Source organism: Hakea prostrata, chromosome 1 (assembly GCF_041222555.1).
Source record: "Hakea prostrata isolate BN-2017 chromosome 1, UWA_Hpros_2, whole genome shotgun sequence".
Taxonomy (NCBI): Eukaryota; Viridiplantae; Streptophyta; class Magnoliopsida; order Proteales; family Proteaceae; genus Hakea; species Hakea prostrata.
The window spans coordinates 10389004-10445614 of record NC_142600.1 but is presented as its reverse complement, the minus strand read 5'-3'; the positions used below and the strand labels follow the sequence as shown (position 1 = coordinate 10445614).

At 36.2% G+C, this 56611-nt stretch overlaps 5 protein-coding genes, 1 non-coding gene and 1 pseudogene across 10 annotated transcripts; 3 read left to right on the top strand and 4 right to left on the bottom strand.

Annotated features, from left to right (window-relative positions):
* The first annotated feature begins 2312 nt into the window (after positions 1-2312).
* On the top strand, positions 2313-12486 carry LOC149027388 (polypyrimidine tract-binding protein homolog 3-like). 2 transcript variants are annotated; one of them, XM_089162338.1, is made up of 15 exons: positions 2313-2540; positions 3203-3271; positions 3373-3444; positions 3602-3678; positions 3856-3961; positions 7885-8017; positions 8301-8365; positions 8468-8517; positions 8603-8644; positions 8756-8807; positions 8959-9013; positions 9131-9144; positions 9590-9697; positions 9785-9928; positions 11594-12486. In XM_089162338.1, exons 2-15 carry the CDS (start codon positions 3215-3217, stop codon positions 11981-11983), a joined length of 1365 nt encoding a protein of 454 aa, XP_089018464.1. In that variant the 5' UTR covers positions 2313-2540; positions 3203-3214; the 3' UTR covers positions 11984-12486. The 2 variants fall into 2 exon arrangements, with proteins under 2 accessions (XP_089018464.1, XP_089018472.1); XM_089162346.1 differs by having other exon boundaries at positions 3856-3940; positions 11594-12482.
* Positions 12487-13211: 725 nt separating this feature from the next.
* Positions 13212-13285, bottom strand: TRNAN-GUU (transfer RNA asparagine (anticodon GUU)). The gene has a single exon. It is a non-coding gene; the product is annotated as a tRNA-Asn (tRNA).
* Positions 13286-14442: 1157 nt separating this feature from the next.
* On the bottom strand, positions 14443-16765 carry LOC149027386 (WAT1-related protein At1g09380-like). The gene is made up of 7 exons (XM_089146809.1): positions 16520-16765; positions 16061-16123; positions 15561-15677; positions 15183-15441; positions 14914-15072; positions 14666-14817; positions 14443-14564 (listed from the first exon to the last, which is right to left on the bottom strand). Exons 1-7 carry the CDS (start codon positions 16699-16701, stop codon positions 14444-14446), a joined length of 1053 nt encoding a protein of 350 aa, XP_089002935.1. The 5' UTR covers positions 16702-16765; the 3' UTR covers position 14443.
* A 682-nt stretch (positions 16766-17447) lies between these two features.
* LOC149027385 (protein LIKE COV 2-like) lies at positions 17448-24905 on the bottom strand. 2 transcript variants are annotated; one of them, XM_089162323.1, is made up of 8 exons: positions 24502-24905; positions 22163-22215; positions 21951-22060; positions 21423-21590; positions 20761-20858; positions 20301-20427; positions 18715-18836; positions 17448-18565 (listed from the first exon to the last, which is right to left on the bottom strand). In XM_089162323.1, the coding sequence occupies exons 1-7, from the start codon at positions 24604-24606 to the stop codon at positions 18736-18738; spliced, it is 762 nt and encodes a 253-aa protein (XP_089018449.1). In that variant the 5' UTR covers positions 24607-24905; the 3' UTR covers positions 17448-18565; positions 18715-18735. The 2 variants fall into 2 exon arrangements, with proteins under 2 accessions (XP_089018449.1, XP_089018453.1); XM_089162327.1 differs by lacking the exon at positions 17448-18565 and having other exon boundaries at positions 18714-18836.
* Positions 24906-26420: 1515 nt separating this feature from the next.
* Positions 26421-31840, top strand: RNR1 (ribonucleotide reductase 1). Its single transcript, XM_089162314.1, has 17 exons — positions 26421-26967; positions 27190-27251; positions 27395-27482; positions 27998-28261; positions 28347-28587; positions 28708-28784; positions 28991-29161; positions 29236-29328; positions 29409-29558; positions 29641-29727; positions 29842-30006; positions 30098-30217; positions 30622-30824; positions 30955-31104; positions 31200-31347; positions 31430-31513; positions 31622-31840. Exons 1-17 carry the CDS (start codon positions 26740-26742, stop codon positions 31715-31717), a joined length of 2427 nt encoding a protein of 808 aa, XP_089018440.1. The 5' UTR covers positions 26421-26739; the 3' UTR covers positions 31718-31840.
* Positions 31841-43795: 11955 nt separating this feature from the next.
* Positions 43796-45646, top strand: LOC149027383 (ethylene-responsive transcription factor ABR1-like). Of its 2 annotated transcripts, XM_089146808.1 has the most exons (3): positions 43796-44153; positions 44286-44423; positions 44578-45645. In XM_089146808.1, the coding sequence occupies exons 1-3, from the start codon at positions 43910-43912 to the stop codon at positions 45321-45323; spliced, it is 1128 nt and encodes a 375-aa protein (XP_089002934.1). In that variant the 5' UTR covers positions 43796-43909; the 3' UTR covers positions 45324-45645. The 2 variants fall into 2 exon arrangements, with proteins under 2 accessions (XP_089002934.1, XP_089002933.1); XM_089146807.1 differs by having other exon boundaries at positions 43796-44423; positions 44578-45646.
* Positions 45647-48199: 2553 nt separating this feature from the next.
* Positions 48200-55058, bottom strand: LOC149027382 (26S proteasome non-ATPase regulatory subunit 12 homolog A-like; annotated as a pseudogene). Its single transcript, XR_016174528.1, has 9 exons — positions 54853-55058; positions 54498-54692; positions 53244-53349; positions 53025-53129; positions 52755-52811; positions 51352-52641; positions 51096-51246; positions 50935-51012; positions 48200-48698 (listed from the first exon to the last, which is right to left on the bottom strand). The product of XR_016174528.1 is annotated as a 26S proteasome non-ATPase regulatory subunit 12 homolog A-like (transcript).
* Positions 55059-56611: the final 1553 nt, after the last annotated feature.

Genomic DNA, 56611 nt, shown 5'->3' with positions numbered 1-56611 from the left:
ACCTCATGTCTCAGGTCTGAATCTCCTCTGCTATTTTATTTTTTGCATTGGACAGTTGTGTGCTCTTTGGCCTGAGCATGAATCATACCGGCTTTTGTGGACTATACTAGGCCTCACCGTCATGCATGAACAGGCTCCGTAAAATCCAGTGTAGTGTCGGTAGAAGTAGAATAAGTGATGTGGCATAATCTAGATATCTTCTATACTATTCTACTTACTTAATCTATTCTACTTACTTAATAGTACAGAAATGCGCTCATTTCCTCTGCATCTACCCCGATCTATGATACTATCGGAGTGAAACAAGGGATCTAAAGAATAAGAGAGGCTAGACTCTATTAGTAACAAGTAAATCCTTTGTATGTAAGAAGACTCGAGAGATTTTTGGGATAAAGACCAATCGCAAGGCATGAGACGACCCAAAAAGCACCTGATCATTATCAACCTTGGAAGCTTACCCAAAATGCTATTATTTACAAGGAGGTTGTAGTTAGGGGAGTACATGGATAACCGAAATCCGCTTTCGAATTCGCATCCGTTTAAGGGTATCCGAATCCGTTCGATTATTAATAGGATGCGGATATGGTATAACATTTTCTTACCGACTATTATCCCTCCGATAAAATTATCCGATTAAGTTATTTATTTAGATTTATTATTCTTATTTTTATAATTTTTACCTATGATATGTGACTATTTTTTTTTAAAATATTTTTAACTAAAATAGCCACCAAAGTTATTAAATTCTTAAATTTCAAACCTAGCCCTCACAAATAAAAAGGCAAAGATGTAAACAGGTAGTCGAAAACTTGTATTCAATCTATATTCATGCCTATTTAGAATAATCTACTTAAGAAAATAACTATCCGATTATCATCCGAATCGATAGAATCCGTCCGAAAACCGGTAGGATATTATCCGAATCCGTCCGAATGTAATAGGATGTGGATATAGATATACCACTATCCGATCCGAATCCGGTCCATTTACACCCCTAGTTGTAGTAGGGGAGACACTTGTAGTTCGATGGGGCCTCATGGTAGGTTTAGAGCTAGGAGAGACAAGGGGGTTGCTGATCTAATTGAATTGCCAGTAACTCACGAATGGTCCTTCCATTGATGCTATTATTAGTCCTTCAACGCATTAAATATGGATTTTTTTTTTTAATTTTCCAAGTCTGTACTTGTTTGTCTTCTTCATGCTCCTTTTCTTTTATTCCCAAAATTGTTGGAGTTGCAACATGCGCTCTAAGGTCTTGTCCATGTAGTGTATGGCAATATGGACACATTTCACTTATTGGCTATTAGTGTGTTATAGTAATGGCCTTAAACCCTACACATGATTCTAAATGAAATTTATTTTGAAAACAAAATAGAAAAGGCACAAATTGGCTTTACATGGCATTACTTACCAAAAAAATATTTTACTTGTCCTTTTTTTTTTGTTTGATTCCTTGTGGTTGGTTTGGAGGGGGGAAGGGAAGCATATGTTAAATTACAATACTTAAGAATACAATACTAGTGGCAAAAGAAACACCTATCCCATAGCCACTTCACATACCAATTTGTCAAGCTTATCAAGCAGACCATTAATGTCTAAATGAATTTTCGAAGGCGCTAAATTCAAGCTCGTTAAAACAATATTACCTATAATTTATTCACAACAAAGAAAAGACTCTACTTACCGTAAGGGAAGCATATTGTTTTCCTAGCTAGGAAGAGAGATGATCCGGAGTCATAAACAATATATACTTCTTGAGGGATGGGTGATCTAGATTCTTTAGGGCCTGTTTGGTTACATGAATCTAGAGATTTGAAATCTCTAAATTCATGAATGCGAAATTTATACCCGTTTGGTTGTAAAAATCTCTAAATTCATGAAATATAGAGATTCATCTTTTTACACTAAAAACGTGAATATGTAGATTTACGGGTATAGGGTAAAATCTAGAGATTTCATATTTAATATAAAAATGATAGATATTTGCACATTCACAAAAATCACAGATAAATCCATAGATTTCATTTTACATATTCGATTAACCAAATAGTTACTTTTATAAATTATGACTCAATGGATTTGAAATCTCCAGACTCATGTAAACAAACAGGTCCTAAAAGAGTAGAAATGAGGCTTGATTTCGTTAAAATTCTAAATGCGTAGCCATTAACGGTTTGAGATCGATTGACCCGATCCAAAACCGACCCAGCCGACTTATTACACTCTTAAGAAACGTGGAAGTGGAACAAGGAAAAAAAAAAAAAAAGGAACCTATTGATAAACTCGATCTCGAATAATTATATTTTGGGTTCAAGTAACGTTCGTTGCGGAGACAAAATAAATCCATCAATTTACATTAGAGTCAGTCTCTTCGAGCGCCTCTCAAGTTGTTCCCCTTTCCTTCTGTTCGCTACTCCTTAGATGAAGAACTAGGTCACGAAGCGCTTACATGCATACCAGTTTATCGCTGCTGCTTCTTCTCTGATTCGAACTATTTGATTCGACATTGTCTACTTGCTAATTCCGAAGCTGTTTTCCAGGTTTTAAGCTGTTTTTTTTTTCTTTATTTTTTTTTCTGTTGTTGTTATCATCCATAGTCTGTTACACTGGTTATAGATTTCCACTCTGCGTGACTGATGCTTAATGTCTGAAAGTGAGATGATTTTGTTGGATTTGTTTGAGTTTCTGAGCCTTAACTTGACATTAGACGATATTTAGGGTTTGAAAACGTAACGAATGATAGCAGCGCCGAGTTACCCGTAAAAAAGATTTATTTTTCTTCATTTGTTCTACTCCCTGAAATTTGATGAAGGTTAGGGTTTTAGGTTCTATTGGTTGATGTCCGTTGGTGTCGAAGCTACAGCTATATCCTTTGTGATTGGATTACCATCTTCCCTTCGTTGATGTTTTCCCTGCGTAGGACTATCGCTTGTCCATCTAACTACTTGGTTTATACTCGTAAGCACTCACCATTGCTATTCCATACCATTTACCTCGCTTCCCAAAAAGAGAAAAGAAGATGGGAAAGATGTCGGGATTTTTCTTTAACATTATCTGCCCCTTCTGGCATTTGCTTGTTGAAACCTTCATCATTTTTTTTGGGTAGATAAACCTTCATCATTTCATTTACATGGAAACATTGTATTTGTCATTCTCTATCTCTATATAATTCAAGTATTTGACGGGTTGCTACTTTTCGCAGGTGTTTACTAAAATGTCAGAACCTTCAAAAGTCCTCCACATCCGCAATGTGGGACATGAAATATCTGAGGTATCTTTCCTTTCATTGTCTTCATCGAGATTAAATCACTCCTGCGATCTCTGTATATGCATTAGACATTTGTTTTGCCTTCGGGTTATTTTTTTTTCCAGAATGATCTCCTTCAGTTGCTTCAGCCATTTGGTGTTGTCACTAAGCTTGTCATGCTGCGTGCTAAAAATCAGGTTTTATTCTGTCTTCATTGTGGAGCTTCTCTGATTATTTTTATTTGTAGTTTACTCCCTGAAAGTTGTCATCGTCTCTGTTACTTTGGTGTATGTGATAAGCCGTTCATGTTTCTGAGTAGCCTCCATATTTTTCTTCTTCTCTGTGCCTGTTTAGGCCCTGCTCCAGATGCAGGATTTATCCTCTGCTGTGACTGCACTGCAATACTTCACAAATGTGCAGCCGAGTGTCAGGTATTAGACATTTGAAGTCACTTAAGTTGTATTATAATGTAACTATGCTGATTGGGACATTTGTTCATTATAATTTTCTTTTCTGGATATATGGGTTGTGCGGCAGAGATATCAGTAGAACTGCCCAACTTATTTATGCTCTTGTTTGGCTCTTAAATTGTGGCATTGTTATAATAGGGGAAGAAATGTGTACATTCAGTTCTCTTCACATCAAGAACTCACTACAATGGATCAAAATACTCAAGGACGCAAAGGGGACCAGGTTGGTAATCTGAGTCTTTGGGTGAGGACTGTACAAAACCTCGTAGTTAACTGGATAGAAGCAAAACTTTGTGAGGATTTTCCAAGGGCAACTGTATATAAGTACATTTATAATGTTTTATAGACTATGCCCACTTTGTGCTTGTCATTATGGGTGTGGAAGCATTAACTTGGCAATATTTGTATTGCAGTGTACATTTGTTGGGAATAAGCACTTGCTAAAATGCTAAATATTCAATGTCAACTTCTGGTCTCTTTTCTTGAGTTTTAGTTTGTTATGGTGCACCTTATTTGCGTATGATCAGTCTTGATTTGGTGGATTTGGTGGTGGATTTCAGATGTTGCAATATTTCATCTTTTTTTTTTTATTTATTTTTTTTTATACTTTATATTTTGATTGTTTGTTTTTTGAGATTTCGACGAAGGCCTAACAGATTCAAGTGCGGTCATAATTAAATGGGGAATCAGGAAGAATAAAGACTTTGTTCAGGGTGGGGCCTTTCAAATGGTGTAGAATTTGACAAGATGGTTAAAAAAGGTCAAACATTGCAAGAATTCGGGGGGGGGGAGAATATAGATATCACGTGTTTTAAAGTTTAGAGTTGTAAATGGCAATATGCATTTATGAATTCAAGTTTCCTATCAAGCGGAGGACCCATATGAAAATCTGCGCAGGAATAGAAAACTAGTACAACATAAGGAAATCATCATGTACAATTTGTGGGTATGTGAAGGTAAAGCGATTTTAATGGCCAGTGCTACCTTAGATGTGGCTCTGAATCTCTACGCATGCACCTTCCTTGCTATGCTTAAAGTTCGAATGGAAGGAACTCCAGGCAGAGGAGGTCTTCACGGATGCCGATACACTACCTGAGCTGACTTTAGCTTTTTCGGTAGCCAAATTAAGATGAACAGGGTATAGTTTGAATTTTGGATCTACTAAGATTTAGGAATTTTATGTTATCTTCTGAAAGCTAATGTCTTTAGTTTTATTTTTATTCTGCTCGCTTTAGAAGTTAGCCACATTAGGTATTTGGTTTCCCAATTCTTCTTGGTTTCCTTATTTGAATTAGTTTCTTCATCAGGGAGTTAAGACTTTTCTTGGAGTCTTTTATTTCTCTGTATATATGGTGTAATTCCTATTACTAAACAGAATAGAAAGATGATTGGAGTTGATTGCATTTCGAGAATTTGTATTGCGATGATTTGAGTTGATTGCATTTCGAGAACTTCTATTGCGATGATTTGAGTTCATTGCAACATTTGGACCTGTTTTCTCTTCATCCCTAACCGGGCGTCCATCTATTGAGTTTGGATCACTTTCCCGTCAGGGAAGAACAATGTGCTCCCTTGATGTTCTTGAACCACAAAATACGGAGTGGGGCCCACTTTTAAATATAAAAAAGAAAAGAAAAAAGAGATGGGATTTCAGTTGGACCCACGTGGGCCCCACCCTTTTTTGTGTGGTTCAAAAGCGTCACTACATTGTTCTCCCCTGATGGGGAGCTAATCCGGACTCCCATCTATGGGGTATCATAGCTGAAAGATCATCTTCTTCTTCTATCAATGTGTAACAGCTCTATTTCCCATGCTGCTCTATTTACCAGCTACAGAAATCCAGAAAAAAGGGGTCTTCCTTTTCAGAAGCCTCGCCCCATCTCATTCCATGGTGCGCATTGCTGCAGCGAACCGTCTTTCCAATTCCCTTAGTTTGAACACTGAAACCTACTGGAAAACCCAGCTCCATCCTGTTACGTCAGAACCCTTTTACCTTAAATCCAGAATTAACCCAATTCTCTCCCCAAACCAAAACCCTTCCCCTTTGACTTCCACTTAAATCTCCCCAACCTTTTGAGTGAAAAGTAAAAAAGAAAAAAACCCACTGTTTATGCTTAGTAACAACTCTCTTTACTGTCTCTTTTCCTCTCCTCCTGCTCTTGGTTTTGCCAGACAACCAATAATAAAAAAAAAAAAGCAGTTGAAGATGAGAGAAATAGAGAAGCAGAGGACTACAAGAAAATCCTGGGTTAAAGCTCTGCACTATGAGTCTCGTTCTCATGTCGAAGTCACTAGTCTTTGTTAGAAGTCCATTTGCGAGTTGAACTCAATGGATCCTCCGTCGGACTCCTTTTTGAAGATGACCACCTTTCTTGAGTTCTCCAGCATTGTATGTTTTTCAACTGAAGAAGCCCAGTTCCAGTTGAACTCCATTACCATGAACTATCTCCACTGCAATAAGTTGCTTATGCATCATTTTCCTTTCCCAGCCACTGTTGATTCATTTTTTTTTCTTTCTTCTCTTTAATACTTTTTTTGCTGCCATATAACCATCTGTTCTCCTTTTACTCACTACCCCCTGTTTTACATTACTTAGAGTTTGCGCTTGCCATTTTAATTCCTTTTCATGTTTTTCCATGCTTCATCCCTGAACAAACAATTCAGATTTTAACACCTCATTTGTACACAACTACATGAAGTACCAGAGGTAAGAGATAAAGAGAGCTTGAGATTTAACTGGTTGCTTTGGAGGTCCAAACCCAAAAAAGAACTGGCCTAATGGTTGTTGGTCCAACAAGGGTTGGAATCAGTTAATTTATTTTTATTTATTATTTTAATGTTTTAAGTTACCTATATAAGAGAGAGAGATATAGTTGAGTTGCAATTTGGTATTTTTTAGTTTTGTTGTCCTTCTAGAGGGTCTTTTTGTTTCCCTTATATGTTTGCTTGTAACCGTGCAATTGATAGAATGAAATGGGTAGAAGCTCGAGTTTTATCCTCAAGAGTATGTGATTGTGTCCCTTGCTCCCTCACCTGCTATTTTCCCATTTCCCTATATGCCAGCCATCAGCAGGACCTTGCTACTGGAAGATCTCTTTGTTGCCACATTGTCATCCAGGGAATCTGAAGGTGGTAATGATTATCCTGCATGTTTGGTATCTCATGTGATGAGGTGAATATATAAAGATTCCTATCATTTTCACCTCTGTCAATCTGTGATAATACCTAGAAGTTGGGTTGGGGAGCATGAACTTTAATGGATCAATAGAGAAGACTGAAATGAATTGTGGAACAACCTGTACAAATATATTTGTATTGGTTCTTGATTGAAAACTGGGGATTCTTCTGGCTGTTTGTTATTTAGCCTGATTGAAGCTTCAGTTTTGGGCCTTAAAACAATGTTTGGCTGCTGTTATTTTACATCTGTAGGAATCCTTATTCTTTAACATAGGTTGAACATTGAAGAGTAGTCACTCCTGTTTGAGGTTCTCCTTTAGACTTCTATCCTATATGTTTTAGTTCACCTGTTCCAATGGAAATGGTCTTAACTTCATGGGTCTGATTAATCAAGTGTAGAACCTGGAAATAGTTGCCTCTGATACATGTAAATGTGGCTGTTACCACTTGAGCTAGTTGAGAAGCACCAGTTCCTCTTCTGATGCTTGGTTTAATGTCTTCTAATGGACTGGGTAAACCTGTTTGGTGGTTTGATCATAGAAATTACTAACCTTGGCTATCAACTTATCATACAAAAAGGCAATTTTGGATCATTGTGGGTGATTTTTATTAATTAGATAGAGAATTAACTTTATCTTAGCTCAGGAGATTTTGATAACAAGGTCAGAATCATTCCTTCAGCCACCTTTTATCTTTAGAAGAAGCTAATACTGATACTAAATTATACTGTTATAGATGGTGAATAGAATAATACCAAATAAATGCTTATGAATTAAAGCGGTTATAATAATTATTTCTTCCTGTTTTTTCTTTGGATCTTTCCTTCTCGGCTAGAAAGTCATGTTTTATTGTTTGTTTTTATGAACTTATGATGTCATGTAATCTCCTATATTTCTGAAGTTCTTTCTCCTTCTTTCTATTATTCTTCTCTATTCATTCTTCTCCTCTTTCTCTCCTGTCTCTATGCTGGTCTGCTGTCGGGCGTCTCAGGACTCACAACCCAACCGAATTCTCTTAGTTACAATCCAGCACCTGCTCTATCCTATAACAGTGGAAGTGCTGCATCAAGTATTTTCTCCTCATGGGTTTGTGGAAAAGATCGTGACATTTCAGAAGTCTGCTGGTTAGATTCTTGAAAGTCTTCTCTCTCTCACTTAATTTTCAGCTCTGTAACACCTAATGGAAATTGGTTGGGTAGAATTTGCAATATTTTTATGAACGTTTGCTATGTTTTGACAATATATCTTTTGTGTTTCTGATAAGACATTATCAGGATTTTACCTGCATCCCTTGTCTTTTTTCTGTAGGAACTCATGTTAAATGTTAGTTATGAAAGAATTATACTAAATAGAACGTACAGAAATTTTATTTGCTTCTTTACATTTTCTTTTTGTAAAAATGTGCAGGTTCTCAAGCCCTTATTCAGTATCAGTCACGCGTGAGTGCTGTTTCAGCAAGAAATGCTCTCCAAGTACGTTGTTTGTTCTATCTTGAGAAGTTACTTGGTAGTAACTTGTTGTTTGAGTTGACATTAGTTTAAGAAGGTGTTTTAATGTCTAGCAACTTATTACAGGGTCGTAATATTTATGATGGTTGCTGTACTCTGGATATCCAATTCTCGAAGTATGTGTTCAGTATTGGCTTTGCTTTTGTGCTTTTACTTTTATTTTTGCGGAAAGCTTCATGTTCCTTCTTTCTCAATGTGCAGTCTAAGTGAGTTACAAGTGAACTACAATAATGAACGGTCAAGGTATTGATGTTCATATTTGCTAAAACTAGAGCAGCTTGAAAGATATTCAAATAATGAATACTCTTCTGTGTTTCACTTTTGTAATTCTTCTGGGTTCTTGTCATTTTGCAGGGATTTCACGAACTCATCTTTGCCTTCAGAACAGAAAGGCAGATCCTCACAAGTATGTTTTGTAGTTAGTTTTAAATGTGTTCAAGTTTTACACTATCTGGGTCATCACCTAGATTTGTTTTAGGCTCTTTCCTGATTACTTGTGTTAAGTCAAAAGTTTTTGAGGATTTGCATGTAATGTTTTCGTGTTCTGCTCTTCTCAGTCTGGATATGGTGATTCGGGTGGCCTCTATGCACTTCAACCTGGAGCTGGGGCAGGTGTTCTTCCCCCCCTCCCTCTTTAGTTATCTTCCTTATAATTCTTGAGAGTTGCTAGGTTCTTTTTATTTTTATTTTTATCCTACCGTTGATGCATGTGTTTTTTCTTTGTTTCAGTTGCATTCCCACAGGTGGGTGTTGCTTAGAGTCTTAGACTATGTTCTTGCTCTTCCAGGTGGTCTTATTCTTATCTGCAGATTTATCATCTGTTACATGAGGAATACTTCAGATGGCTTCAGAGTCGACCTCTTCCTCTCTACCTGGGGTGCATGCACTAGCACCACCTTGTGCCTGCTACTCCCTCAGTCCCACCTCAGACATCCTGGATACAGTTCTTTAATGTCCATCATTTGGATGGTCAGGGTGGTTTGGCTGTGAATTTTGGCAAGATAATGATACCCGAGGCTGGTATTTCCTAGAGGAATTGGTCTATGGTAGTGAGGGTAGAAGTTGGGACCTCTGTCTGAAGTATTCCTTGCTATAATTTTGTTGGAGTTCTACTTTGTTTTATGTCAGCAAATGTCTCAGATATGCACATGAATGGACTCCCCCATTTCTTTGTTTTTTCCATTTTAGATTGGCAATGCTGCAGCAATAGCAGCTGCTTTTAGTGGAGGGTTGCCCCCTGGGATTAGTGGTACCAATGACAGGTGCACCGTCCTGGTCTCTAATATAAATACTGACGTAAGCAATGTCTTCATCCTTGTTTCCTCTTTAATTTGAATTTATTTTATGCCATTTCACAATTGCGAACTTTGTCTTTCATCTCAGAGAACTGATGAAGATAAACTCTTCAACCTTTTCTCCATCTATGGGAACATTGTGAGGATTAAATTTCTTCGCAACAAACCAGATCATGCACTTGTTCAGATGGGTGATGGGTTCCAGGCTGAATTGGCTGTACACTTCTTGAAGGTTAGTATTTATCCTTCTTAGAACTTCATGGGTAAGCTATTTCATTTGTTGCTAGAGTCCCGAGATATGGTTGCAGAATTATGTCCTTGAAACTCTGTTGCCCAAAAAATTAAACAGAGTTTGTTTGTCAGATAAAAGAGTGTAGTGGTTGTAGGGTTCCACAACAATAAGAAAATAATAAGTGAGTTACTCTAGTCATAGAATATTGCCTTTTGACTTTGTTCATGAAATGATGTTTTTATATGGTTAATTCATCAATTGTATCACCTAGCCTGGCTGGTCAGAATTGAGACTCCTACATGAATCTGTCAATAAAACTCTTCTTTGATGTTTAAGGGCCATAACCCTGGACTAGGTTCACCCGGCCATTATCTGTTTTACCAGGATGCCTAGGCTTTTTGCTATGAGCAATAGAATTTATGTTCTTTCTTCTTAGGCCAAACTCTCCCATTAAAGTCTCTTTTCAAGTTTGCATAATTGTGAGATTTGCCTCGGTGCTAGCATAGTCCTTGGGAGTTGGGATTACTTTCAAGTAATTAACTATGTCAGTAAGTGTATTATATTTCACCTTCATACTGTGCTATAAAGTGTGTTCTGTGTATGGTTTTTAGTAAAGAGAAAAAGTGTCAAATAAACTTCACGGTGAGACATCTGGAGAAACCGAAATTGGTTTTGGTCTTATGGGGTGTTTTTTTTCGCCCTTTCCCCCAGGGGGCCCCCCCCCCCCCCCCCCCTGGGGGGGGGGCCTCCTTTTTCCCCGCCCCCCCCCCCCCCCTTTTTGGGGCCCTTCTTGTTAAGCCCTACGCCGCTTCCTTTCTTCACATCTTCTCTCAAGGTTGACTTGGCTCTGCCACTAGTTCTTCTAATTCCTTCAATTTGAATTAAATCATTATCCGTGCAGGGGCTTTTAGATGCCTCAGTTGAACGTGGCACGGTCACCTCAATCAACTTTCTCATTAACAAGATCAGCTCTATATGATTGTTTTTAGTTTTGTGACTCATTCATTTTAGCATCCTCATTTTTGCTATAATGAGTTTATCTATACGATAATCCTTAATAATCCAACACTATGCACCATACATCTTAGCTAGTCGTGCAACGGTTGTATAGAATTTTCCTTTGAGCTTTGAAAGAACACGTCAATAACACAAAACCCCATATGCACCTCACCACTTCATCCTTCTTATTTTAATTTGCCTTATTTTAATTATTTGGGAAACTCATCTTCTATATCACTTTTTTTTTATTATTTAAGATTGCGCCAAAATACCTAAAATAATCTCTTTGTGAGATCTCCTTTTTGTCGACTCTTGCCACCCCATATTTGTATGAGCACGATCAAAATTACACACTAGGTCCATCTTTGTTCTACTTAGTTTAAAACCTTTTGACTTCAAAATTGTTTTCCGTGATTCTAATTATGGCCAACTAAATTTTGAGGGTTCTGCTGGATGACTGATCCAACGTCCTGGCATTGTGCTTCTATTAATTCTTCTTGGGTGTTTCCTGTGCTAAAATGATTGAAGCAAAGATTTTGCTTCATTTCTCAAGTAAAATGTTGTGTAACTATATCATCTCAGGACTCCTTCGTTGTACTACTTGTGTGCTTTAACTTACCTCAGCGTTTGTGGTCAACCTATTTCTTTCTTTTTCCGGTGCTCTAGGGAGCGATGCTATTTGGAAAGCGTTTGGAGGTGAACTTCTCAAAGCATGCAAATATTACATCGGCACCTGATACACATGAATATGTTAACTCAAGCCTTAATCGCTTCAACCGAAATGCTGCAAAGAACTACCGATATTGCTGTTCCCCCACAAAGATGATCCACTTGTCGACTCTTCCCCAGGATATTACAGAGGAGGATATCATAGCTCACCTAGAGGAGCATGGGAACATTGTAAACACCAAAGTCTTTGAGGGGAATGGAAAGAAACAGGCCCTTGTCCTCTTTGAGACAGAAGAGCAGGCTACAGAGGCACTTGTATGTAAGCATGCCAGCACCATTGATGGGTCAATCATCCGGATCTCCTTTTCCCAGTTGCAAACAATTTAGAAAAGGCAGGCATGCTGGTATTGTGATATTTGGCAAAGATCAATGGTTATGGATTGGGAACAGGTCAACTCTATTTCTTTTTATTTTTATTTTGGTAACCGGGTCAACTTTAACTTTCATTCCCTCTTTTCTACTTGTTGTACTTGATGGTTGTAAGCTTTTGCAGGAGTGAGGTGATATTTACTTAATGTTCTCATTTCCCTTTCTATTTCTATTTCTATTTCAGTCCAATGATTTACTTTTTACTTTTGGTTTAAATTGTCGTTAAATGCCTTGCTAGTTTATCTATTTCATTGAGGGCCAAAATCCTTGCTTTCGCTTATTGCAACAAATTAATTGAAACAGTTCAGGGCATTTTAAGAATTTAATTACCTGGTGTTGATTTTGATCATGATTGTTTATTCAATTAGTGCCCCAACTGTTCAAAGCCGGCTTGCGTATTCTGGGCGTTTCCGATCCAAATCAACTTGTAGCTGGCTTGTCCGTTCTTGTTTTCAGACCTTAAAACTTAATTTTCCCATTGCTTTTGCAATTATATTGAAACTGTTTTCTCGTGAAATCAGGACCTCTTTGGAAGGCTACATTTAGATAATCTCCCAGAGGAATTAGGTGCATGGGGTCCCTGTAGAAGCTGGCATCTTTATTCGATTAAATCCAATTGAATCCCTAGGTTACTTATTCATAATGGAATAATGGCTTCCTTGGTGTGGGTCAAGGGTTCAAATTATCCCGTGATCGGTATTGGCCGATACGTATCCATATTATCCATATTAGATATAGTTGATACAATACATATCCATATGCCTCTATTTGATTTTACTAAAATGCATTGGTCAATGTCTTTTAAAGTCACTTGATGCGATTGGTATGAGTTATGTTTTTAGTTGTAATTGAAGACAATAGAACTGTTTTATTTGAAAACTCAAATTATCTAAAAGCGCTTGAACCTCCAGGCTCCAACTCCTGTCGCGGAAAGTCGCTACATGAAGGGATGAAGGGCTTGGGCTGACTTGTGTTGACATGTTTTAAGTAGCTTATTCTATTGTAGTTCAATACCGGAAAATCTTTCGCTTCTTCATCTTCACACATCTTATATTTTAGCTCTTCTTCTCAATAACGTCATTACTTACCCACAAACAAAACAAAAAAAATTCAGGAAAATAGAAATGTTGGTCATTATTAACTGCTGCCCGTCCATTGTTTTCCAAAATATAATATGGGTGAAGTGCGCTAGAAGAAGGGCTTGAACCTTCGACCTTGTGGTTAACAGCCACACGCTCTAACCAACTGAGCTACTCCAGCGGGATGAATAGTTCATGGAGAATGTAATATTGATCTTTTGATTACCCAAAAAAAAGAAGAGGTTTCCATTATTGGTAACACCAATTTTAACCCTAAAAAGAATATTTCGATTAGATAATTTGATATAGATTCTCAAAATACATTTGGAAATTTTCTCTCCCACAATTGAGTCTCCTTATATCGTGCCCCTCTTGGTTATCCACTTTCGTAACCGTTATTACTAACACTGGTCTCAACAAATTTTTATGTATCCATTTTTACGTACCCCTCATTCTAGGGAAGAGATGAAGAGAGGATAAAAGAATATTCGTGTGATAGAATCTGGTGCGATGGTGGTGGTTGCCGGTAGAGGCAAACAAGTAGAGCATATAATTTTTTGTTTAATGGTATTTTTGTCTTTTTCAAAGTTTACTTGCTTCTTGCCCCTTTGTTTTCTACGGCTGGGGTGTCGGTGATAAAATTTTCCCATATAGGGGGGGGGGTTTAATTGATAAATTGGATATATTTAAATCTAAAAGAGCTTTCCACCTCTTCTTCTAGGCCATCTAACTTGCATTTCTTTTGCGGCTCCTCCTCAGGGTCACTTTCTTTGACCACCTGTGTGGCCCTTCGGTTCTTTTGTACCCGTATAGTCATTTCCTTCATGTCTTTGCCTACTCCATCAAATACAGATACACCGCCATGCCGTTTTGACAATATTTTTAATCAATTTCATAATGAATACTGTTTTCCCACAAAAAAAATAAAAAAATGAATACTGTTTTACCTACTCAAATTTTTTCAAGCATACTTTGTAGAAGACGAGTATAAACATTTCTGGCTTATTATTCACAACCAAACACAAATACAGATTGGAGTTACTCCATTACAGAACTTCAAAATTTACACATATCACTTTTATATGTAATTCCATCATTTAGATATAAATTGTTCAGTCCAACCCCAAAAGGAAAACCACACCCCTCTCTTCCCCCTTCCCCCTCCCCCACCAAAAAAATAAAATAATGGAGCAACAAAGAAATTCAAGGATTTAGAGTCTTTCTAATAGGATTTCTACAATTTCTGGTCTTAAAAGAACAACTCTATAAATGTTTCATCAAGTGCAAACATAAGATCTTTGTAATCATATATAGCTAAGTAGGATAGTGATTATAATGTTCAAGCATGATCAACTACTCCTCTGTCTTCCTCTTCATCAGTGCTTTTGGATGTTATATCCTTTCCTTTCCCCCATAGAACAGCATATACTCCCACCACTATTAGTGCTGCTCCTACAATACTGCAAAATTTTATAAGAATACATTAAAAAATATCAATTTTTAAAAAGGTATAGGTCCAAAAGATAACAATTTTTATTCTATTATACTTCTGAAATTTTACCTTCCAACATTTAGCTTCTCGTTTAGTAGCAATGATCCCATAATTGCCACTCCAATCAACATTAAAGGATTTGACATTGCTGCGTACAATGGACCCTTTTGTTTGATAACCCACATTAACATCACACTTCCCAGTGCTGATCCTATTATTCCCTACACCAAAACACAACAACTGATTATAGGCCATAAATATTTAATTGTCAAAACATAATAATGAAAAAAAATCCACTTGGGTATTTGAGCATATACCGTGTAGGCAATACTCCAGAGCCTGATATCCCATTCAAGCTTCCAATCATTCCAGTTTCTATCAATACAAATAGCATATAGGAAGCTCTGGATTGCCCCCATTATATAAATTAGAGTAGTGCATGATAAAGGGCATGGATATGCATCCATCGACTTCGCCTGGAAAGATAAAACAAAACCAAGAAAGAAATTAAAGGTTTAATTTTAATGAAAGTAGAGAATGTTGTTCATGTTGTGGTACAAGAATAATTGAATTAATAAAGCCAAACCTGAATAATCAACCACAATGTAAAACAAAAACAGGATCCTAAAGCCAGCAATGATCCAAGTATTAGGTTAGTCGACTCTAGGGTTGAAGCTGGCATGGGGGCTCCACTCCCAACAGTACGAGTTAGATCAACTATGGGTGGCCAAAGTCTAATCTCTGCACCTTTGTAGAAAGTCAGTAACATCGCCCCTCCTACGCCTATGATGGTTCCCAAGAGCTTAGCTTTCCCGGCTAATGTGCTGATGTCTAATCTCTCCATCCTTTGGATAATCAACCCAACCCAACAATAGATATCATATAATCATTCAAAAAACTAATGAGAATTCTTTTAGGATTCATCAATCAAGCTTAGAAAAATGAAAGCAAACCAAAAACTTACCTCATAGTCACGGTTACAACATATGTTACTGCAGGAATAAGGTTCAACATAGCCGCTGCAAATGTCATTGATGTTTTAGATAAACTTGCAAAGTACAAATTTTGGTTGAGTGTTGTCCTGATGAAAAAGAAAAACCAGGAGTTACCATTAAACAAACATATATTCATGTATAAACTAAAAATGCAAGAAACCCGATGCATGGTTGAAGTGGCTGCCCACTACCAATTCTATAATGACACCCCAAAAGTAAGAACAAAGGAAAGCAATGGATCGAGGTTGACAAAAGAAACACAATAGAACGTTTTCCAAAAATCCACATAGAAGATCTGCAGTGGGATTTTGCAAATTAAAACTCAAGCTCAAATCATGGGAGAATAGTTTAATTTCTGCAGCTCTGAGAAAAAACAGTTCAGCAGCAACCAAATCAAGAAAAAAAAAATCATTTGAGATATTTAGAATATGAAAACATAGAAAGGCATTAAAAATAAAAAATAACTTACCCAAATAAACCACAAAGAAATATTTCGAACAAAATAATCCTCGTAAGATTTGGCCTGTTATTCCTGAAAAAAACAAAAACAGTTGTTTAGAATTAAGATAAATCCTTTCAATCGATACACAGCTTTGAGAGATTTATACCCATTTAGCTGTGTTAATTCCTGGATTCATGAAATCTAGGGCTTCACCTTTTTACATGAAAAACTTAAATATGCAGATTTATTGGTATGAAGTGAAATCCAGACACTACTATAAAAGAGCTAAACATTTGAATCATAGCTCACATTTTGTAAGGATGAATCTACAGATTTCATTTCAAAGATTCAGGCTAACCAAACAGTTAATTTTATGAACCATGACTCCATAGTCCATAGATGTGAAATCCATAGATGTGAAATTTCTAGATTTTTGAAATCTCCAAACTCAAGTAACAAAACAAGCCCTAAAGCAATGACAATAACCTTTCCACGAAAAAACCAACGGGAGCTAAGAAGATCGCAGCAAAGATGTTCCTATAAGCGATCATTATGTTGATGTTCATTCCGTCTTTCATTGCTAGCTTGCTGAATAGGGTCACTCCCGCAAAGATTATCTGTACAAATACAATCACTGTAGCTGGTAAAAAATTAGAGGGATCAGCCATGAACGTCAAAGTAGAACACTGATGAAGAACGAGAAATGCAGAGAGCCACGATCTAAGAAATTCTTCTTCTTCATCTTGAGGAACCCACGACATTGAATGGAGTCTTAGTACCCAAAAAAGGAAAGTTGAATGTAATTTGAATTTCCTAAATGGAGCAGTAGACAGTAGTTTCCCACTTTCCCTCGCCTCTGAAAAGGCGAAGCCCATATTGTCAGCATCAAACATCAGCGCTGATGTCATATCTTCATTAAATCTCAGTCATTCAAGAAATAATTTAAAAATGGTGTATGCCACCTCTTGATAATCCTATAGTATTTTCGAAACACATACTTCTTCGTATCATATTCTCAAGTGGAGCACATTAAGATGTGATTATGTCATTGTTTCTGAGAATGTTTTTTCTACATCTTAACTATGTTGTTTTTTGGTTATTCTTCAGTTGATAACACTGAATTAGTAAGAATGTAACCCTGTAGCCCCCCCCGAAGCAAATAGCGGGGAACACGGCCTTTCTTGGTTTTCTCCGATGAATCTGATTGTGGAATGAGATGAAAATTGACATTACCACAATTTACAAAAAGTCATGAAATTTGACATTACCACAATTTACAAAAAGAGTAACTTTTCTCAATTTTCTTAGATTTTCATTTTTTGATAATGTGGTTAGTGATTTTATGTTCTTCTAGTATTATCTAAAAGAGAAATACTAATTGTATACCCATTGTTGTTATCATTGATGATAATAGAAGTTTTGGTGGACTCCGATAATAGTCCCGTGGTTTTTTCTTTACGAATTTTTTTACGCTAAATTTTTTTGTGTCTGCTGTTGTGGTTTGTTTATTGAATACTTCTTTCATTATTGTTGTGTTTGTTACTTTAATTTACACTAGCATATTATTTGGCCACCCATTACATTAAGCCCAAAAGAAATATTTCAATTGAGTAATTAGATATTCATTCTTAAAATAACATTCTAGTGCACTCTAGAATGCATTACTGAGTAAGAAAATACAAGAGGGATCTAGTTTAGGAATGTGTTCTAAAAGCAGAATTTGAAGTACACGCAGGAAACCTGGCTATAAACTGTGATGCCAAGGATAGTTTCACCAGTGTTAACCTAGTCTTAGGCGAAGCAATAAATATCCTCTCCACTCAAGACAATGTCCGTCTATTCATCTAGGCCTCTAGATGGACGACACGTGGCCTGTACTGATTTCGAATAGTGACGTGTCCAAAGGCCTGAACAGATGGGCAAACACTATCCTTGGACAGAGAGGATAAGTTACTCTTTAGCACATGGTAATTTAAATCCTTTACCAAAAGCCTAGTAAGAAGGCTGAACGAAACCCCAAAAACTAAGACATCATCAAAGGTCCAGCTTCAACCTCCATTCTCACTTGACAGATGAACAAATAAAACACATAAGAATGTTTTAATACAACCTATTTGTTTCCCTTCAAGAAGAAAATAAAACTCAGGGTCAATTTGCCTGGGATTAAAGCAAACATCACAGGAAAATTGAATAACTATACAATTCAAGTCAACAATGGACCTATCAAAATATTTACAGAGAGCCATTAATATAGAGCAGTCATTCCAGAACAAGGACCCAACCTAGGAATACACAAATCAACAAGAAGCATCGTTATAAAGGTCTAAAATTATAGAATTGGTAAACTCGGCATCAGAATGCGAGCATGATCAGCAAACCATTGATGGCCCCAAGCATTCTCTCTTAGCAATGCAAGGACGTGTACAACAATTACCACTGAACTCAGAGGCACTGACCATAGAAAAGACCAGAACGAGCAGATGCGCACGCAACAGCATTAAGAAACTGAAATTGGTCAATAGTTCTTTGTTCCTGTTGATGTGACAAAGCAACACATTGTATCATCAAGGAGCTATTGATAAAGGTGTAAGTTGCATATGCCTACAATAACTAAACAAATTTTTTTGGCTAAGAGCCTAATCCAACTAATCATGCATAAAGAAATTGCGTGGTTAGCTGACCTGCTGTTGTAGTTCATGCTACTAGATTAATCTATTGAGAGGGATTTGATCCATAGGACGAGGATTCCTTCGTAAAGGAGAAATCATCTGTGGCATTGTCATACCTCCAGAAACAATGATCTCTGAATCAACAACGATAATAAGAATGGGGTTAGTTGAGAAACATCCACAGTTCATTTAAATCATAAAGAGGAGATTGAATGCAGAATCATTACAAGACAAAATTTGCATGGCATGCAATAGAGAGCTACAATACTCCAACATCGCAATCTTGTGGCAAGTAGTTAAGATTATGAGACATTCCTGCTTGGGTCTTACAGAGCCAAATAAAAAATCAAAGTAACTGTTTCACAGTCCATATTGGAATGAATCTTCAAGAAAACATGCATACCTATGTTCTCACGAACACCGATTTCACTTGAATCACTTGCAGGAGCCACTTTGGTTGGATGTTGGACAAAGTTCAATTACTTTGATGAAATGGCAGGTGAAAGTTATTGTTAATACATTACAGGGGTTCCAAACAGTCATTGATGACATTCCTGAAACCAGATTTGATCCTGGCTCATCTCAGTCTAGGATCAAACGGGTGCATGGGAGTCCAACGTCGAAGAAAGAAAAAGTGTATCATATACCAAAAGTATTAGTTTGGTTTGCACAGTGGATGAGCCATGTTGCTGTATTGAAACCGTCATATTGTGAGTTAATTTTTTTTTAACAACCTTCCATAAAGTTGGGATTCACCTCTCCCAGATCCTGCAGATGCCAGAGTCTCATGAACACGAAGCTCTTCTACTTAATCTGGTTTCAAACCAGACTTTATAGTATACAGCACAGCGTTATGTCTTTTGGGAACTTGATGTTGTTTGAAGTTCCAATCCAAATGTCAATTTTTTTCACGCGAACCTAGATGAGTTTGAGTTCTTGGACACATATATAGCATTCTACTAATGCTGGATTATGGCTCTGTCCTCTTACGTTCATCTATCTTTTATTTTCCATTTTTCATATCTCATCTCATTTGCTTTCTCTTGATCATCCCCTTTTTTCAGACTCACCTTTCTTTTTTTCTCCTCTCATTTCCATGTAGCTGACTCCATTTATATGACTGAACATGACATTTGTTTTGATTATAATGAAAAAGTATTGTACTCATTGCATATTTTCATGTGATATCATTTCAAGGTCTAGAGAAACCAAACATTTTGCCAAATTCAACCATTTTAATCAAAATTAAAACATTGAAATGTGACCCATTTCTGGTCCCTATTTCATGTCATACACAAAGCAGCAACGAGATATTTCCGTAATAAGGGATGTGTAAGTTTACCATATTTCCATAATAGAGGGTGTGTAAGTTGACCATTTTCTATAAGCAGATGCAACTACCAGTTTTCATTGCACCAACCTATCTCTAGCTTCAAACAAAAGCCATAGAAAAACCGGTGTTTTCACTTTTTTATTATCTGTGTTTTATGTTTTATATTCAAAACTCAGGTTATAAGTAATCAAATAAAAATGATTAAAAGGATGGACCACCATAAGAAGATCATAGATAGAGCAAGGGCAAAAAAAAAAAGACAAACCTATGCCTTCTCGAATAGAAATATTTGGTCTTATGATCTCCTCAGAGTTGACAAGAAAAATATCGCCAATGTATAAATGATTTGTAGGAACATAAACACTACATAACTCTTCATCCATATTTTCTCCCTGCAATCAAGGAAGAGATAATTACAATAAAATAATAACAGTCATTGTTATAATTATAAGCTCCAAGTATACTTGGAAATGGCAATAAAGTAGTTACAAACATTCATATAACAGTCAAAAATATCATAACACATCCACCCACTGAGCCAATACCAAGAAGGGGGCTATAGCATGTATGTTCACAGGAGAAATTGAAAAGGATTCTCAAATGATAATATTTTTGTAGTCCATATAGGGCTCAAGGAGCAAGCTTAGAGCCTCTAAAGAAATCATATTGGGAATGACAAAAAAGACACTCTCTATAAATTAATTAATTAAACATTAGAAAGCTACCTGAAGGACAACTGATGATGTTATGAAACCAAATGCGTATTCACCAACACGTGGATGACGAATAATCGCGACCTCTTTGAAAGCAGTTGTGTTTTGGTCTACAAAGGCGATGAATGATGAATGATGTTAGCTAAATCCACAAATCACATCCAAGAGGAGTTGGAAAATATGAATAAACAACGGCCAGGGTCCTTAGGTTTCAATTTCAGTCATGCTCTGAGTCATGGTAGAAACCAAAATATTTCAATGATTTTAATTTGGCACTCTCGTCTGGGTTCAACCGCCCTGAAATATATCACTTTAATTGATATGTTAAGTCAAATTCTATCACTGAATTGCCTTATGTCCAACCATCCTTCAGTCCACAACCATAAACTCAATGGCAGAATCTACCATATGCAAGTTGAAATGTCCTTTACTGAAACTATACCCAATATCCAGAAAAGTTCCACCTCATGATGTCTAGCAATAAGCACAAAGTATGAGTTGATCTAGAGTACAAGTTGAGAAACCATCTAAGCAAATTTCTGAGACATCAATTACTTGTCAAACATCAGCCAATAGAAGCCACCAAGTGATACTCATTTCAAAGGGATTAAAAGAAAAAAGGGGGTCAGATATGGCAAGGAAAAATGGAAATAATTGAAGGATTGGTCCAGTACCTGGAGAAATAGCAGAACTGATTTGTTTAGATGCTGAGTATATATGCTTCATTAGTGGCATTTTCTTTATCAACCATTCTCCAAGCCAAAAAATAGTGGCACCCACCCATGATGAAGCAAATATACCAATGAGGAATACAAAAAGCAAAGATGTCACAAACCCAAGCCCTGCAGCATAGATACAAATGCCTTGAGATATCAAATAAACTAGTACTACTACTACTACTGATACCTTCAGATAATTGAAGAGCCATTTGCAAGCAACCAAGCAATCAAGCAAGCCAAAAGAAAAGCACATGTTTGTTTAACTCCACTTGAAGCCTCCTTATTTTCAATGAAACTTAAAACTTACTGCATCTGTATTTCTTTTTTCTTTATTAAACTATACCAACATACCAAGATTCTATGGAAGTAACAGTGGACCAACTATCATATAATTGTGCAAAAGCAGAGAATCAATAGTCATTTTTTATTTTGAATTATGGAAGTGTAGCATGCAAAGATCACAGAGAATATTTAGATACTTACCGAAAATGTCAATTCCAAGGCTCTCATATATTGGACTGAAGAAACCATCAACAAACTGAATAAACCACCAAGTAACAAAAAATGTGACTGCTACAGGAAAAAGGACCACACTGCACTCACAGAAATGAACTTCTTTAGATTGGAAATTTGAAGAAAGAAACAAGGTAATTTATGTTTAACAAATACCAACTAGTGAAGTGATTACTTATTACCATCCAGTCATGAACTTTTTGGAGATCCAACTCTGAAAAACAACAAAACAAGCCTGCCATGTATAAGAAAAGAAAATGTCAGGCGTGTAAAATTCTGGAAAAAGGGTGAAGCTGGGTACATCTGACCCTACCCAGACCCAGTGGGAGCCTTGTGCAATGGGTACAACACTACAACCTTTTTATGGAAAACAACTGAGCATTCTATGTCAACATGATCAATACGAAAGAATGATTCTACCATCCATAAACTATGTTTCAAGGATCCAATTATCAGGATTCAGTAAAAGGTATTTGTCGAGTTGCTTGATGCACATTTTCCCAAACTAAGGATGCTGGAATATGTCTCCAAAAATGAATATGGTCCAGGGGCTTAGCCAAATTGTGCCAAAAACAGTGCTTTGATAAAAAAATTATCAAGGGCCAAATCTTCTTATTTTTCATAGCAGTGTATAGGACTCTAGCTTTTGGGTGTGCATAGATGTAACTATCTATACCAATATCATGTAATGTTGACATGCGTAATCATTAGCCCATGAATTATCCAGGTGTAGAGGACATAGATAGCTTCAAAGTCCATCCCTTTTCTTACCAGCATGTACTCACTCACAAAAAAAAGTTATACAACACAGAAACAAATGTGTTGTTAAATCTTGTTCGTGAGACTAAATTCGCAAACCCAATCAACATGTGATGTCATTGTGAATCCTCTACAGCTATTAATGCAGTTAACATTGTAAATTACAAACTAACCCTCCCTTCCCTCCTTAGAATACCATTGATACAAATTCTGTTTACTCATAATGTCAAAAAACTACTAAAATGTTGGCCCAAGTTGATAGTTACGATAAATCTGTCTTATACAAGGATGCTTACCAGCTGGGTCTATTCAAAATTAATCAAATGCAATCTCAGGTGCAACTCAAGAGCTGCCCTCTAGGTCAAGATACCCAGAATCCCCTTCAATATCTCAAGTTATCAAATCTTGAAAGCTCACAAGGAGAGGAACCTTATGAGACTGAAGCAAGATTCCCTTCACATTAAAACTAATAGATTTGAACCCTTTGAAAGCATTTCCAGCTAGGGACTTCCATCTTCCTCTCAACTCAAATAGGAACTCGAAATGCTGCAAATATATAGTCCTTGGATACTAGCAAATATAGTCATCTTAAGATGACTCCTTACCATGGTGGCTAGGTGACCACATTTATTCAAGGACTCAGTGACATAGGGCATAGCAAGGTCTAAATACGAGTTCACTAGGCTTGGAGTACATGTTCCTAGGCATGTGGTCACATGATTATGTTTGGCAAATAATAACCAAGTCAAGAATATATACCTACTATGCTGTTATGTTGTTTTCTCTATGTATTATAGATGTACTTCATACCATTTTATTTTATAAATAGAAAAGAAAAACTTATTTTGTTCTTCATGCAAATAAATGGAGAGGATAGTAAGTGCCACTATTTGCTTTCCTCCTCAATTATTTGATAAATAAAATGCTTCACAATATGCTAGTATTGCTCTCTATGTAATTGTTTACGCATTATCATTTATCCATCTTAGCTAATTATAAACACTGGTCATTCTACAGTTTCCCCATTCTTAACAATTTTTCTACCAAAAAAATCTTAACAATTTGTTATCTTTTTTTTTTTTTGGTTGCCAACCCCGGTTTCCAAGGCTTTGCCCTGACTAATCCAGTGTTCGACCCGGGTCGCACACCTGGCTGTGGTGGGTGAGTCTCCCAGCTGGGATTTTTTGCATCCACAAGGTTTCGATACAGAAACTTTGCTTAAGCGGACCAAGTTGCTTACCACTTGGACCAACACCCGTTGGTTAACAATTTGTTATCTTTTAACATAAGCCCAAAGCCATAACTTGAGGTTGTAACGTTTAATAATATCACTTAAAGCACTTTGTATGAAGTTTCTGTGAATGCTTCCACCGGTTACATTTTCTCCCCTTATTTTCCTTTTAACAAGCAAATAAGCGTTAGCCGCATTCACCGTTTGATCAGTAGATATAATAAATACAAAATTAACCCCCGGGAAAAAATACATATGAATTTATCAGTAAACTGAATCATTCACAAGCTAAATTAACAGTAGCAAACCAATAACCCGAAAATCCTCATACATTCATCAAAAAATAATTCAACAAATTAAGATTCTCAAACATAAGCCAGTAAAAAATTTATGGAACTTTCAGGGCACAGAGTTTGGGACACAAATCATTACCGTAAATCTAGAGAATTCCAAATAAACGAAGGAAGTTGAATAAATAAATGCTATTACGCGAGTCAGGAAATGTGAGAACAAGAATGAGAACTAACTGACCTTACGAGCGGAAGAACTGGAGGAATTAGGTGGAGACTTGGCGGGATCTTCGCCATCGCTAGCTTGACTCAGAGGAACAGAGGTGCATTCCTTTTCTTCAGCCATTTTCCGTTATAGGAAACCTAATAATAGTCAAATCTATTTTTTCTCAGACTCTCAGTATCTGCAATATGAAATTTGAGCTCTGAGAAAGAGTGGTTTTGGTTGATAATTTGAAGCGATGAATTTGGAACCTAGTTTAGGGCACTGCAATATGAGTATAGAAAGAGTATTAAAATGAAGAATTGTGATTTGTGAAAAAGCTTTGTCGCCATGAAAATCATTGAATAAACGAAGTGGAAAAGCTTGAGAAGTGTTTCTGAAGCTGCAAAACCGGAAAGGGCTCTCGAGTCTCGATTCGAGAGTTTACGAGCTATCCAATGAGATTGTCCGAATTGGAATTTGACAACTAAAATTTGTTATTGGAACAGGTTGGCGGGACTCTGTAATCGTGTTGACAGTTGGCAGCACCTGCCATGTGGTGGTTGTTTTATTTTTTATTTTTAATTTAATTTAATAAATGGATTAGATTCACGTGAATATCCGGCCATGTGGCAGACTAAGTGGGTCCAGTCCAGTGCACATGTCAATGAGTCGGGGTCCTCTTGACATGACTATCAGTCATCCCACCCTCTGGAAGCACGCTTTTTTACCACACAATTTCTTACATGTTAATAACACATAATAATGGAGTTGGGACCACCTTTTCATCAAAAAATTACTATATGCTTTGGTGATAGTTTTTCACTGCACATTTGTGTGGGGCCTATATATGAAATTGATGAAATGGTTCAAGAGAATGGTTCGAGAGTGAGTCCTAAGCATACAAAATGTGTAGTGGATAAAAAACATAAGGGTGCACATGATGCTCCCTCCCCTTGACCACAAAGTAATTTGCATTCACAATTAGTGATGGATCCCACCTATTAGGGCCTGTTTGGTTACATGAGTCTGGAGATTTCAAATACCTAGAGATTTCAAATCTATAGAGTCATAATTTATAAAATTAACTGTTTGGTTAACCGAACATGTGGAATGAAATCAGTGGATTCACCATTGATTTTTGTGGATGCACAAATTTTTAGCGTTTTTATAGTAAGGATGAAATCTCTGGATTTCACCTCATATCCATAAATTTACATATTCACGTTTTTAGTGTAAAAAGATGAATATCTATATTCATGAATCTAGAGATTTTCACGACCAAACGGGTATAAATCTCACATGCATGCATCCAGAGATTTGAAATCTCTGGACTCATGTAACCAAACAGGCCCTAAATTATTTTACCAATATTTCGATGTGGACCCCACCATTATTGCGTGTTGGAAAAGTCATCCCACTCTCCCATGGGTTGGTGATCTGAAAGGGTTAAAATTTTTGCTCCCCTCAAATTTCTCAGTCCCACAATAGAGAGTGGAAAGGTAAGACCCCTAGTGGGCCTCCTCCTGAGGAGGAGTGAGAGGAGCACATCGATATCAAGGTTCTCAAATGCCAATGGGCTGAGGCGAGCCTTGGGTTGGGCTGAATGTGTTGAACTGAAACCGCTTCCGCAAGCCCATGGGGGAAGAGAAATGCGAAATAATAATTTATGGGCCCCTCGTCTTTATCAAATGTTTGTGTCGGGTCGATCATTCGGTTGATTCGCCATTCCGACCCGATTTTTAAATGATTTGCCCTTTTTCGGAAAACATTCAAACTTACAGAGCGGCAGAGCACCAGAAGAATTGGTGGTGAGTGGTCCCCAGCGTCATTCTCGCGGAGCCAACGCACTAACCATCAATGAGAACATGATAACATGCAAGCTGGCGTGCGCAGTGCGCACCCCTCACCTACACAGAAAAGAATAAATCGTTCTTTCGCTTTTATTAAGCGCCATTCCGTATGCCTCCTAGGCGGGAAAGTTCAAAAAAAAAAAAAAAAACAAACAAACGAGCCCACAGAAGCGAGGGAAACCTTCAAATGGCGAGAAAATATTTTCAAAATTTCCCTGCTACTATTTAAATCCTTACTTACCAGACTAGCTTCTCGCGCACACTTTCAAGTCTCTAATCCCTATATAAATCTGAACCTCGTTCTATTACGTATACTTGCGATTGGAATTCTGTTCTGTCTGTCACCTGTTCGGCAAAATTCCTCAATCAATAGGTCATCGAGGATCTCGGGTTCTGAGAGTGTTTACGGCGTTGGTACGTGAAAATGTATGTGGTGAAGAGAGATGGCCGTCAGGAAACCGTACATTTCGACAAGATCACTGCTCGGTTGAAGAAGCTGAGTTATGGGCTGAGTATCGAGCACTGCGATCCGGTGCTTGTGGCTCAGAAAGTCTGTGCTGGTGTTTACAAGGGCGTCACTACCAGTCAGCTTGATGAGTTGGCTGCAGAGACTGCGGCTGCTATGACCGCCAGTCACCCTGATTATGCATCGGTTAGTCTTCTTTGATTTCTTTTTTAACTGCTTTCTGGGTTATTGGATTTTAGACTTTCTTCGAAGTTGGTAAATTTTTTCAAGTTACAACCTGGGTCTCAAAGGTGTTTTTCTGTTATCCCTTTTCTTCTCCCACATGGGTGCTTGTGGATTATCTTATGGTGGTTTTCTGTACCGTAATTGGGTTTAGCTTGATTTGTTTTTATATGTTTGTGGGTATAGTTGGCTGCTCGGATTGTTGCTTCAAATCTTCATAAGAATACAAAGAAATCATTTTCTGAGACGTAAGTGGTCCTGTTGTTCTTGATCTATTTTGTTCTTTTATTTCTGGATCTCATTAACCCTTTCTCTCCCCCCCCCCCCCCCCCCAATTTTTGTTATATTTAAAAAGGAAATCTGAATTGGGTTTTACCATGAGTTGATGCAGGATCAAAATTATGTACTATCATTTCAATGAGAGGTCTGGACTGAAGGCCCCCCTAGTTGCTGATGATGTTTATGAGATAATCATGAAGGTAGCCTAAAAGAGCGCCTCTATCCTGTAAAATTACACGTTTATGCTAGTTTTATATATAATATCAGGTCTGTTTACTTGTAGATCCTGGAATCAATGTTCTGTGTGGGATTAAGTTCCCTGCTTTCTATTTCCAATTGAAAAGGGAAAACACAAGAGCTAATCACACTGTTTTAAATTGTGAAGTACAATTTAGCATGCATGAACAGTGGTTGTTGTATTATTTGTTTCTTGCTTTTTTATGGTAACACATCCTAAAAGAGGCTGATGTTCAATTTTAATGCGTGAGACCAAATTTAATTATGTCTCAGTGAAGAGTTGGTGGATCATACTTGTTATTCCAATTTTTATATTTCTAGTGGCTTTATGGGTTGGTGGACAATTTTGTTTACTTGTTTTTGCTTTCATCTTTATGTTTAGATTGGAAACTTGCAATCTTATTAAATCTATGAGTGTGTTCCAGCATGATATTCATTATCTCGACTAAATTGTGATGATGATTTATGCCTGTTTCAGAATGCTGCGCTCCTAGATAGTGAGATCATTTATGACAGAGACTTTGATTATGATTACTTTGGCTTCAAAACTCTCGAGAGATCTTACCTCTTGAAGGTTCAAGGAAAGGTGGTGGAAAGGCCACAACACATGCTCATGCGGGTTGCTGTTGGGATCCACAAGGATGATATTGACTCTGTGCTCAAGACATATCATCTTATGTCCCAACGTTGGTTCACCCATGCGTCTCCAACTCTCTTCAATTCAGGGACACCACGGCCCCAAGTATGTTTGTTCACCTCTTGTCTGTTTCAGTTTGTAAAGTGTTACATCATCTTCTCTACTTGACTAAGTTTATGGTGTTTTGCAGTTGAGTAGTTGCTTCCTTGTGTGCATGAAGGAGGACAGTATTGAGGGTATATATAGTACTTTGAAGGAGTGTGCTGTGATAAGCAAATCAGCTGGAGGAATTGGGATTTCTGCTCATAATATTCGTGCCACTGGTAGTTATATTCGTGGCACAAATGGGACATCTAATGGCATTGTTCCTATGCTGCGAGTATTCAATGACACAGCACGCTATGTTGATCAAGGGGGAGGCAAGAGGAAAGGTATGCATATTCGTATTTGTATCTAGATTTCATCTCTGTTGCTTGCAATCGTTAATGCATTTCTATGCAAGTTTTTGTTTGTTGGTTAGCTGTTTATGCTACTTTGTATGCTTCTTTTAGGTGCATTTGCTGTATACTTGGAACCATGGCATGCTGATGTCTTTGAGTATCTTGACCTTAGGAAAAACCATGGAAAGGTAATCTAATGATGCAATGTCATTAAAGACATCCTGGTGCATTAAATTGTCAGTATTATTCCTTCTTTTTTTTTTTTTTTTGGGGGGGGGGTGTGAGGAAGGAGGGGAGTGTTGGTACATTTGTGTTGTTTGTCATTCTATTGTTTTCCCAATACATTTGTTGTTGTCAGGCTAGCAATGATTTTTAAGTATCTTAACTGTTACAGGAAGAACACAGAGCCCGAGATCTATTTTATGCTCTCTGGATTCCTGATCTGTTTATGGAGAGAGTCCAATGTAATGGCCAGTGGTCCCTGTTTTGCCCCAGCGAGGCTCCAGGTCTGGCTGATTGTTGGGGAGTTGAATTTGAGAAACTGTACACTCAGTATGAGAGAGAGGTAAGCCCATCAATGACTTCTTGTTGTGGACCTTTTTGTTTAAAGCTGACTCTTTGATCCATTTCTGAACTCAGGGCAAAGCAAAGAAAGTTGTTTTGGCGCACAGCCTCTGGTTTGAGATTCTGAAATCCCAGATAGAAACTGGGACCCCTTACATGCTTTTCAAGGTATATTATGGATGAAGGTTCAAATTCTGCTTATTGTTTACATTCTTTATATTTGTTTTAATCTTGTATTGCTTCTTCAGGATTCTTGCAACAGGAAAAGTAACCAGCAGAACCTGGGAACTATTAAGTCTTCAAATCTGTGCACAGAGATCATTGAGTACTCAAGTCCAACTGAAACCGCTGTTTGTAATTTGGCATCCATTGCACTACCGCGATATGTGAGAGAAAAGGTGAGTTATGTACACCGTGCAAGGTGATTCAAGTTTTGTATTTTCTGATAGCTTTGGTTCTCAATTGTATTGTTTTTTATAGGGGGTTCCAATTGAGTCACACCCATCTAAGTTGGTGGGAAGTAGAGGATCTAAAAACCGGTATTTTGACTTTGACAAGCTTGCTGAGGTCTGTTTTCTTGAATCTTATGAGATATCATGTCTGATTAAATATAAATTGTTTATTCATTTTGATTTAGTAAATTGAGTTTCTGATATGGTTTTCTGCATGCTGTTTCTACAGGTTACTGCAATAGTTACTTCAAATCTCAACAAAATTATAGATATTAATTACTACCCCGTTGAAACTGCAAAGAGATCAAATATGCGGCATAGGCCAATCGGGATTGGAGTCCAGGGTCTTGCTGATACATTTATTCTGCTTGGCATGCCTTTTGATTCACCAGAGGTATCACTGATACCGAAGATAAAATTATAGTGGCATCTTTTGATGCAAGTTTATCTACTTTTAGTAAATGTTTGCTTTGTGGACATTTCAGGCTCAACAACTAAACAAGGACATTTTTGAGACTATATACTATCATGCTCTTAAAGCTTCTTCTGAACTTGCAGAGAAAGATGGTCCTTATGAAACATATCATGGGTGCCCAGTGAGCAAGGTTTGTGACTTTTTTTGCTTGATATTCTGAGGTTTCTCACTCCCCCCCCCCCCTTGGAAGCTAACAATTGGCCATCTATGAGTTTTTCCAAGACATCCCTATTACCAATCTGTCTGACAACTCATGTGAGCCTTAGGCAGCATCACTGGGCACAAACAATTGGGCCACAATTGTGTTCTGTGCCGTCCTTGTGTTGGAAGTTCACCTGGAAAATTTCCATGGGAGCCGATTTTGCTGTATGTTGTATGATTCATGCAGCTCCTCTTCTATGCTGAACGAAACCATTATCTAAAGGGTTTCTAGATATAAGCTTGTACCTTGAGGCAGGCAAAACACTTATCTTTGCAATAAAAACATATTTTAAGGCTGAGTTAGGAGCTTAAAATGGTCATGCGTATGTGCAGGGAATTCTTCAACCAGATATGTGGAACGTTACACCATCAGACCGGTGGGATTGGTCTGCTCTTAGAGAAATGATCTCTAAGAATGGTGTACTAAATTCTCTTCTTGTAGCACCAATGCCCACTGCTTCTACCAGTCAGATTCTTGGCAACAATGAGTGTTTTGAGCCATATACCTCTAATATCTATAGCCGCAGAGTCCTGAGGTTTGTTCCTTCTTTATTTTTTTTTTTTTTTTTTTGGGGGGGGGGGGGGGGCTTTTACATGCCTTTAGACTCTGTAAAGGCAATTGTCTATTTCTGCATGTAATGTGCTAATTCTTGCTTAATTTTCCAGTGGGGAGTTTGTAGTAGTGAACAAGCATCTTCTTAATGACTTAACGGAACTGGGTCTTTGGTCTCCTGCTCTCAAGAACAAGATAATTTATGAAAATGGTTCAGTCCAGAAAATTCCAGAAGTTCCTGATGATCTCAAGGCTATTTACAAGTATGCTATGCACCTGGCAACTGTTATAATCTTCAAAGATGGATTTTTATGCATATCAGTGTAATGCTAATATTGATCTGTTGTAATGCTATCAGGACAGTGTGGGAGATTAAGCAGAAAACACTGGTTGACATGGCTGTTGATCGTGGATGTTACATAGATCAGAGTCAGAGCTTGAACATTCACATGGACCAACCTAATTTTGGGAAACTGACATCTCTGCACTTCTATGCATGGTCTAAGGTGTTTACTCACACATGATACTTATATTCCGTGGGCTTGATATGCATTCTGTTGGCTTACATATTCTTGCTCCATATGCTAGGGTTTGAAAACTGGGATGTACTACCTACGTTCACGTGCAGCAGCTGATGCTATCAAATTTACTGTTGATACATCTGCTATTAATGTAAGAGTTATTCTGGCTTTTTGCTGTAATCTTGTTTGGATGTTCCCTGTTGTTTCTTTCTTCCTTTCTTCTTATCAACGGTGTTGAATTTGTCTATTGGCATTGTAGGAAACGGCTGCCAAAGTTAACGATGTCAACACTAACATAGCTCAAATGGTCTGTTCTTTGGAGAACAGAGAAGAGTGTATGGCTTGTGGAAGTTAAGTTCTTCTGTATAGAATGGTTGAAATGCGTTGACACATTACAGGTGGAGAATGCTTCTATATGTATTATGAGGATCATGTTAAGCTGAAAAGATGGTTCACAGAAGAACAGGAAAGAATATAAGAGCTAAACAGAGGCTGCCAAAGGTTGAAAATCTGCAACGTGGTTAAACAAAATTAATTTCATCTACTGTCATTGTATATATGCTGCATGAGAGAATTGTAAGGAGATTCATCATTTTCCCCTCTTGTATTTGCTTGCATTGCCCAAAGTTGTTTGGGCATTCATATTTTCTGATGTCTTTTTAGACCTGAATTCTGTGGTTAATGAAATTGTCTGCTCAGTATTGTCACCAACTTGGATCCATGATGATAGTATAGCTCATGGGTGATTATTCAATAAGCCCAACCTTATTGTGGGCCTATATACATGCGTTAAACTAAACGATAGTTCATTAAAAAACTCAAATGAATTAATTCATCTAAAAGCTCAAGAGAAACAAAATTATGAATGATTAAGGATCCAAGAACCATGCTCTTCGGTTCTGATTACGAAGCAGTGGACTTGATCCGAGTAGGAGAGGAAGCTCTTGTCGGATCAACCCAATTGGAGACTTGGGCTCTGGCATTTGAGTTGTGAGGTGAAGATGACGAACCAGAATGTGGTAGTTTTCTGAAGAAACCAGAACAAATTCAGGTACAGCTAGAAATCCTGGATGGGTTCCTCTTGTTTGTTCTTGTTGGGTATTTCTAATGAAACCTGAAAAATCTGCTACACACTGTTTACGTTTTACTGAAATTGTAGATTTGGGCTCTCGCATTTCAGTTGTAAAGTGAAAATGAAGAGCCAACCATCCCCAGGGAATCACCTCAGCATTTCAAAGTAGAAGAAGCCTTCTCAAGTAGCTTGAATTGGTTGATTCCATGAGAGGTTCATTATCCACTACGTTATGGGGGGGAAGTATCCAACTTCTGCAAATAATGACTTGAGCCAAACACGAAGCTGGGAAAGGTTGAAAATCTGCAATTTGGTAAAACAAAACTAATTTCATCTACTGTCATTAACTGTTAATTGTATGTATATATGCTACATGAGAGAATTGTAAAGAGATCATCATTTTTCCCCCTCTTGTATTTGTTTGAAAGTCATTTGAGCATTCATATTTTCTGATTTCCTTTTAGACCTGAATTATGTTGTTAATGAAATTGCCAAATTACCTGCTCAGTGATGTCACCAACTTGAATCCATGATAGCTCAACTGTGGGCCTTTGAATAAGCCTGACCTAATTATGGGCCTGAAATCATTCTTGTTCAGGCTTAATGGGCTGGCCCATAAATACCTTAAATTGGAGAATTGCCAAAATCATTGGAAGTAAATTGAATTATGAAATTGCTAAATTCTAAGTCTGGTAAGGACTGCAAAGACCATTTCTACCCACATGGAGAGGAAACACCTTCGATCATCATTAGTTAATTAAATCTTATTTTGAGATTGAATACATGTCAAGAATCCATTCATATTAGGCATAAAATTGAAAACATTTTGATCAATGATATTAAATTCAGGATTTTTTTTTTTTTTTTTTTTTTTGATCTGAGGTTCATTCGGGCCAGCTTGTGCGCACTACGACTACATCCTCAGGAGAGGTTTTATATAAACAACTAGGATAGCTGAATCATGTTTTAAACAGCTAGGATTTAATAGAATCTACGTGGCTTCCATCCAACACTGGACACCACAGGCACCAACACCACATCAGCAGCACTAACCTAGCAAAATCTCATCCAAATTAGTTCGTTCAGGATTCTGGTGCTAAGGCACATTCTGGACAATTCCAGTAGATTTATGACTGATCAAGAGTTCCCACACCATGGACTAGGATAGATTTGGATCTCGATTCTATTCTGAGTCAACTGACCGAGGTAGAAAGTGTAATATCTCAAGGTGGGACTTTGAATTTCTTCATGGTTTAACTTAGCCACACCAATTTGCAGTTTCTGGTTTATCTTTCAGGTCAGATGCTGAAGTTGACATCTTAGTTTATTTCATTAGTGGAGCAGACTCGCTCTTACCAAGAAGAAGATTACTGGAGTAGACTCTGTATATGTTGAAATTAAAATGATGTATTTGATTATAATCTTAAAGGGATCAGTTACTGGTTCCCTTGAATCTCTGAAGTGCACGAGTTTGGAATTTTTCTGGTTCCCTTGAATCTCTGGAGTGCACAAGTTTAGAATTTTTCTACAAGACCTGTAGGTCTTAATTTTCCTGGCTAACGTAGTTTGACGATCATCAGCTGATTTCATTTATGAACTTTTCTAGATTGACAACCTGGTGCAGAGTGATATTGAATTGCAATGAGTAGATGTTGATGGAGGACCCATTTTTATCTTGAAAAATCTATTCAACACATGAACTTTGAACTTGGATTTTCACTTTTATGGATGCCCAATTAATCATAATGAGATATTCTGCTTTTAAGGGGTTGGCAGATCTTATCATTTCATAAAATTGACTTAACATAATGATCGATGGACCATAATTATAATTTGAGGTCATGACATTGGATTTGATGCATATGTGTAAACACGCACGTGTGTAGGGTCGGCTTTATACTCTGGTTTCCTCCCAGTTATATGGTCGGGACATATCCTGGTCATATGTAATCAATATGGAATGCTCCATTCATGCCAAGACAAAGAAGAAAATGCCAATATAAACATAAAGTTTTTCCCCAGAAAGAGTTGGCCGGGCAAGTGCTCGAAACTCTGTCGGTTCTAAGAAAGGTAACCTATAAATTATTTAAAAAAGTCCAACCCTCATGTAAGGATAGAAACATTTTCTAGATAATTTGTGAGCAGACTTCGCTCGAAATCCTAATCTAATCCCCGATTGACTTAGTTATCGGAGGTAGTTGTCCGGCATTCAATCCGGTCTATGTCTAATCTCTTATGCAAGTTTCATCATTTTTAGTATTGGAAATCGTCTTTTTTATTCACGGGCACGAAACCATAATTACTTCATTGAGAGAAAGTGGATTAAATCATAATATAAACACTTGCATGTTTTGGAAGTCCATAGGGTATCCAAGGAAGAGAGATCAATCATTTTTTAACCATAAAGTGCAATTCAATCTTCAGAGGTAAACCATTGCATTCACTAATAATCACATTAATCATACATTTTTGATAAACGAACAGAAAATAAAAATACACGTGCATAAAATATGAACAGAATCTCATTGCATCTCAATCCATTAAGAATGATGTGACCTCATTAATCCACGTGCTTCAATATGTGTTTTGCCGACATACTTAATTATCAATTTGCAAAATAAATAAATAAAACTTTCTCAATTATTAAAATGAATTTATCCAAAATTCGAAAAAAAAAAACGTTTTTCTCTTGTTTGTCATCAATATTTGAGTGCTTCATTTAAAATCTGAAGGTCATAATAATAAAATGTCAAAAAGCCCTAGATAAAAGTATATAAAAACCCACATTTTCTTTTATGCATATGTATATAAAATATAATTATTTTTAAAAATAAAGTAAAATTTAAACATGCATGAGAATAAATAAGAGATACAATCAAAATAGCATTCTAAGAACATCTCTTTATATGCGATTAAATGGATGTCTAGTCATAACACATGCATATATATATATATATATATATATATTATTTTTTTAAAATGTGAACATTAAATAAATTGCATGTTAAATTTTAATTAAAAATATTGACTATTATATCTTAGAGAATAGTATAAATTTTATATATTTTCCATTTTAAATTCTAAAAAGCTATTCAATCACTTAATTCTATTTAATTCTTATTTTGACGATACGTATTTATTACAGTGCATGAATATGTCCCTGGCCAGCACCTTTTTGTGGAAAATTTTGGTTATTGACCAACTCCAAAATTTGGTTCTTAAAGTGCAAAAAAATCCAATGAATTCCATGAATTTAGTGCTCGTGCACCCCCATGAAGTCCATGTTGACTCAAGAAAAGCCATTTGAAAATCCTTTTATAAGTCCGTACAAATCACATATTATGATCCAACTCGTACGGATGTTGGAAAAAGAAAAAAAAAAAACTAATTCATACATATAGCATATCGAGTTCGGATCAGTGAACCCGACGCTTTTTGATCACAAAAACCAATGGGGCCCACGGTGAAAAACACTTTTGGAAAGAAAAAAAAATCACTAGTGGGACCCACTGGTTTTTGTGGTTAGGAAGCCATGGGAGAGCACTCTGTGCTACCCCGACGGGGAGATGATCCGGATTCATAGCAATATACAAAACAAACAAAAATGTGTTGTTTGAGATCTCTTTTATGTTGAGAACTGAAATTTTCAATTTTTTAGGATAGAAAGTAATTTTACCTTGAGTCTCTTTTATCACACATTTATGGGATAGGTTCTTTCCATTTATTACAATCTATCATAATAATAAGAAACAATAATGTGTGTTTGTAGTGTATGAGTGAGGACGGCTTACCGTCCGAGTGCACTTGCGTGGGCAGTTGAGGCACTTTTGGTGCACGCACTTGGCACTTCGATCGAGATCCAGTTTGGACCATTTGTTTTTATCAACAGTCGATCAAGGTTGATGGAGTTTGATCCATCTGAATCCAAATAGATCCAACGGTTATATTAACATTAATAATCTAGCTGTAATAAATGAATATTGTACATCTGATCAATCTAAACCCCCTCATTCACAAAACAAGCTATTCTCTCTCTATAAATACTCTATGTTCAGATTAGTTAGAGCATAAACAAACCTAAAAAACAACAACTGTTAGGTTTTTTTGCATCTTAGGAGACAATACAACTCGTTGTAACCTAATGCACACAGTGGTGGGGGCGAATAACTTGGTCTAGGTCTCGACGACGAAGAACCCAAGAAGCCTGACTGAGACGTTGAGCACCGGTACAATACAATCATGCAAGTGGTAGATTTGAGTTTAAAACCCCCTTTTTTTTTCTTTCTTTTTTTTTTCCATTTAAGTTGGTTACGAGTACCCATGATGTTTTAAATGGCCAGAATTTAATAGAATTTACATGGCTTCCATCCAACACTGGGCACCACAGGCATCACCATGTCAGCGGCACTAACCTAGCAAAATCCCATCCAAATTCGCTCGTGCTGCACCAGGCTTCTGGGGCTAAGGCACATTTTGGTCGATTCCAGCAGATTCATGAATCATGATAGATCCAATACTGTTTCCAAACCATTAAACAGGATAGATTTGAATCCTGATTCTGTTCTTCATAGCCTAATTTCAATAGAGCTGCTCTCTGTAAAAGTCAACCTACCGAGGTAGAAGTGACTTTGGATTTCTTCATGGTTTTAAGTTGACCTCACCAATTTGCAGTTTATCTGGTTTATCTTTCAGGTCAGATGCTAAAGTTGACATCTTACCTTATTCAATTAGTGGAGTAGACTTTGTATAGGTTGAAATATGATGTATTTGACCAGCAAAAAGGAAGAAATAAAGTACTATATATAAGCTTAAAATAAGATCTCAAGTCCACAAGTTTAGAATTTTTCTACAACATCTCTGGATCTTAATTTGGCTGGATAACGTAGTTTGACGAGTAACTGATTTTATTTATAAGGGTTTCTAGGTTGACAATCTGGTGCAGATTGATTGAGATTGTATTGCAAATTGCAAAAGAGTAGGTGTTGATGGAGGACCAATTTGATCTTAGAAAGACCAATTCACCATACATAGTTTGTAGTTAAGCTTTTAGAGCTTTGAATATTGACTCTTGAACTTTTCAATTCCTCCTTTCATGAATGTCAAAATGAATCATAATGGGATATTCTGCTTCTCTAAGAGAGATTTCTCTTTGTACCGTCAATTGGGGTGAAGGGGTTTGGCAGAAATGATCATCATTAGTCAACTTTTCGATTATGTTGCGCACAATGGTTGGTGGATCGCAATTGTAATCTAAGGCCAAGGTAAAGGCAAAGTCAGGATTTTAACACTGGGGCCACAATGACCTTATTGCTTATTATTTTTACCTTCAAAATTTTTCTCAACTGGGGAAGACCAAGTATTCATATTTTACATATTTAAGAGAAAAAAAAAAAAAAACCATGAAGTGTCAACTACAACCTAAAGCCTTAATCCAAGTAATCCAGATGCAATTTTTTGAACCATGCTTTGAACCACGGCTAGTGATTGCCATTGTATTCTTTACTATGGTTTAAGTATTAGATTTAGTCATTGATGGAGACATGTAAAAAAAAAAAAATTTTACATATGGGTCCCTTAGTGGATCATAAACTAATGTTGGGTTCCCTTAATGTAATATATTACGTGTGAGTCCCCAACTATACTAACACCATTAGTCACCATTATGTATTTTCAAAATTTAAATATGGAGGGACCAAATTACTCCTCAGATTATCTAATATAATGTATTATGACTTAAATATCCTTTACTTACTCACAATTATTATTTTTTAAATCATAGAGTTTTTAAGTGTGGGTTTCTTTAGTGGACTATAAACTAATATTGAATCCCCTTACTACAATATATTACATGTGGTTCCTAACTAGACTAACACTGTTAACTACCGTTAAGTATTTTCAAAATTTAAATTTGAAATGACCAAAATACCCTCCAGATTATCTAAGGGCATATTTGGTTATATGAGTCTGGAGATTTCAAATATGTGGAGTCATAATTTATGAAATTCACTATTTGAAATCTGTGGATTCATCTGTAATTTTTATGAATGCGAAAATATTTAGTGTTTTTATAGTAGAGATGAAATCTCTAGATTTCACCTCATACCCATAAATCTGCACATTCACGTTTTTAGTGTAAAAAGATGAATCTCTAAATTTCATGAATCTAGAGATTTTCACAACCAAATGGGTCTAATTCTCTCATTCATTAATCTAAAGATTCATGAAATCTAACCCAGATATCATGTAATGCAGAATAGGCCCTAATATATATATATGTTACGACTAAAATATATTTTTATTATTCCACAAGTTATGATCACTAAGCTCACATTATTTAAAAAAAAACACTATAACATTGATCTTAAACGCTAATAGCTTAATGATCAAAATTATATCCTTTTAAAATCATATATATATGATTAAACGATAATTAATATAATCATTTTAGATATAACACCCCATTTGTTAGGTCTAGTTGGGACCAAAATTCTCAGTCTCTATGATGCCACTAAAAAGACCAGTACAAGACATTATTGGTAAAGAATGAAAACTGGTTTGGTGACTATTAAAAAAATAAATTATCTATGGAAAATAAGTCTTGCTGAGAAAAAAATTATAGAAATGATAGTAAACAGTGAAAAGCCCAAGTATTGTTGCTATAGAAGAACCTGTGATGGCTGTTTTACCCTCTCATTGACTTGTGCACTCACTGAAGATTAGAAATTTCATAAATCCATAAGGAACAAGTTCATTATGGTTTTGGAGGTTTTCCATATTTTAAATAAGATCAAATTCACGAATAGATGCCAAACATTTAAAATAATGAAAATTTCTCATAATTGACAATGATAATTGATACCAAAAAGAGCTTAAGTGCAACTCAATTTTATACGTAAACCATTTGTATTCACTAATAAGCACATTAATCACACATTTTTTTATAAAATATTACAAAATATAAATACACGTGCATCAAATATGAACAGAATCCCCTTGTCGCAAGTGACATCATTATTTTCTTTCCTTTTTTTGCCTATCCATTATGGTTATATAGGTTATTAATTAAAATGATATAACCTGATTAATTCACGTGTTTCAATAACGTTTTTGCCGACATATTTAATTATTAATTTATTAAATAAATAAATAAAACTTCCTCAATTATTAAATGAGATGATACAAAAATTCAAAAAAAAAAATAATTTTCTCTTGGCTATTATCAATATCAAAATAAAACATTTCTAAATATCTAATCATAAAATGTCATATGCATTAGATCATAAAACACTCACAAAATACAAGCGACCTCTTCATTAAGAGGTACCGGTCATTATCGACTGAAGCAACCCTTCATTGGTAGGTTCAGATGATCTCATTTTCAAAAGAGAAAACTATCAAGTCAACATTAATTTATTAAAAATTATATAATTAAGAATCCGAATAAAATCTTGAAGAGGAAGTTAGAATTTTCTTGTGTTTCACTTACAAGCTTTAAAATATAAAATTCAAAATTTCTTTATATATAATATAAATAATATTACAACAACTATGACCTTATCTCATCTTAATGAGGTTGATTACATGAATCTTTAAGAATTAAACTAAAATTTAAGAATAAATGGAGAAGACCCAATCTTTTTTAAATAAGCATTCCAAGAATATCTCTTTACATGGTGATCAATCGCATGAATCTTCGTCTTCTAGATAATTCTTTCAACACTTGTAGAGATGTCTAGTCACAATACATGCATATCTTTTTTTTTCTTATTTTTAAAAATAATATCAACAGCACTAAATTGATCATATATTAAATTTCAATTAAAAATATTGACTAGAATAATATACATTATATATTTATCACATGTTCAAATTCTAAAAAAAAAAAATATTAAATCACTCAATTCTATTTAAATGTTATTTTGATGATACCAATGTATTCTATTACATTTATATCTTCCCGCACCTCTCACCTCTTTGTGGAAGATTTTGGTTTTTTTTGACCAAACTCGAAAAATTGTTCTAAGGGCAAAATCATGCTTTATGGAGAATTTAGTGCCTCACGCGATTCCATTTTAAGTAAGTCAAGAAATTCCATTTAAAAAAATATTTCTTACAAAAAGTAAGCATAAAATTATTTTATATGTCCGTACACATGGTGTATCATGATCCAACACGATTACCATTTTCTCAGCTAACTCATACGGATGTACTTAAAAGATATATTAAAAAAAAAATCGATATGTGATTTTTTTAATTTTTATTTTGAAATTTTCTATTTTGGAAGTTAGAGAATAATTTTATTGTGATGTTTCTTTCATCACACATTTACGAGGAACATGTATCTCTAGTTAATATTGTCAAGATGAACTCTGTAAATGTTTGATAACTAATGATCAGAATAGGATTTAACCTACACCCTCAAAAAGAAAGCAAATAAGCAATCGAACTCGTTGTCACCTTCTCGTCACTCCCTCCTCCAAAAGAGACCCCACTTATAAATCTAATGCATCCAAAAATTGTTTAGCCCTCTAATCCTTTAAAACAACGTTTGTTGTTAGCTGACTCGAGAAGCCACCTCCGAAGGTTAAGTCAATAGTTAGAACACCACAGAGCTCTAGTTAGATGTAGAACTTAATTGAATAACGATAATGAAGGAAAACGATTCAGATACTTCTGCTCTGTGCGACCCTTTAGTTTATATAGGGTTTATCTCTTATTCTTAATTGTTGGATTCGTGCATGATTTTTCTTGGTAGCCGTCCGATCTTAGGGTTTTCCTCTTTTTTTTTAGTCAGTTGAGGTTTTCTATTCATAGCACAATCATGCATTTCGAATTTTACAAGAGCACGTTTCTTTCCATAACCATCGGATTCTTTCATCCTTACGCTACTTGTTGGTTCAACCTCCAAACTAGTCCAGACCGAGGTCAATGGCCTGATCGTAGTTAAAGAGACTTTTCTTCCCATTTTTTTCATGTGTGAAATATCGATACTTAACCCGTTTTTTATACAATTTCATTATTTAATCGTGACTCAAACCCTGAAGACAGATACCAATATTGTTTGCATGAGTTTTTGTTGTGAATGAAAGAATAAAAGAATGTATAAATGTAAGTAACGATCTTCACATGAAATGTGCAGACAAGTTAAAACCCTCAATGTGGAATGAAGAGTTGACCGGAATATCAAAACACCAAATGAAGCACAACACGACATGAAGCACCGAATCGGTACTTTAAAAACAAAATATGATCGACACCAAATTGGCATTTTATTTAATGTATGTGGTACCACGCGTCTTTGACTTCTTATGACCTTTTTCCATTTATAGTATTAAGAAACTACAAATCCATCCTTAAAAAAAAATACTAATTAGTAATTACAAATTACAACAACCGAACTGTCAATTTACATCTTCTATTTGTATTTTTAACTTTTTAGTAATCTAAGAAAACTGTTTTATTATTTTACCCAAAAAAAAAAAATGTTTTATTACTTTATCTAGATAAACATAGTTTGACACGGTTTCTCCCCCACTTAAAATTTTATTTATTTTATTTAAATAAAAAATAGAATTTTGTTGAGAACTTTGGTTCTTCCAAACCAGTTTACGTATGCTTCGACTATATTTTCAGGAATAATTATTTTTATACAAGAGGAGAGATAACTATTATATATCAATGGGGTTTCGTTTTAGGCGTAAAGAAATTATGACTCTTAACTTCGTATTAGGAGACATTAGTCTTTACTAATCCTACCAATCCTCTGAAGTTTCATATCATAGAAATTTAATACAAATTGAACCATAATTGACTTTAATCGGCTTGTTCAATCAAACCTTATAAATTCAATATTTTCGAATTGAATAAAATTCAAGATTCTATTTTAGTAATGATGAGGAAGTTGAGAATGAAGGAGAATTTGCTTCAGTCCTGTGCAAGACTGTTCAGCCTGGAAAGTATTGTCGTCGGATCGAGATCTCAATCTGATAACTATAATTTTCGCTGCACAGAATTGAAGCTTGATCTGATCTGACCCAAAAGTTGACTTCTAATAATTTAAACTACAATTGTCGGTTACATATCAATTCATCTGGATGGTCAAAAAAGAACGATGGACATGGAAGACTTGAAAATGCCCATCCATGTCAATTTACTATCAAAAAGCAGTAAACTCCTTTTCTAAGTCTAATTTTTATTTATTGCATTCAATTTCATTTAATAGTTTTGATTCTATCAAATGTCAAAGTCTATCCACTATATAGGATCATAGAGTTTGATTAATGACAACTACCTTCTCTGTCAAATTTCATTTTAGGAACCAATCTTCGTCTTAGTTCATGGTATTAGTAGGAGCTAATCAAATTTTGTTGCCTACTATTAAAAAAAAAATTGTTGCAAATGTCAATAGGTTAAGATATATCAATTATATTATATGTAATTCATACTAACTCTAGATCAAAATAATATTTTTCATCAGAAATTATCCTATGCTTTTTCTAGAATATCAATATGCATTTTAAGACACATTAGGTCAAGGGAGGGGAGATAGGGAATAAACCCGATAAACTAAATCGAATCCAACTGGCACGAATGTCTTGACTGATAGGCTTTGGATTGTGATATTACGTTCTCGAAACCAAACTGATCGTAACCTAGTGTCAATCAAAACCAAAAGTAAGATGTATTTGATAATCCACCAAGTGTTTTTGATTTGAGAAATACCAAAACCTGTTTTTGAGTGTTTCTGGAAGTAGTAAAACCTTTATAGTTGTTTGATAAATCTCGCTTCAGGAAACACAAATAATATAAACAGGTATTTGTCGCAACAATCAAACATAGAGAAAATGAAAAATAGAGAAAATGAAGAGAAACTTTGGTAATTAGAGATAGAGAAGAACTCAAAATCCATATTTAAGGTTGAAGAAGCAAAATGAATGAAAGAAAAGTACTACTATTTTTTTTATTTTTTTTTACCATTTACAGATTGACGCCTATAGATTTACTACAGTAAAACAAATTGGACTCATAGAAGGCCCATTAATTTTTCACCCAAATGGGCTTATGTCGGCTAGATAAGAACTCAAACACAAAACGTTTTCTTTCTGCGAAGTTACCGACATTCCCTCAAAATACAAATTTTAAGAACCGAAAAACCAACTGGTTCCCATTAATTTTTACAATCTACAGGGTGTGGACATAATATGAACCAAAGGCGAAGGCGGCATCTGATCTGAATTTGCTAATTTATATTTATTTACAAAACAAATTGAATGCACAGGAAAAGAAAAACCCAAATTTTAAACAACTGTGTTATGGCGGCGCTTTGAAAATTTGGATCCATTTATATAGTCGTTGGTTAGCCAATTGATTTTCCAGTGATAGGTTTGCTGGGTTCTCTTCAAAAGACAAGAGGTTTACTTTTCGTGGATCATTCAAAGAATTTTTGGTCGAGTCAGCGTTTGAATTTTAGTTTTGATGTGCTTAGTGAAGGTGGCGAATCCAGGAGATACAGGTGGGTATGGAAGGTATTCGACCATGGTGGAAAGACAAGACACCGATGAAGGATCCTCTCAGCAGCCACCTGCACCACCACGAACACCTCCACCATCGTTTCAGCAACAAAGGATTGCAACAGAATCATTGGCATCGTTGTTTTCGGGTTATGATCCAGAAAGAGAGATGTCAGCTATGGTTTCTGCTCTAACCCATGTTGTTTCAGGTGATACAAGTGCTCCTCAATGGATTTATGGGTCAGAGTTTAATTCTTATGTTCCATCAAGTATAAGCTCTGCTCCTGTTTCTGTTTCTGTTGCGTCACCTTCTTCTTCATATATTACCACTTCTTCGTCAGCTTCATGGAGTAGTGGTGGAAAAAAAAGAGAACGTGAAGAAGAGACAAGTGGTCAGATTTCTCAATCACTTCTCAGACTCTACAGAGGTGTTGGTGATTTTAACGCTTCACAAGGAGAATCTTCTTCTCGGGTTGTAGGTCAGTTCTAAATCCTCCTCTTCTTCTTCTTTGATTTATTTATTTATTTTTCTTGTCCAGATTCATTGAATAGTGTATTTGTTAATCTTCCACCGCTGCACCGCCAGGCTTGTTCTAGATCTGCCTTTAATGTTTTCTTTCTCTTCTCTAACAGTAAAACAAGAAGGCCAGAGCTCTATGACAACAACCACTGCAGTTGCAGCTCAAACCATTAACACTGGCAGAGAAGAACAGAGAGCTGGTGAAGGAGAGGGAGAGAGGAGGAGAAGATACAGAGGAGTGAGACAAAGGCCGTGGGGGAAATGGGCAGCAGAAATAAGAGATCCACACAAAGCTGCAAGAGTTTGGCTAGGAACATTTGATACAGCAGAAGCAGCTGCTAGAGCTTATGATGAAGCTGCTCTTAGATTCAGAGGAAACAGAGCAAAACTCAACTTCCCAGAGAACGTTAGATTGGTGCCTCCAAACCCAGTTTCTTCAGCTGCCCCCCGTTTGACCATTTCAGATTCTCCAGCTACCCTTTTGCCAGCTTCTCAAACTCATCAGCAATTTATGCAATCTCAAGTGCTTCAGAATCAATTACCGAATTCAGACTTAGTTACAGATTACAATGAATATTCACAGTTGCTTCAGAGCTCTCTAAATTTTCAAAGACAGCCCACGAATCTGTTGGAACAGATGTTATATTCTACACCTTATGCTGCTGTTTCACAATCATCTTCCTCTATGATATCCTCTTCTGCATCGTTTCCTTCGCTTTTCGGTAGTCATCAACAGATGGGTTATCAAAGTTATCCACAACAGACTCATAATCAAGGTGGTAGTGCTGGTGCCTCCTCAGATTTTCAGACACTGCCTTGGACGAGTTCAGACAATTATCCTTCGTCATCTTCCAGTTGATGTTTAATCTTCTATCAGTTTTTTCATTTTTTTTTAAATTTGGTTGCTGCTTGTTTGATGTCTTCCTGTCTCCTTTTTTATGATTTGTATCCGTTTGTTACTGTTCATCAAACGCCTCTGTATTGATTTTTTTTCATGATAAATTAAAAATTAGGAAGAACAAAAAAGAGAATAGACATTGTTACCAGCCTTATTATAGCTCTAATGATCTTTATCTTCTCATGTTTACGCTAGAGATTTTAACACTACAAACGTCACCTTTGTCGGATGGTCTCTTATTTGTCTCATGTAGCACAGATTAAACAATGGATATAGAAGTATTTTTCCCTTTAAAACTTTGCTTCTTTAGCATTCATGATGACATCAATAAGTTAAAACCCCAAAGAATGGTCCAGATTTCCAGAAGTAGTTTCATAGGAAACAGGGGAAAGAGGGTTTGGGGTGGTTACTTGCACAAGAGGGAAATCAAAGTTCATAGTATCATGCATAGTATGAAGTGAGGAATGCTCAGAAATTGAAACTTGAGAACGTCAATAACATCAAATCTCTTTAAATCCCCTTGGAACCCAAAGTCTAGTCTTCTGAGTATTTGTATGAGAATTGATAACAACAATGAAAATGGTATTTGGATGAGAATTGATAACTGGGTCTCATTGACCCAGAAAAAAATGGGGAGGTTATTTATTCCTTTTCATGGTGGATGGCTGATCATGGAGTCTGTGTCAAAATTTCTGGTCAACAAATCAGAAATCTTTTTGATATAATAATGTAGAAGGATAAAATCAATGATTCAGCAATTACATGAGATGATCATTGCATATCTAAACTAAAATCAACCTACCTAAAAGATTACAGTGACATTAATTAAAGGAGTTTACTAGAAACAGAACAAAGACAGAATCAATTTTTTCCCCTGTATTAAATAGAAATACTTTGTTCAGCTTCTCCAGATGGAAAACCATTTACGGATCCATACAGAGCAGCAACGCATAAACAGAACTGAGAGAACCCATATTTTCAAGAACAATCACCGTTATTCCAACTAATGATAATAATAATAACAAATATGATAAAACTTTTTGAAGGTTTCTTGAGAAAAAAAGGCTTTCGTATAGGTGAAGTATGCCTTAGTCACTTAAAATAATGAAATACATTCTTGTTGGGATCCTAGTATTTATTTTTAAAATTAGACTTTCACTCTTTCACGTCATGGGTGAGGTGGAAGCATATGTGACCATCGTTTCTCTGATCTTCCCAGTCAACTTTGTAGGAGAAGCTTCTTAGGAAACGTCGCTATCTCAGAGACCTCAAAAAGTGGGCTCTCATTGCATTTCATCTCAGCATCTCGATCTCTTTGCTATTTCTTTTTATTTTTTTTTATTTTTATTGTAAAACGTGTTTCAATTCTAGCTGCTCTGCAACTTTCTTTAATGAAAGTTGGTATGAAAGCAAGCAGCAGCGAGAGAGAGAGAGAGATTAAAGGCTTTGTTCGTATCACACCCAAGCAGTTAGGTTGCCAAGCCTCCTTCAGTTTTTTACTGAAATTTTACATCTTAGTGGGCCCCGATGGATATTTACATGTCACGAATTTAGAAGGCCACGGGTCAAGTATCATAACAAAACCCAATGTATAGGTCAGGTACTGATGTGGTGAATCACATATATATAAGACGGATTGTTAGTCTTTTTAAGTTTTAAAACCAGCTCTACAGTAATCTTATTATGTGTCTGGTGTCCAGTTTGGTGTATATGCATTACATATAGGATAGGTTAAGTGACTGTTTGATTACATGAATTCAGAGATTTCAAATTTTTTTATTCATAAATGCAAAATTTATACTCTGTTTGGTTGTAAAAATTCATGGATCCATGAAATCTAGAGACTTCATAGATTTGAAATCTCCAAACTCATGTAACCAAACAGGCCCTAAAAGGACTTGAGTCAACTTGTTCTAATAGATTCAAAACTTTTGACGTACTAATCCAATACCTAATATTTGGTATCAGAAATGAAACCATGACAAGGGTTTGTGAAAACTATCGAAAACAATGACTATAGAAGCTTGGTTGTATCAGATAAAAACTTAAAAAATACATAAAAAAAAATAAAATAAAGCTTGAAAGTGTTTGTGCCTAATGAGCCCTAATTTAATGTGTAAACACTATATTAGATCAACCTAATATGGGATAGATTAAAATGTTCAATTCAACTCTTTCCATCAGCTTTGAAGATTTTGAGTTTTGACATGCCGAATAACATTCTAAACTTACGGTGATAAGAGCTAGATTTATATTTTGCTGTTCTAAAGCCAACTCCGTTTTAATGATGGCCGACGCCCATAAAGAAAAGAGGTTCAGAAAATTTCTTTTTGGGTTGATTCTGGTTGTTTCTTCAGTAACCCTGACTGATTTTGAGATGGAGTTCAAAGTGTGAACACCGAACAAAGGCCCCAGGGTTTTATTCTTTATTCTTTTCGGCTAATCACTTTGTTATGTTCGTCTTGCCTTGCCTTGCCTTACCTCATGATTTGAGTAATCCTTTTCTGGATTAGCATGTGAATCATGATATGAACACTCACTCCCAACTTTTCTGGGGAACACTGTAAGTTTGGATAACGAGGAATGTTCACCAGTTGAAGTGTTTTCCTGGGTTGGCTGGCTGGCTCTTCAACACCTACACATGAGATAGCAGCAGAAATTTGAATAGATCCATTTCAACGTAAAAATCTTGAAAAGCCCCAGTCCTGTGTACTTCAATTCCAATGGGCCATCTTTACCTTGAATATTTTATATACAAATTCATGGGTCAAGGCTATATTCTTACTTTTTTTTTTCCCCTTTTTTCTCTCTCTCTTTTGAGAAGGAAGGATAAGAAGAATAATGTAGCCCTCAAACAATAAACATAGAACTTCCAATCAAAAGATATGTCTGAAAGGGATAAAGCCATAAAGGAGTCTGAAGTAATTTATTGCACAAGGAATAAAGGTGGGTAACCCTTTCCCAGCAGCTGGTTAATTTTTGAGGGGCAGGATCAAGAAAAATTCATATTCAAAGTTTCAATATCTTAATTCGATAAATGAAAGAGAATTTCAAACAATCTTTTATATAAAATAGAAGATAGAACATATACATGACCTCTAAATAATAATTCGTTTTTCTCATAGAAACAGGGAGAGAGTTCTCACCAGGCTAGTTTGTGTGGATCATGGTTTCTTTGTGGATTAGATGGCAACTCTTCTCAACAAGATAAAGCACCTTCACCAAGTTCACCGACCATAAATTGAGAATGTAATTGTTGTCCTTTGGTTTCTGGAAGGTGACTATTTCCACTAGGGATTTGTTTACAAGCATGTCACAAAGGTGCTTCTCAGCTTCCTGATAGAGAGTTTGAAGAAGAACAGAAAACGGTTTGGCTCATGAGCTACTACAGTTGACAACATAATACAAACTGGGCAGACTCCATTTTAGTTTCTCTAGGTGGCTGAGATTTACTCTTGATTCAATTTAATATCAGGAGAAAATGATAAAAAAAACAGCACCAGCATCAGATTAGTAATTAGTTTCAACAAGACCAGCAGAAAACATCAGGGATACAAAGTGAAGCATGGTACTAGCAACTTTCTACTATGGGACAAAAGCATATATTCATCTCACAACAAATCTAATTACCAAAAGACTCATTTAGTGTAATTTATGAAAAATGCCTGACATTCATTAGTTCTGCAGATTCTCTGTTATGGAATTCATCATGTACTTTACATTACAATGATCCAAAATAATAATAGATAAATGCATGGTCTACAGTTTATGTTTAAGTAAATAACAAACCAAATATCAAAACCTGTGTGAATCAGCAAAGACCACCTTGCAACTTGCTAGGCTAAATACTCCTGGGTGACCGATAGTGAAGTAGTACCATGAGGGAAGGGTGAAAAGAACCCCCCATCGGGGAGTGAAATAGAATATGAAACCGTAAGCTCCCAAGCAATGGGAGGAGACCAAGGCTCTGACCGTGTGTCTGTTGAAGAATATTTTTTTGGTAACTGCAACTTATAGAATGAGATTTAAGTGCAAAATCCACCAATTTCTCACTGGGCAGCTGAGCAGGCACATTACCTGATGCTGGTCCCACCCATGTGGGAACCAAGTATGCTGATGAGTTTGGAGTAGGCCCTAAACTCAGGCATATTTGTTTAAGGCTTTTTTTTGTATCAATTCTCATTCTCTATTATACCTATTTAAAAGAAATAAGTACAAGAATTCCTTATTGGTCAAGAATGAAAAATGGTTTGGTGAATTTGGTCAAAAATAAGTTTGATGTCAAATAAAAAATATTAGAAAATGATAGTACACAAGTGAGAAAAGAGGGGAAAAGTATGATTTTTATAAAAGAATGTGTATTGATTATTTTATCCTCATCTTAACTATAAAATTTTAAGTAAACCTGCACATAAATGAAGAGAATGAAATTCTCACCATAATCCATAATAGACAACAAAATCTATTATGGATTTTGGAGGTTTTTCTATTATTTTAAATAAAAATAAAACTGATAATAGATGCCAAACAATTTAAAATAATGAAAAATTCACATAATTGAGAATGATAATTGATACCAAAAAGGCCCTAAAAGTGCCTGCCCTCAACAATCAAACCCAGGCATTTTCCCTACCACTTGTAGAATTCAATTACTGTCATAAAGTGGCTTTGGGAAAACTTAACCTAATTGGTATAAAATGGCACAAAACCCATCATACCATCTTAACTGATCATTAATGGTGGGGTTGACTCCTAATTCTTAAAAACCCCAGGGAAAGGATCTCCAAAAATTGGAAAATGAAGAGTGTAAGAAATAACCATTACACCAGAAACACCACAGAGAAGGATCACAGGAGGGGAAAATAAATACTCTACGAATATTAAGGGCAGGGCAGGTGAGCTTGAAAATCCAGTTGAGCACATTTTTTGGTCAAAGAAGAGTTTCAGTCGTCTAAGAAAAGTTTTGAGAATGCACTAACAACCCTAACGGCACTAAAATCAGAATAGAGAACCATAACCTAATTTGTAGTCGCCAAAACTCAGAAACTCACCCCAGAATTGAAAAAGAAAAAGTAATTAGAGATACCGGACCAAATCTGATACAATGGATCAAAGATACCAAAAGTTATTATGGACTGAAGCATCTATAGGTAATAACCAAAGCAGAGATGCCATGAGATCTCGAAAGAGACTGAGCGGGTCAACTTAAAGGAATAAATAGGGGTTATAGCTGTCATGATGCCAAAGGAAATTACAGTGGCCACATATATATTACCAAAAGTGTCATTTACCAAGGGCTTTTGGATGTAAAATATAACATCTGATTATTCCTTGACATAATTGAAAGGGCATACCAATCACTAATAAACCACTAATAGTTCTAGAGTCTACCATCCCCATGTGCAAATAATAAAAACTCCCCAGAAAACTCATTTCTCTTTGCGAAGGTACGGTTATCAAGTTTGGCGTCATGACAGCAGGAACAGTAATAGAAGAAGAGAATAAGGAAACATATATGGAGAATATAACAAAAGGGAAACGTTAGAGCATAAAATACTAAGCTGCGTCAGACCTGGACACTGATGCACAATAGCTCTGCAGCTCTTTTCAGGGTAATCCTTGAGCAGTACTTTGACACAACCAATATATTCTGCAAGCAATTGCCAAAAGAATTAAAAATCAGTAAACATATTAAGTAATAAGTCAATTTCTTCAAACAACTAGGATCAGTACATGTTCGATAATCCTGTCTTAATTCTTCTGAAGCCTTTCACCCAAAGAACCACCAAGAGTATTCTTCTCATTCTCAAATTCATCCTTATATGCCTCCCAAAAAGCTGTCCACTGGATCACCTCCATTGTAGCCAGCTGTTTCAAGAGCAACCTAAGATGGAAAGAAAGACAACACACAGGCATAAGTAGAAACAAATACACACGAGAGAAAAAGAAAGGTGTCACAGAAACAGCAAAAAGATCAGAAGAGACATACCTAAAGTTTGGAATTTCAAAAAGATTTTTATCTTCTAAGGTAGAGTTAAGAAGACTTGACTGCATTGGGTCATGTGGTGACATCACTAAGTACCAGAAAATTTTCTGTAGCACATAAGAGAAGAACATTGTCAGAAAAAATTACCAAATGTAGGAACTCATCCAAAAGGACAAATCTTGGTAGAAATATAAACTCAAGAACTGCCATACCGGTATCCATTTCATTGGACATTCTCCCACAGAAGGGATCTCAGATATTGCCTAGCAGCTACGGCAGATTTGGAGGTGCTCATTATTATGAGAATGGTACTTACATAGAAGAAATGAAGCCAACACATTATTTTTATTTCAGACCCCAAATACAGCACAACCCTAAAACTCCAATAATTTCAATTTCCAGTTCCGCATAACTTGGTTTCGTTCAAACTCAGTATAATTTTGCATGCAGCAAACAGAATTAGTTACGGCTAATGCGTTGGGGACATAAAGAAAAGTAAAGAGAGACAATGAACAGTTCCCTTCTCCAATACTACTTCAAGCTGCTCGTGAAACAATGTTAATTTCAGATTATGCATTCTAAATAACCTAACCTAGTAACATTCACCCCTGTATTCATCAATTAAGGTATTGAGTGCAATGACAGCCATCACAGTCCATACAAAAAGAGGTAAAACTAATTCAAATAACATTGTCAGAGGATGATCCAGAGAATTGAAATTGTGAAATGAGCAGTGTAAAAGTTGAAGCAATATAGCTAAAACATTGTACTTCCAATCATGAAATTAGAATGCTCATTTGAAAAGAAAGTTCAATAGTTCAGAAGTAATACAATGAACTGAAAGTCAATTATGTTCTAGGACTCCTAAAACAATGAGGCTGCTGGAGTTACCAATATCAAATACAAGTTCAAGAAGAGTATACAATAAAAATTAGGCATCTGATGATCTGAAAAATCATATTTCAAAACAGAACGCCCAAAACCCAATAGACATTAGAAAAGAAGTGTACTTACAGCTAGAATTCCACTTCACTTAGGTAAAGAAGACAAGGAGGCGAGTATTCACACAGGAGACGGTCTAAGAGGACGGAGGGATACCATATCATTTGTTCATAATATATCTGCTTCCAACTCTGACAAAGAAGGTATATCAGCAGGAGCCTCTTCAACAACATTATCGCCTTCTTTGGACTTTTTCTTTTCTTTAGATGTATCTGCATCAAAAACACGAGTATTCGTCTTCAAAAGGATCTGAGCACGCACATAATCCTGGCAGTCTAAACATAAACGGACCTGAAAAGTTGAATCCCAAGTTAGTTATAACAATAAATGGCATCATATTAGTGTCCCGAAGACCATGCTTCTCTCATCGAGGTCCTCTATAAAAACTAAGCATAGTTTCCTACTTGCTAGAGGATAAATGCTATTTTTTCCATTTTTGCCATTGCTCTGAATGTTTCCACCTGAAATATGACATCAACAATAAAGACATTAACTGAATGTATGCACTGCACATTTAATACATGCATCATTAAAAAATATATATTTAATGAATTTCTGCTTTCATACAATTAAGTTTCAATGTAACTAAGCCAGCACAGATCAATGAGATCACCATTAAATATAATGCTATAAGAAAACCTTTTGCAAGCTTAATAATCTCATACAGTACTCACCGCAACTTCTTGCATCAAATCAGCAGCCTCAGTAACAAGGCCCCGTTCTTCTTTAATTTTTGCAAGTTTCTTGATCAGTCTTGCCCTCTCTATCTCAACATATATCTACAGAAGAAACAATAGCTTCAAATAAAATATTAAGAACAAAGATGGTTTTTCAAAGGATAAGCTAAAAGCCATATCACAATATTTAAAATTTTAACATATATAAATTATCACCTTCCCAGAAGATACATTGTTAAGTGTTTTGATCAACTCTATACGCATTTCAATATCTGGTGTCTCATCAATATACTGCATTCCTTGTGACCATTGCTGTTACTGCCTGAAAAGCGACGAAACTGTGAACAGCAGCAAACCAATTATGCTTACAATGTCATACTAAAGAGTCCAACAGAAATATCATTAATTAGACTATTAGAGACATTAGAACTATGAAACAACTCAGCCTTATATCAACTAAATGAAGTTAGCTACACCAATCCTTTTTTCTCCAATCATCTATATTAAGAGCCATACTTGCTGCTCGATCTAACCTATGCATATCTTTCCTCAGCATTTCTTGTAGAGTACTCATCTATGACCAGCACAGACAAACATGGGCTTAAGGCTGATCCTTGAGGTATCTGGAATTCACTACCCCCACCCCATTTACAAGTGACACTCTAGTAAACATATGTATATATAACTGTTATACATATTTACTTGAATGACATCTATCAAATAATGCAACACGCATATTATGTACAACAACCACAACAGACTCAGCCTTATCCCAACTTAATGCTGTTGGCTCCATGGATCCAAACAAGAGATGAGGAATAGAGGGATGGGAAATTAGATGAGAAATGAAAAATGGAAAATGAGGAAAGAAAGAAAGATGAAATTAAGAGGATCATAAACATACCAGGTCAGAATTACGGCCACCCTGTCCCTTTCTGCCTTTATTGGATCACTAAAAACCTGAATATGTCAGAATTCCAACCAGTTAAACACCTAACCCATGCCTCAGTCGATGAATAGAAGGCTAATTGGTTTATTGGGAAGATTTAGGATAAACTATTAGCAAATTCACAAGGCACTGCAACATCTAATTCATGGAGTGTCAACCTGGATTGAAATATGAAGCCATGCATGAGAGAAATTGCCCAGGCAAAAGGGTGTGATTGGTGAAAGGGATGCTGGTTTACTCGGATGATGTGTAGCATCAGAATCCAGTTAGTGAAGGACCCAACAGGATAAATTCTACAACCAGCCCAGAAACTGCATCCTTTCAGTGGGGTCCATAACAAAAATGAATTTTTCCACTATATAAAATTAAGATCATGAAACCCAAGTTATCTACTCTGAGGCAGCAAATCAAGCAACTGCACCAACCAATATATACAATTTTGAAAATTTTAAACCGCACCCTAAACCTTCTCTCTCAATTATCCGTTATTAGAAGTTTTTACTGTTCGATAGAAGCTAAACCTGCTTGAGTTGACCTCTTCGCTGCGATAAAATTATGATATGCTCATTGAGAGTCTGCCACGCTCGTGCTTCAAAGCAAAGTTGCAGGATGTCAATGACGGCTTTTCTTGTCCCCGGGACATCTCCGGCAAGTCTCATCTGCTTCTCCACATTCAACAAAGATTCTATTGCAGCGTCTAAATCACCTCCTCCTTCCTGCAAATGGAAAACGTAGGGGGAAAGCAAAACTTAGAAAAATTCAAGCATGGAAGACAAACACTCAACCAGGAAGAGAATGAGAAGAAGCTTGAGACCTAAAAATGAACAAAAGAGAGACAAACAAAGGGACCAAATCTAAATGATTGAGATATTCGACCATTGCAGAACCAATTCAGGTGTGGAGCTCCAAAACCAGCTAGTGAGGCAAGAACAAAAACGAGTTAACGCCTATGATCGATGGGTTAAGAAAACCTAATCCTTCACAAGCGGCGAAGTAGAGTAAACCAAACCCAGGAAGACGAGATAATTTCCAGACTTCACTTGCGAAACAAGCAAAAACGAATCGCTGGAGGCAAACTTGTCTTGTGATTTGCCTCAGGCATGTTACGCCGTTGGACTCTTGGGAGGCCGAGCGAACCATAACCGTTGTGGTGGGCCCACTAAGAGTTTCCACCTATTATTTATCTTAATAATATTTATAAGTGGGCCACCCCTATAGCTGAGCCACACCCCTACTATGTGATGAAAACCATGAAATATGAGCAAATTGTTATTTTCATGTTGCATCACATTTCAAACGAGTCCGGATCTGCGACTCCATCTGACGACTTTTCCACCCCCAAAATACAAGGGGGCCCAAGAGTGGGTGATGGGAGATTTTATTTTTATTTTTTTTAATATTTTTTAACTGTGTGGCCCACCGATTTTGTGGTGGTAAAACCGTCAATGCTCCCCGACAGGGTTGATGATCCGGATTCATTTCAAACTGCCTATCTCATATTAGTATATTACAACATGTTAAAGAGTGTTATTGTTCAATTTTATTGGGATAATAAGGAACGTGATAGAAAGATTTCTTGGGTCTCTTGAAAGAAAAAGGTCAATTGGGCTTTAGAGATCTTGAGCTTCAAAATAAAGCTTTCTTAAGTGAGCTTGAAGGATATGATTTAAACCTCATTCCCATTGGACTGAATTTTATAAACAAATCTATTATCCTCATTTTGAAGCTAGACTTACCTCTAATCCCTCTTGGGCTCGGAGAGGGATCTTTGAGTGAAGAAAGGTTTTGAAGGATGGCGTATTGTGGAGAATTGGAACAGGGGACATTTCTTCTTGATTGTCCTATAGCCTGAGTTGTTTGGCATTTTTCTCATATTAGTTTTAAAGCTCCTCACTCTAATGTCTCTCTCTTAATTTCATTCAAGCTTGGAGTAAAGTTGGAAAGGATAAACAGAAAGTGCACAAAATCTCATGCATTGCAACCTTCATTTGCTAGGAATTATGGCAAGCTCAAAATAGGTTGTTGTTTGAAGGAGGAAAATCATCTCCTGGTCTTATAGTTCATCATGCCTTGAAGTAATCCAAGGACCATATAGATGTTATTCGAGTTATGGATGTGAAGGTTGATTTTGCTGCCGCTGTAAGTTACTTAAACCAGTCTTGGAAACCTCCCCCTAAAAGTGTTATCAAATAAAACTCAAATGCAACCCTCAAAAATAAGAAAGGAGGTTTGGGTTTTGTTTTAAGAGATTATAGGGGAGCTTCCCTTGGTCCTGTTGGGAGAAGCTTTGGGAATCTGTGAGGATCTTCTAGGTGTAGTTGCAGAGGGATTTGATCATCTCATGGTGGAAAGTGATTGTCAACCGTTAATAAACATCTTGAACTCTAAGTTGCCTACTCCTTTAAGCTTTTGAATATTGTAAAGAATATTACACACCTCTCTTCTTATTTTTTGGATTGTAGTTTTCACTTTGTTTCTATGAAAGCAACATAACCGCTCATTCTCTATTTGGGAAGACACTTAACTTGACAGGATGACTACTTAACCAAATTCCATTACTTGACTGTTGGATCTATGTAATTCTAACACCTTATTTTCTTCTTTGTCTATGAAATGTACGTTGGTTTACCCCTTC

What these genes read in the sequence shown, in the direction of transcription:
- LOC149027388 (XM_089162338.1), top strand. Translation starts at nt 3,215, where the DNA reads ATGTCAGAACCTTCAAAAGTCCTCCACATCCGCAATGTGGGACATGAA. An exon ending in CAGCAAGAAATGCTCTCCAA is followed by an intron (nt 8,366 to 8,467) that starts GTACGTTGTTTG and finishes AACTTATTACAG; the next exon opens with GGTCGTAATATTTATGATGG. An exon ending in TGGCTGTACACTTCTTGAAG is followed by an intron (nt 9,929 to 11,593) that starts GTTAGTATTTAT and finishes CCGGTGCTCTAG; the next exon opens with GGAGCGATGCTATTTGGAAA.
- LOC149027386 (XM_089146809.1), bottom strand. Translation starts at nt 16,701, where the DNA reads ATGGCTGATCCCTCTAATTTTTTACCAGCTACAGTGATTGTATTTGTA. An exon ending in GTTGGTTTTTTCGTGGAAAG is followed by an intron (nt 16,124 to 16,519) that starts GTTATTGTCATT and finishes TGTTTTTTTCAG; the next exon opens with GAATAACAGGCCAAATCTTA. An exon ending in GAGAAGCTAAATGTTGGAAG is followed by an intron (nt 14,565 to 14,665) that starts GTAAAATTTCAG and finishes AAAATTTTGCAG; the next exon opens with TATTGTAGGAGCAGCACTAA.
- LOC149027385 (XM_089162323.1), bottom strand. Translation starts at nt 24,606, where the DNA reads ATGGCTGAAGAAAAGGAATGCACCTCTGTTCCTCTGAGTCAAGCTAGC. An exon ending in CCTTGGAATTGACATTTTCG is followed by an intron (nt 21,591 to 21,950) that starts GTAAGTATCTAA and finishes TCTATGCTGCAG; the next exon opens with GGCTTGGGTTTGTGACATCT. An exon ending in CAGTTCTGCTATTTCTCCAG is followed by an intron (nt 20,859 to 21,422) that starts GTACTGGACCAA and finishes TCGCCTTTGTAG; the next exon opens with ACCAAAACACAACTGCTTTC.
- RNR1 (XM_089162314.1), top strand. Translation starts at nt 26,740, where the DNA reads ATGTATGTGGTGAAGAGAGATGGCCGTCAGGAAACCGTACATTTCGAC. An exon ending in TTAGGAAAAACCATGGAAAG is followed by an intron (nt 28,785 to 28,990) that starts GTAATCTAATGA and finishes TAACTGTTACAG; the next exon opens with GAAGAACACAGAGCCCGAGA. An exon ending in ACTTCTATGCATGGTCTAAG is followed by an intron (nt 31,348 to 31,429) that starts GTGTTTACTCAC and finishes TCCATATGCTAG; the next exon opens with GGTTTGAAAACTGGGATGTA.
- LOC149027383 (XM_089146807.1), top strand. Translation starts at nt 43,910, where the DNA reads ATGTGCTTAGTGAAGGTGGCGAATCCAGGAGATACAGGTGGGTATGGA. An exon ending in ATCTTCTTCTCGGGTTGTAG is followed by an intron (nt 44,424 to 44,577) that starts GTCAGTTCTAAA and finishes CTTCTCTAACAG; the next exon opens with TAAAACAAGAAGGCCAGAGC.